The following is a 72,089-nucleotide window of genomic DNA, read 5'->3' as shown; positions in this document are numbered from 1 at the left end:
AACAACCATTTCCCAAATTCGGAGCAGAGAAGGATGGCTTTGCTTTCCCCTTCACGGTCTCCTTTAATGGCTGATCAAAAAAGCTGTGTCGTATTCAAGTGCCCTAGAGAAGAGCTTCCCACAGCTACCTCCAGTTCATCCCACGAGCTGACGGTGTGGAGGTCGGGAGATTGAAACGAGCACTGAGCACTGAAACCAATCCTGGCATCTTCTCCTGTGTTGGGGACCCCAGCTGGGAATCGAGCCCTCCCCCCTCAAGAGTAGGACCCGTTCCAGATGCCTTACTCCTTATGGCCATGCATCGGGGGGAGGGGGGGGCGGGAAGGGTAGTCATTCGATATCTCGCAAAGCCTTAGCAGAATAATATGAAACACAAAATATAAAATCATACAACCTTCTTGCAAACAAAGCTTTAAAAGGAAAGCCAGCAAATGTGTTTTAGACATCTCACAAAGTTCACATTGTATTGCAAAATTATTTTTAATGAAGCAGTTATTATGCTACAAGAATGCTATAAAACATCTGAAACCCGAAATTTCCTATTTTTATCACCTCCTGTAAATTTTTTCAAAAAAGCCAAAATGATTTGTTTCAAAATGTGTACAGGAATAATTGGATTGAGAGTTTTCATGCCAACTTTCCATTTGGAATGAAATCTAGAGACTGTTACTTCATAAACCACTGAAAGTATGAGCACAAAATGAAAAGGGTAAAATATTATGGAATCTCAGTGTAATCAAACGTAACACACCCTGGAAGGACCCACTGATTTACCGTCTCCCAGTGTGTGGCTCAACACAGAGAACTCTTTTATATAACAAAGTGTTCACCAAAAAAATTGGTTTTACCTGAATGCCCTAATTACTTCTAGAAGGGGAAATGCCACATACATGAATTTCTGTATGTGGACACATAACGCAAAATGCCAGTCGTATACCATATTAAGCACAATGTTATTCTGGATCGTTCACAAAGATCATATACCAGCTCCCTTAGTTTCCTCTTTGCGACGCAAATCTTAGTTATTCTTTGTTTCAAACTTTGACAAAAATCTAATCCTGGGGTGCTAAGCAGAGGTGCTGGAGCACACCTACAAAGTCTGAGGAGTTTATTTCAGACGGTGATTTGTTCTAACAGTCCTGCTAAACGACCAGAAACTAACCATCCGCCCAAAGGGGCAAGTATATGGGAAGATGTTACTTATCCCGTGATTTCAGATTTCGTTTCCAATTCACGCCTTCCTTAAAGCCATTCTTGAAAACTGGTCCCTGAAGGAACAGAAAAACCCTCCTCGGCGGCAAATCAGGGTTCTGTTTTCGGTGAACGATCCACCGAGAACATTGATCTCTGTCAGCGTATCCAGCTCATGCTCCTCATGAACAGCTTCCAGAATTAAGGAGAGCAATTCTGTCTACCAGCTGGCTCCATGAGCAAAAAGCGTCTACAGCACAAAGACATAAAACTGACCTGACCCCCCTGGTCCGGACTTACAGTCTTTCCAAAGATATCATTGATCTCCTCATCCATTCCGAATGGACGAAATCTTAGAAGGACCGGTAATCAGAATCGAAAGGGCTAGAGTCTCATTTCATAGGTTTACTTAAGTTGTTTGTAAAGAACAGAGGAGCTGGAATCCTTTTTTCCAGAGAACCAACATCCCTGGGAACCAACCCAATGTTTACTTTTACTATGTGACAATGGAGCACATTTTCAGAAATACGGTAGGGGATGTTGCATCATCGAAGCAACACGGGTCTTATTTGGGCCTTGCAGATGTCAGTGGTTAAATCTCCCTAGCTTTCGCTGGTTGATCTGGAATTAGATCTCCTACCCTTGGTAACCATGGAACCACTCGGCTTTATGCTAACAGATAAAATCACAGTTGGGGGCCAAAAAAAAAAAAAAGCATAAAAAAATCACTACAACTAGAGTGAGTTTGAGCTTTTTTTAATTGTTGTTTTAATTCCATGGATTGCCTGCATGTGCAAAGGAAGTTTGGGTTTCGGCGTTAGAATGTTTTTTTTTTTCTCCATCTTTCATCGGCCCCACCAGAATAATACGCTGCATACTGAAATACGGTCAAGGCCACAAACTATGAGTTCTCCCAGCTTCTGCTGCTGTCAAATTTTTAAACTGATCATTTTTGAGACACTTAACCCACCGTGAAAAGACTAGCTTAAATAAATCTTATTGTGGGGGTACCTGGGTAGCTCAGTCTCTTAAGCGTCCAACTTCGGCTCAGGTCATGATCTCACAGTTTGTGGGTTTGAGCCCTGCGTCGGGCTCTGTGCTGACATCTCAGAGCCTGGAGCCTGCTTGGGATTCTGTGTCTCCCTCTGTCTCTGCTCCTCCCTCATTCATGCTCTGCCTCTCTCTAGCTCTCAAAAATAAATAAAAGTTAAAAAAATAAAAAGAAATCTTATTGTCTTTGTTTTCCATAAAGCAATTAATGAAATTGGTGCCCATTGGTGAGGGGGACCATGCAAACCCATAGAAATTGAGGCCAGCCAGATTCCAACTCATTGGTATAGAATCCGGCTTAGACTCCTGAAGGATAAGATTGAATTGTGTGCTAAATTAAGCGTCAGGGGCGCCTGGGTGGCGCAGTCGGTTAAGCGTCCGACTTCAGCCAGGTCACGATCTCGCGGTCCGTGAGTTCGAGCCCCGCGTCAGGCTCTGGGCTGATGGCTCAGAGCCTGGAGCCTGTTTCCGATTCTGTGTCTCCCTCTCTCTCTGCCCCTCCCCCGTTCATGCTCTGTCTCTCTCTCTGTCCCAAAAATAAATAAACGTTGAAAAAAAAATTTTTTTTTAAATAAATTAAGCGTCAGTCCGGAACCATCTTCTTTCAGACCTAATAGCACTCATAGCCAGCGTCGCCTAAAAGATCTTGGTAAGATCCACTGCAACCTACTTGAGGCATCTGGCTTCATGTCCCGCAGTCACAAAAGCTCATGCTTGGGTGTGGCCACACCCCCCTGCAATGGAAGACCCACTGCGTGCTGGGACGCAAGAGTGCTGGCCAGATTGAGGGCTGGAATCTGCCCTCTTGCCCACCGGCTAAGTGACTCTAACGAGCAAGTCCCTTAACTTCTCTGTGTCTCAGTTTATCTGAGCCACGAGTAGTATAAGAGCGCCCACCTCACCATGCTGTTTGGAGGGCTGAGGAGTTCACAGGGAGCTAAAATAAGAAACGAAGGTCTTTCTTTCAGCTCCTGAGCCACACCAATGGCATTTGGGGGAGAGAAATTTTCTTAAGGACTCATGAAATACCAACTTTCCGAAGCTGTGCCCAGGGGGAGCTGGAGGTAAAGCTATTCACACTCTTGTTCTGCCTCCTAGAAGGTGCCCCCACGCTCAGCCCTGACTTGTCATTCTGTCTTTTAGGGTCCCGTGGTGTGAGCATTGACCCAGCTCCTTATGGTACTGTTTTCCCATCACTTTCCAGGGGCTCGGACTCAGTCTGTCTGTCAGAGGTTTAACCATGCAAAGGAGAAGAAGCTGATAGTTAATTGACTTTAAGGACATCTGCCCATCAATATGAACATTTGATTTTAGTCCCAGGTGATTCTATCATTTCGTGCTGAGTGACACGGGGTACAATTTTCAGGCATAGCAGGGTCTTCCTAGCCTTTTTTAGATCGTGTGGCTCACCCTGTCTTTCTTAAGACTTTTGTCAGCCTCAGATATACAGACATAAGGTCTAGTGTTACCCAGTTTTTTCAGTAAAGCATGGTTAAGTCCACTCAAAGGGCAATCAATATGAGCAAGGTCAATCCTACAGGATCTATTTCATTTAACAATGCAATTCAGATATAAATATTCACATTAAACCTTTTTACTTTTCATCGATCATACTTTTATACATTTTTAATTTACTTATTTTTTTTTTTTTTTAATTTTACTTAAATCCAAGTTAGTTAACATACAGTGTAATATTGGTTTCAGGAGTAGAATTTAGTGATTGGTCACTTACAGATGAACACCCAGTGCTCATCCCAACAAGTGCCCTCCCTGATGCCCATCCCCCACCCACCTCTCCTCCAGCAACCCTCAGTCTGTTCTCGGGGCGCTTGGGTGGCTCAGTAGGTGAAACATCCGGCTTCGGCTTCTGTTCAGGTCATGATCTCAGCGTTCATGAATTGGGAGGCGGCAGGGCTCTGTGCTGGCAGCTCAGAGCCTGGAACCTGCTCCAGATTCTGTGTCTCCCTCTGTCCCTCCCCGCTCACACTTTCTTTCTCTCCCTCAAAAATAAATGAAAACATTTTAAAAAAAATTTTTTAAAGAGTCTCTACACTTTATGTATAATAAGAGAAAAATACCTAAGGCTTTATGGTACATGTTACGAAGTCTGATTTATAGAGTTGTAAGTTTTCGCGTGTGTATTGAAATCCCATAAGGAAGGACAGACATCTCACTATTCGCGATGGGGCTGTCTGTTGTGGTTAAAATGACAGATGAACCTCCGCTGGGTGATGCAAGCTTGTTTCTGCTTTGGGGTCTCTGCCCTCTGCACCGGCAGCGCAGGTAAGCCGGCTGCAGCGAGTGATTTCCCGGACCCGCCGCTAGGGGGAGGCGGAGCCGATCAGTGACGAGAGACCTTCGGGAGGGAGAAGGCAGGGAGGGAGAAGGGGGCCTTGCAGGAAAGGTGAGGGAGAAATAACGCAGGAACAAAAGGGGAAAGAGGAGGGTGGAGGAAAAGACGCGCTCTGGCTGGACATCGGGGGTATTTAGGGAACCAGTCACCAATGTCTGCAGACTAGTGACTAGGGGCCCTGATAAACTAGCAAAGGTAGGCACCTGCCCAGGCAGGATTGCCAGAAGCTTCCCTTTCTGAGGGAAGGGGAAATTCTGCTCCCTTCTGCGTAGGCGCTCACCAGCCCTGAGTTCAGGGAAATGAAGGCATGGTTCCTGGTGAGAACTGGGGTCATCCAGGCATCATGAGTCATGACATGGGGCCCACTGATAACATGCTTGGTTGCATTCTGGTTCCATTTAGTTTTCACGCTCCTAGCATAACCCCAGTGATGCAGATTAGAGAGGGCTGCTGGGCTAGGAGGGGCCAATGCTAAATACAGGGCGACAAAACCACTCCCTGGTGACAACAGGGGTCAGTAGAAACGAGCATGGCATCTCCCTGTTTGAAAAAGAATCTCTCCTCCCAAAAGCCACGTCCCATTCAGCATTTCCCAAAAAGAATGGCCAAAGTCACCACTGAAATGGATTGTTAATTGTCTGGGTTCAGTCACTGATAAGAATAAACCTGCTGAGGCAGCTGGCTTTTGTTGCTTCGGCTCATAAGCAATATTGTTCCGGCACCGGGGATCCCGGGAGGGTGAGGGAAGGAAGAGAAGAGGGGGAAGGAGGGACACAGGACACACAGCCTCACCCTCCAGGAAAAGCCTACCACAGGAATGCTGGAACCCAAGGAACCAGAAGAACCCCCATCGGATCCTCACTAGGGGCTGGGGACTCGTCCCCACAGCATTCTTTCCTGCCAAGCCAGAGTCTGAACCACACGCAGAGGACAATGGGAAGCCGGTGGTGGTATTCAGTGGGGCGGTGGATATTACTACACAGCAGCCATGTCAGCACTCCATTATACTCTGCTAATCCTTGCCACAGCAATGATCACTCACTAATATTTATTTTTACCTATTCGCTTCTCCATTTCTTCATGGTTACTGCCTGTCTCTCCCCCACTAAAATGTCAAGTTCCATGGGAGCAGGGACTTTATCTGTTTTGGTCACCACGCTACGTCTAGAAAATACTCTAGGCAGGGGCACTCCAAGTGCTCAGTAAGTGTTCCCGCGAGAATAAAGATCTGTACTTGAGAAAAGCATCCTCGGCAGCATTGACGATGACGGACCGTGTTCTGGAGGTGGAAGGAGAGAGAAAAATGGGATACTGAGACAAAAAGTAGGAAACCCACAGGAAGGTGGCCCGGGTGCACTCCCAGACGGGCTGTGATAACAGAGCAGGGAGACGGGAGGACAGAAGCCCGAGTCTGTAGCATGCGGGGCTGGGCAGGCAGTTAAGGCACAGTATGGATGTAGGGCTCGGGACCAAGAGGAGTTCAGGAAGAGAGGCTGGTGGCCCCGGTGTAGACTCTAAAATCGAACTGGAGAGCTGGATCATCCACCTGCCGACTGGAAATGAAGACCCAGCCGTGGTGGGCAGTGAAGCCCGGACACCGGCTGGCTCTCTGGAGGAGCATGATGGTCACTGGTGTTGACTGGTGATGAACTGGGGTGGATGTGAGGAGGGCAGCATGCACTGGCAGGTGTAACACTCAGGCTTTGGAAAGACTCAGGAGAACAATGTAACCAGTGGCTTTTGCTGAGTCACTGACCTGCCAGAGAACACCCCTGTGAGGCCCCGGGGGCTGTGAATCACCACAGGAAGCAAGGCGTGAAAGTTAGAGAGCCTTGAGGGTAGAATCTGAAGAGATCCTTGTCTCCTATAGCCGGAGCAGGACCTGATTATGAGGACAGCAATGCTCCAAATAATCTGAATGCTCAGTCCTGGTGGATCTGCTAATCAGTGCCATGGGCCTTGCTGGGATGAGTGGGACCCTACGATTTGAATGGAGACATCAGAGTTAATGCTGATTGCTAAACCTGGAAACCCCATGCAGAGCCGTGCGGGAGGCGGGGTGGGGGTGGCGGGGGGGGGGGGTGGGATCCAGATGGCCCCGTCCTCCCTGTCCTCCCTGTTGATGCTGCACTCATCCCTTGTTGGAACATGAGGCAGAGAGGTCTCCACACTGCAAGACAACACAGGATCTACCTCCACTCCCCCCTCCCACGGGACCAATACCTGGAGTTGGGGGCAGACAACACAGGGTAGGACACACTGGGGGAGGAGAGGGACTAAGCCCCAAGGGTCCAGCCCACGTGGACCAGCCAAGCTGGAGACTGTTTACAGGGCTGGATCTTGAGGGTGATGTATCAAAAGGGGCGGGAGAAGAGGTTCGATGGGGAGAGTTGGTTTATACAGGAGCTGTGTACTGCAACATGTGGCTGGCCACCCTGGCAAGGACCCCAGGAAATGGCTGCGTCATGCTGATGGGATGACTCCTGGAGCTTTGGAGAAAATTATGGTCCACACTAAGTAAGGCTGAAATGCCAGAACTGTTGGCACTGGAGGTGGAAGAAGTGATGAAATATATCTCAATCCCTGAGCCAGTCTTCTGACCCAGAACCCGCTAATTAATGGGAGGTCAGGTCCTCAGGAGTCCCCATGGCAAGTAAACACAGTAATGATTCCCATCATCCTTTGCCAAGGAGCTCTACAGAAAGCATGTACCGGAAAAGTGGAATATTCAAGAACAGAAGCGCCTGGGCACTTTACATGCTTTTATTTATTTATTTTTAAAGTTTATTTACTTATTTTGAGAGAGAGAGAGAGAGAGAGAGAATCCCAAGCAGGCTCTGCACCGCCAGTGCAGAACCCGTTGCGGAGCTCGAACTCACGAACCTCGAGATCATGACCTGAGCCAAAACCAAAAACCAGATGCCTAACTGAGCCACCCAGCTGCCCCACGCCTGGGCACTTTAATCCCATCATGCCCTAAATCCGTCAGGCAAGAAGACTGAGGATGTGCGATCATCCTGGCACAGGGATTGAGCCTTGCCCCTGATCATAAAGAGGCAATGCCCTGCTTTGACACAGGGGGGCGCTACGAAGAATAAATTTGGTGCCCGCGTAATCCACCGGGTGGCTCTCAGTGCTCTCATGACCAATACTAAAGGTATTAAAGGTAAGTATACCTTTAGTATACTAAACCACAGCCTAAGAAGGGGGCCGTGAGCAAGGGCGTGACCCTCTCGGAAATGCAGGTCACTTCACCAGGCAAGCTACCTGTCTGGGCAGAGGTGCGGGTTGACGGGGAGCCCCGCCGGAACCGGTAACAGAGGAGGAGACAATGACTGGCACTCGCAATTTCGAGATCTGCTGCAGAGTCTGTGTTTGATCCCGCTGCGGACTGAAAGTCTGTGTCCCCCCAATTCACATGTTGAAACCTACCCTTCAGTGTGATGGTGTTAGGACGTGAGGCCTTTGAGGGGTGATTGGGTCGTGAGGGTGGCACCCTGCTGAATAGGATTAGTGCCTTCTAAGAGAGACCTCACCGAGCTCCCTCGCCCCTCCCACCACGGGGGCACAGCGAGAAGACCGCCACGTCCCTGAACCAGACATCCGCTGGAGCCTTGGTCTCGGACTCCCAGCCTCCAGAACTGTGAGAAATAGAATTCTGCTGTGTATTAGGCCCCCAGTCTATGGGATTGGGCTGTAGCAGTCTGAATGGGCAAAGACACGTCCTACCAACCTCCCTCTTATGACTTCTAAGAAAAGGGGCCAGGCAAAGTCTTGAGGAGGCTGTGCCCAGAACTAGTCCCTGAAGGTAATGCATACACTAGCACGAGGAGTGGACTGTCATGGGTGCTGTGAGCCATATAGTCACCCTACGTCCGCTGAAGACGGCGTCGCCCAAGTGCATGTTTCCCCGGACCCCCGCTCCCAGAACAGCCCTGACTCCATGACATCCAGGAGTGCAGAGAAATAATCAAGACCCACGTCCCTGCCCCAAGGTGAGACAACTCCAGCAAGCCATCCAAGGACAGAGCTCCCCATAAGATCAGAGACTAAGAAGGGGTGGCTAGAAAGAAAAGAGAAATAAACAAGTAGTATCCCAGAAACAAGAGAAGTTGCTACAAGGAGTGTGTGCAAGTCTCTGGGATTTTACTTAACATAACCTAGTGAGAGGGGCAGAAAGGGAGACTGGAGACAGGTAAACAGGAATTACAGGATTTATATTTCCTCTGCATTATAGATACTTGAAATATGCTACGATAAAAAGTTAAACAGAAAGGGAGTGAATATGAGTAAATATCAATACCATTTAGGTGGCAAATACAGAAAAGCAGGAAACCAAGACTTACCTTTCCCTCCTCGCTCTGTGGCACTGTGCTAGGCACCAGGAATACAGCGGTGAGCAAAACAGGTGAAAATTCTTGTCCTTTATGAACATTAGATTCTAGTAGGGAGAAACAGACAACCAACAAGATAATTAGGACTGGGAAAGTGTTTTTGTGCACCTGTGTGTTCACCCTGCCTTTCCTTCCCTCCCATAAGGGTACAGGATGTAGCCTTGGGGACACATAACTGGCTCAGGGATAAAGGCAGCACAATAAAAATAGTCTATGAAAGTACTGGGACCACAGACTGCATATACAACTTCTTCCTGGACCGTGCTGTGAGGCACCCTCCAACCCAACCGTAAAGTAGAAATATAGTGTCCTCCTTCTCCAGGCTAGCAGGAGTTATTGCATGGAAAGAACCATCTATAGGTAGCCCAGAGTCACTGTGCATTCCCCTGGGTTGATTTTTACTGGGCTCCAAAAGGTGCAAAATGACTCTGGCAGCCCCACAGCCTACAACCTCTCATTCAAGTGGCCCGGGAAGACCAGAGTCTCCTTCTGCAGATGGTAAGCTAAAACTCCCTTAGGCGTCATAGGCTCCAAGTGACTCAGGTACCCTAAAGCAACCATTGTCATCAGAGAATACAATGCACTGATTGACTTCAGTAAGTCTTCTCCTTTCCTGAGCTGAGGGGGGAGTCTTGCTCAAGGACTCATCACATGTAACGAATGGCAGGGCTTGACGATGAATTTCAGAGACAGTAACAGAGCAGTGATTTCCAGAGTGGAATATTTGTGGGAGTATTTTCTGATTTCTACAACTATTAAAGGGGAGCTACTGGCATTTAGTAGGCAGGAGGCAGGGATACCCAGTTTGCAAACGGAAGATAGGTCTGAGTCCTGCACAATTTCCAAACATCTCATCCAGAATTCAGCCTGAAGTCATGCTCTACTAGATGGGCTGCAAAAAGGAGATTTGTTTTTCTGTGATACTGTTACCACCCCTGACCCATATATAAAGAAGTTATTTTGTCCCTATACTTACAAATAATAAAGCTGAGCTTACTTGTAAGATTACCACACTTCCTCATTTTTTCACTTCAAGAGTGTCAGTCTCTAACGTGCCTTGACATGTTATCAACGTATCCATTTCAATTAAGGGTATTTCCCTCATCGTCTTATTTTATACCCTTTTGAGAAAAAAGACCACAGACTACGACACCCCTCCAAGACTTCTCCCCCACCCACCCGTCATCAGAAAAAGGAGGGGTTTCACACAAACAGGAAAGATGGTACATCCTGACCCTAGCAGATAGGAGAAAATGCAGCTGTAGTCAAAAGTTAGTACACACTTAAGGGGGGGAAAAGGCATTTTTTAGAGTATTAGAAATACGCATTTTTGAAAGGTTACAGTGTCTGTTCAGGAAAACATTTAGGTTCTACAAACAAATCACAACAGTGCTTATCTAGGGAAGCAAAACACAAGGATCTCATTGTTAGTTTTTTTAACTTAGAATATGTGGTATGAAGGTCGCTTGACTATGAAAGGGCTGATTTTTTTTTTTAATGTTTATTTTTGACAGAAAGAGAGAGAGACAGAACATGAGCAGGGGAGGGGCAGAGAGAGAGGGAGACACAGAATGGGAAGCAGGCACCAGGCTCCGAGCTGTCAGCACAGAGCCCGACGTGGGGCTCGAACCTCAAGATCATGACCTGAGCCGAAGTCTGATGCTCAACCGACTGAGCCACCCAGGCGCCCCAGGGCTGATTTTTTTTTTTTTTTTTTTTATCAACATTGGAGTAGCTCTTGTTTGCCTAAAACTAGTTTCCAATCTGACTTTGGTTTTTAATCAGTGTCCCCTCGGATCTCTGCTCTTTCCCATTCCTGAACTTTCTGTTCAGAATGACTTCTGATCTTACATCTCTGAAATCCAAAGGCTTCCCTGAGAGCAGACGCAAGCGTCTTACTAGGTCACTGTTAAGACTGTTAGTATCCATGCTGAGTAAGGCATGACCTCAAAATTTGGTGGCTTGGAACACTAATATTTATGATCTCACTGCATGCCCGCGTCGGGTCCACATCTGTGTGGCCGCATCACGTGATGGAAAGATTAGAACAAGAAGTGGCTGGCATCAAGGGCCATTAAGTCTCCTCCCAACCACGGAAGACTTGTAAGAAGACATCTGTGCTAAACCCCTTCCGTATTCTCAAGGAGCTTATCTTTCAGAACAAGAGAAGATTTGTCTTTTTGGTTTCTGCCCCACTTCTGAAGAAGCAGAAACCAGCATCTATTCAAGGCTATAGATCTTAGGAAGTAGAAGACGAACCAAAATAAGGGCACTGTGAGGCAAATGGGTACAGCCCATCAGAGGGTTGAGTTAAATAATTCCTTCATTCAAAATATGTATTGAATGCCTTCCATGTGCCAGATCTGTGTTAATTACGGAGAACAGTGCTGGAGGCTACTTAAAATTTTAATAGTAAGATATCCTCATCTGAGTAAAACTAGGTCAGGGAGACGGAAGGACTTAGGCAGAACTTAACTAAAAATTTCAGACACGAGATAGACCAGCATCTTGGCCGAGGTTAATTACGATAGTAGGAGCATTTAATATTTGACACAGATGTGGAAAGCCTTCCCTGGACATCCGGGGATGAGGCACAGAGGAACTGTCTTACACTGGGCTGCTGGAAGCAGAACCTGAGGGAGGATCCGGGTTCAAGAGGTGTACGTAGTGATCCTGAGACAAGGGGAGCACGGAAGCGGGACAGAGCAGGAGGAAGGTCAAGCGCGAATGTGGTTTCCTAGAGATGGGCTCTAGTATGGTCCCACCCGGAGGCTTGGAAGTGGAGCTTGCACACAGAGTTCATCCTACTTTGAGGCAGGGACAGCCATTTATACCCCCGGGCCACTCATTCAGTCACTGGCCACGGTCCACACGGATTTAGCAACATGACTACCACTTTTGACTTTAACGACAGCAGGTCCAGTGGTGGTTGGAGTAGGGAGCAGAGGCCTAGTAAGTGTATTCAAGGGAGAATGGGAAGGGAAAAACCATAGGCAGTGGCCATGGACAACTCTCTTGAGAAGTACAACTGCAAACAGAAGAGAAGTAGATTGTGGCTGGGTAGGCACGTGGGCTCCGAGGGTCTGTTTTAAATGAGAAAAATCACATCGTATTTTTATACTGATGGGGATGTTCTGATAGGGTGGGAAAATGATGATGCGGAGAGAAAGGGATTTGAGGGGGCAAAGGGAATAGAAGCCAGGGCACAGCTGGAGGGCGTGGTCCTGGTGTGGACAGTTCATCTGCAGAAACAGGGGGAAAGATGGACCATGAGGGAGTGAGCAGGTGTGGTGAGGGCGGCATGTGCATTTCCCCTCCTGGCTGCTTTTAGCATGGTCATGAGTGGATGGTGAGGTTGACAGGAGCCTGGGCAAGAGACAAAAGGTCCGAGGAGAGAACAGAGGGGAGACAGCCGCCCAGAGAGTGAGGTACACAGGGAAAATTCGGTCTCATAAATAACTTCCCTAAGGCAAATAGATTTTTAGTTGATTTGAGATTCCCTAGGGATACGGTCTGAAAATAATGACTTCTCATATTCTTTCTGTGTCATAGTATGAGCTTGATTTCTGTTTCGTCCTCATCCTCTGGCCAGAACTTCCAAAACGCAGACCTGTGTTGAGTTTTGTCTCCTAGATATCTCTGGTTCTACTTCGTTCTCTTCATCTCGACTCCCGGCACCTTAGGACAAGCTGGCGTACCTTGCCTGGACACTACAGTAGCCTCTTAATTAGTCTCCTGACCTCTCATCTGGGCTCCTTCCACTCTATTCTCTCTTCCAAAAGCCGAAAGAGTTTCTCCATACACAGATCTGATCCTCTCACCATCGCTGTAAACCCTCCAGTGGTTCCCACTGCTTTTTGGCTACAGACCCTGAACAACCTGTCCCCGCCCATGTCTCTGCTTCATCTCGCACCTGCCCCTTCACTCTGTGAGCATGGGCCACGCAAGCCTCCTCTCGGCTTTGCTGGAGTAACCACATACTCTTTGCTCCGAAATACCCTTATACCTTGCCACTTTGCTCCATCTATGCCTGTTACCATTTCCTGTAAAATATGAAAGAGAAGTAAAGAGAAGAAAGAGAAATATATATATATATATATATATATATATTAATATACATACTAACATATATTAAATATATATACAAATATATACTAATACACACACACACACACACAGAGGAATATTTAGTACATAAAAACCCCATAAATAAAAAGACATCTATACCTGGCCATATTGTAGAAAAACTAAAGGACATCAATGACAGAGAGAAAAACAGGTTAAAAAGAGAGGAACTGGAAGAAAACAGATTGTCCTTAATAAAAGATGCAAAACCCTAAAGTTAGGGTTTCAATGTTTCTCAACAGGAACCATGGAGGCCAGAGGACAACAGAATGGTACCGTCACAAAACGACTGTCGCCGTAAAATTGTAGACCAGCGAAAATACCTTTTAAGAACAAGGGCAAAGTAGAAATATTTTCAAGGACTGAGAAGTTGCCACTGACGGTCCACTCCTACAGAAATGCATAAAGGCGGAAAAAAGCGATCCAGATGGAACATTTGAGAGGAAAGAAGAAATGAAGAGCAAAATGGTAGTAAATAAGCGAATAGAAGAACTGGTACCGTGAGACGACAGTCACAGTGCAGTGGGGAAGAGATGCAGTCTTCTGAGTCCTTGCACCTTCTAACTGTACAATCAAGTTACTGATTAATTTTAGACCTTGACCATTTCAGCACGTAACAGAACTTGTAAAAGCCCAATCTTTGCATTGCAACTGGACCATTTGCCTCCTTTGTATTTGAGAAATCTCAGCTTAGTTGTAAAAGGCACAATTTTGAAACACTAAGAGAAATATGGAAGGTATTTATGACCCTGAGGTAAGCAACGATTTTTTTTTTTTCTTAAACAAGACACGAGGGGCGTCTGGGTGGCTCAGTCGGTTGAGCGTCTGACTTCGGCTCAGGTCATGATCTCACGGTTCATGGGTTGGAGCCCCACGTAGGGCTCTGTGCTGACAGCTCAGAGCCTGGAGCCTGCTTCGGATTCTGCGTCTCCCTCTCTCTATGCCCCTCCCTTGCTCATGCTCTGTCTCTCTCTCTCTCCCTCTCAAATATAAACAAATGTAAAAAAAAAAAAAACATTTTTAAACAAGACACAAAAAGCATTTATCATAAGATATAAGATTGATAAATTGGACTATATTTAAATCAATGACAACTTGCTCATAAAAAGATGCCACAAAGAATGTAAAAATATAAGACATAAAGTGGCTCAGGGTATATACAATATATATAATATTATGGATACTATTGGATAAAAAGAACTCGCATTATTCAATAAGAAAAGACAAACAACCAAGAAGATGCAAACAAGGAATTTTACAAAAGAACAAACTTAGATGGTCAATAAACATTTGAAAAGATGATTAACCTTGGGGCACCTGCGGTTAAGCATCTGACTCTGGATTTGGGTTCAAGTCATGATCTCAGAGGTGTGAGATCAAGTGCCCACACCTCGGGCTCGGGCTTGTTGCTGAGTGTGGAGCCTGCTTGGGGTTCCCTCCCTTTCTGTCTCTGCCCCTCCTCTGAGCACACTCATTCTCTCTCTCTCTCTCTCTCTCTCTCTCTCAATAAATAAATAAACATTTTTTAGAAAGACGATTAACCTTATTAGCAATATGGGAAATACACATTAGAACCATAGTGAATCAGCATTTCATATCGAACAGCTGGAAAATTAAGAAGCCTACTGATGCTAAGGTTGCCAAGAGTATGGAGCAGTGGAAATACTTACAGAATGCTTTGGGCAACATACTTTGTATAACGACCTTCAAGAAAAATTGGCCATATCCAGTTAGCCTGAGAATGTACAAACTTACTACCCACCACTTACATCCCTAGATAATCTCTTGTAGTAAGTTGCCTACAACACTATTCACAGCAGCATGTTTCGTGTTAACAAAAGAGAGAAAGACTGGAAACAACATCAATGTCCTTCAAGTGTACAAAAGATACATAGTCTGGATATATCCATGTAATGTCACACTCTACTTTGAACATAATTCAGCTACCCACATCAACACAATAGAAATTCAATAATGTTGAGCAAAAACCAAACCAAACCAAAAGAAAAGGCCCCAAAACAAAAAAACAAACCAGTTTAGGATGCATACAATGATATGTCCCATATAACAGACAAACTAGAAAATATATAATGTAGTTTAGGGAGACATACAAAGCTGGGAAAACCATAAAGAAAGAGATGATTAGCCCAAGGGCTCAAAAAAGTGGTTATTTCCATGGGGGCAAGGATGTGCGACTCAGGAATTTCCAAGGGGGTTTCTAAGGTGCGGGTGATGTTGTAGTCTAGACATCAATCACTAAACACATATTTATATAACTAGCACATACATTTATATATAAACAAACACAGTTGTGTTTTATGTACTTACATGCCTGTTATATGTTATATTATAGCTCACATTTTATTTCTTTATTTTTTTACATTATACCTCACATTTTAAAAAGCGATGGAGAAGACTACATTAACACATGTGGACATGTTTCAGGAAGCTTTGCCTGGAAACAGCAGAGAAATGGTATGGTAGCTACAAGAGTATTTTTTTATATAACGTTTTAGAATTTTTATTTAAATCCAAGTTAGTTAACATATAGCATAATAATGATTTCAGGAGTAGAACCCAGGGATTCACCGCTTCCATATAACCCCCAGTGCTCATCCCAACAAGTGCCCTCCTTAATGCCCATCACCCATCTGATCTACCCACCCACCTGCCGTCCAGCAGCCCTCAGTTTGTTCTCTGTATTTAAGAGTATCTTATGGTTTGCCTCCTTCTCTGTTTTTACCATATTTTTCCTTCCCTTCCCCTATGGTCATCCGTTTTGTTTCTTCAGTTCCACAAATGAGTGAAATCATATGATATTCCTCTTTCTCTGGCTGACTTATTTCACTTAGCATAATACCCTCCACTTCATCCACATTGTTGCAAATGGTAAGATCTCATTCTTTTTCATCATTGAGTAGTATCCATATCTTCTTTATCCATTCGTCAGTCAATGGACATTTGGGCTCTTTCCATAATTTGGCTATTGTTCATAGGGCTGCTATAAACATTGGGGTGCCCGTGCCCCTTAGAATCAGCATTTTTATATCTTTTGGATGAATACCCAGCAGTGCAAATCCTGGGTTGTAGGGTAGCTCTATTTTTAATTTTTTGATGACAAATCTCTTCCACCTGCTTACTAGCCTAAAAATCCTTTTAAAGGTGGGAAACAAAACAGCCTGTTTGGGTGCCCTTGGGAATGAGGCCATAAAGTAGAAGAAATAGATGATGCAAAGCAGGGGGAGAGACTAACTTCAGAAGCAGCCCCCTGCAGCAGGCAGGAGCAGGCAGATAGTGCAGATGGAAAGGAAGCAGCTTGCCCTTGAGGAAGAGCAGTGATGTCTCACTCCTACAACAGGCTACAGGGCCAGACGGGTGTGGGACTCGGGAGAAGGAGAGATGAGGGTTTGCCCATCTAGTTGCTTGGAAGTCAAGGTTGACAGCTAAAAGAGAGGGACGTGGAGAGGAAGAGATCTAAGAATTTCGAGGGGCACCTGGGTGGCACAGTTGGTTGAGCTCTTGATTTCGGCACAGGTCAGGATCTCACAGTCTGCCGGATGGAGCCCCACATCAGGCTCTGCACTGGCAGTGCTTGGGGTTCTCCCTCTCCTTCTCTCTCGGCCCCTTCTCTGCTTGTGCTCTGTCTCTCTCTCTCTCTCTCTCTCTCAAAATAAATAAACACACACGCACAAATTTTTTAATGAATTTCAAGAAGAGCTGAAAAAGTGGGAACCATTTCAGAGAGTGTAGTGGAACCATGAGTACGGAGTCGCCCAGGTGGGGCTTGTGGTCATGAATTTTCACTGAAACCCTCCTATCTGGTATATAATTTTCCCAGATGACACATAATGTCAGACAGGTGAAGGGGCAGAATTGCTGGAGAGCTGGTCAACCAGGGTCAGAGGGCATATCAAACTGCCCCCGGAAATCTCCATCCACGTGTCCTCTGAGCACCTCAAGCTCAGGCTGGCCCGGAAGGAGGCTCTTCATTTTTAATGTTTCCCAAAGTCTGCTCATGCATTTTTCTACTCTTGCTTCTTGAGATCCCATTGGCCCGAGCCCCAGGCTTCCCACTGCCCTGCAGATCATTCTGTGACACTTTCTACACCTAGTATTCTGTCACTCACCAAGGTTTGAGGGTTTCATTTACTTAACATCTGATTGGAAGTTACTGAACACTTACAAAAAAGACAAAACAAAACAAAAAGTGTTCACTCTCACTAGTCACCAAATATATACAAATCAGTGGAAAAGGAAAAACACAGTTTTTGGCAACCAGTGTGAAAACATGAAAAAGATAATGTCCAATGTGGTCAGGAGTCAAATGAAACAAACACTTTCATGTGCAGCTGGTGTAAAGACAAAAGCTTTGCGGGGTGACCTGGCAAGGGCGTGGGAAGTCTTTAAAAATGCTTTACCCCTCAACTCGGTAACTCCTAGAAATCGTCACCAGAAAATGCACAGGGAAATACACAAATTATTTAACGACATTAGCATCACTACGTTTCGTTAAATAGGAAAAAAATTATAAATAGCATACATGTCTACACAGCTTAAATAAGGAATCTGTTATACAAATTATGGTCCATTTGTAATTTCTCTGTAGACATTAAGAATTATCATATAGGGGCACCTGGGTGGCTCAGTCGATTGAGAGTCCAACGTTGGCTCAGGTCATGATCTCACGGTTTGTGAGTTCGAGCCCCGCTTCCGGCTCTGTGCTGACAGCTTGGAGCCTGGAGCCTGCTTCGGAGTCTGTGTCTCCCTCTCTCTCTGCCCCTCCCCTGCTCACAGCCCGTCTCTCTCTGTCTCTCAAAAATGAATAAAAATGTTTAAAAATTAAAAAAAAAGAATTATCATATAGGTATGTATTTCCTGACGTAACAATATCCACATATATTTTAGAATAAAGGAAGGAAAGTTGCAAAACAATTTTGTTCCATTTTAGTTAAAAATATATTTATGTATTGTTGAGGTCTATCCCGATGGAGCTTTTCCTCGTAGAGGAAACACCTCGTAGAGTATTTGTGTGGTTTCTTTACTCACAGGACTGTGTGTTGGATCCAAGCGAAAGAACTGCAGGACACAGATCTGCTAAAAAACTATGTGAAACACCTAACAGTCACATTGTGTAAATCTCAGGTACTGACATACCCCAACAATCTGTACAATTCTAGGGCATGATCGCTCAGGGGTGAATATGATCTGAACTCATTCATGTTAAGAGGGTGTCTGAAGTTGAGCACCAGGCACATCCATCTACTCTGACCCTACACGTGGTCCTAAAGTAAGAAAGTGTAGTCCCGAAGACTACAGGTGGGGAATTTCTGAAGTATGCCCGTATTCAAGTGGAGATCAAAAGAATTGTGGACTGATAGTGACAACTGTGGGCTGAACAAAAATTCTTTTGTAAAGGGCTATTTCGAAGATTTTGATTCTGACTTGGGAGGAACTAAGGTGATTGGCAGCGGAAGGAATCAGATATAAAATTCATTGACTTTAAATGTATTGACTTTAAATCAAAAACACATATATTTATGTATTATCTAAAAAGATACTTCAGTACTCTGCGCAACTTTTGGGTAAATCTAAAATTATGTTAAAATAAAACCACTGCAGGGGCACCTGGGTGGCTCAGTCGGTTGAGCGTCCGACTTCGGCTCAGGTCATGATCTCACAGTTTGTGGGTTCGAGCCCCGCATCAGGCTCTGTGCTGACCGCTTGCTCAGAGCCTGGAGCCTGCTTCAGATTCTATGTGTCCTCTCTCTGCCCCTCCCCCGCTCACGCTTTGTCTCACTCTGTTTCTCAAAAATAAAAAATAAATGTAAAATAAATAAATAAATAAATAAATAAATAAAAATACAACCACTGCAGAAAAAGAACTGATCTGTTGAGGACTTTACTAAAAAAGCATATGAACTCCAGCAAGTGAAATCTTGATCAACACACGCATATGCAGGGCTACACTCTGAGTCCACGAAAGCAAACTGCAATCTATGATCTGGGTCAGCCTCTGCCTGCTAAAAACTACGGCCGCCCCCCTGTTCTACAGTCATGCTGTTACAGAATGAGGTAAAGTACATATGCCTCACCTTTTAACATGGAAGTGAGAGAAAATAAAACAAAACTTTTATGGTAGGACACAAGTGCTAGTTGAACAGAAAACAATTGAGAGTAAAACAACAATCCGAGACCACCCACTCTAAATGCCAGGGCAGTTCGGGCCACAGGGGCAGAGGACAAAGGACTGATAAGGTCAAGGTGGATGGGCGTCGCAGAGATGGCAGGCGTGAGCCTGACTTCCACGGCAGGGAAGTTAGAGGAAGAAAGAGCGGAAACATGGATCTTGTGTTTATTTGTTTATTTTTTTTTAATACGAAATTTATTGTCAAATTGGTTTCCATACAACACCCAGTGCTCCTCCCAAAAGGTACCCTCCTCAAAATTTAGAAGAGACGAAAGAATGCTCTTGGAGAAGAGCTGTGAGGGGTTAAGGGTGGCAACGTTTAGATGCTACATCCCCCGCCCCCAACACGCACACAACACATACTACACACGCCATAAGCAACACACACACCATACATATCACACACTCGCCCCACACAGTACACACACCACATACACACCACACACAACATGCACAACACACACACAACACACACTACACACAACACACACACCATACGTACACACACTCACCCCACACAACATACACAACACACATACACTACACACAACATACGTACCACACACTACACACAATCTACACAACACACACAACATACATATACCACACACCACACACACAGTATATACGACACTCACCCCACGCACAATATACACATACCACATACACAACACACAAGCCATCCACACCACACGCCCCACATGCAATACACACACCACACACACACCACACACACCACGCACAACACACACACAACATACCCCTCCACAATACACAACAAACACCAAACATAACACACATACAAGTACACACAATAGACACAACACACGCAACATACAACATGCACAACACATACACTCACATAAACCACACACCACACCACACACGCAATACACACACACACACAACATCAATCATATGCATAAAGTAATTCCTTGATCCAAAGTAAGTTATCTTGTGGACAAAATTACATTGGTTTGTAATATAACCTAATTTATTCGTATTTCTGTCATAAGCTATGTGTCTGCATCTGTCATGTTTCCACGTCCCCACCTCCTGCTGGGCTGTGTCTCCTGGCAAGAGAAGAAACCAGAAGGGAGACTGTTCCTAGGGTCAACTATTCCTCCTCTCTCAGCCCGGACCGGTCTCGGCCACACCTGCTGCTTCCACTGGCTGGCTGCTTCTTGACGTCCCCTGCTAGAAATTCTAAGATTCCAGATTCTGCCCCTTCTCCTAATTCAACTAGTTACCATTTCGCTTCCATTTTCCCACTTGTAAAAATGCTCGCGGGGCGCCTGGGTGGCGCAGTCGGTTAAGCGTCCGACTTCAGCCAGGTCACGATCTCGCGGTCCGTGAGTTCGAGCCCCGCGTCGGGCTCTGGGCTGATGGCTCAGAGCCTGGAGCCTGTTTCCCATTCTGTGTCTCCCTCTCTCTCTGCCCCTCCCCCGTTCATGCTCTGTCTCTCTCTGTCCCAAAAATAAATAAAAAAGTTGAAGAAAAAAAAAAATTAAAAAAAAAAAATGCTCCCAATTGATCCCTCACCTGACACAGTCCCTCCTCCTATCCTTTTTGTTTCCGTGTTTATTGTTTATGCCTTTGCGCTAAAGTGACTTTTCTGCCATTCTGTTGGATTTTGGGAAAGTGGGGATTGTTAATTACCTATGCCAACTCCTGTGCACCCAAATGCAAGTCTCTAAAATAAGTTCTAATTGTGGAAATGACAAAGGGGCCCAGGTAACAGTAATAAGAACCTTATTGCCTCTCATCTGAGATAAAATTTTGTTTTTATTCCAATGTCTAAGGTTTTCACAATAGATGCACACAAAAACATGGATGGGCACATCTCCCCCCCACCCCCACCCCAATGCCCTGCAGAGCTTCTGAGACCAACCAAGGAGAACCACATCTCAAATAAAATGATCTCAGATTCTTGGCAGTAGGAGTGCCCAGCATGATATATAGCCTGTTTAGGCAAAAATAATAATAATTTTCCACACAGATATAAATTGACTCTAAGCACGCATGACTTTGCATTTTAATCCCGCCACTACCGGGTGGAACCAACTTTTATTAAATAAACTTAAGCAATGGAAAGGAGAGTCAAGTTATTTAAAACTGAACTGAGTCCCTACTCATCCGAACAAATAAGAAAACCATAGACTTAAATTTCTGATAGCATCCGGTTTTCCACCAGCCTTCAGACATCATGCAGGTGTTATCTTTAAAGCAGTATTTCCCGCAGGTGAATCTTTAAAGCAATATTTTCTGCCATATGTCAGGCTCTCAAAGGGTGAGGCAAATGACTGTCAGTGTTCCAAAGCTGCTGGGGCCACCACTCTTACTGAGACACCTCATGCCTTCCTTCCCCCCATCCCTCACTCCCTCTGCGAACGCACACCCCACTCAGCGACACAGAAAGTGGAGGTGAGCCCACAGCATTGGTTTGGGGGTGGGGAGGGCAGAAACTTCAATTTTTTTTTTTAAAGATGATGGACTTGAACAAGGACTCTGGGCTCCTCCAACTCTAGCCCCAGAATGGAACTCTGCGAGGCATATATATTGTCGTTGGGTGAATAAATAGACAAGTAAAGGGAAAAGAGCTCAGTCACAAGCCTGTGAATATACTCTGAAATAGTACATAGCATTGAAAAAAAATGGGTTAAATCTAGATGCACTGACAGGCAAAGACTCTAAGACATACGGTTAAGTTAAAAAGTTAAACAAAATAATATATTTAATACATATGAGAAAAAGCCTAGAGGACTATGCATCAAATATAATAGATGTTACCTCTGGGAGACAGAATGACCAAGGGGACCGTGTTTCATCAATACTTCCTGAATATTTCCAACAAGAGCTCATTCATGTATAACTTGTGTAGATAAAAAATAAAGCAAATGTTGGGGCGCCTGGATAGTTCGGTCGGTTAAGCGTCTGACTCTCCATTTCAGTTCAGTCATGATCCTGGGGTTCATTTGAGCCCCGTGTTAAGCTCTGTGCTGACAGTGTGGAGCCTGCTTGGGATTGTCTCTCCCTCTCTGCCCTTCTCTCTCTCTCTGTTTCTCTCTCTCTCCCACTCAAAATAAATAAACCTTAAAATAAATTAAAGCAAATGTTTCCAATTGCCAACTGATGTTTTTATGTTTTATGTACTTGTGGTAAGTTTTCATATTTTTATTCATCTTTTCAATTTCCTGCTTGCTTTTCATATTTTTTTACTTTACCTTTTTAATATTAATTTTTAGTAATTCCCATTTGTTCTTGATAACATATTTTTACTGTAACAAGTAACATGTCTAATTTTTACATTTTGATCTCATGTAATAAACACATCCTTATTAACAAAAGTTGAACTTACTATTTTCAATCTGCATACTTTTTAATTAACTGTTAGATTTTTCCATGTAAGTATTTTACCTCTATATCAGTATTCATAATGACTTGATTCTATTCTTTTGCGTGCGTATATTAAAATCCTACAACCCCCTATTTTTAGATATGTATGTTATATTCCAATTTTAAAAATAACAATTTTAAGACGTATAAATTTGGGTTTGATTAGTTCACGTTTTTATTTTTATTTTTATTTTTTTTTTTAATTTTTATTTTTTTATTTTTTTTTTCAACGTTTATTTATTTTTGGGACAGAGAGAGACAGAGCATGAATGGGGGAGGCGCAGAGAGAGAGAGGGAGACACAGAATCGGAAACAGGCTCCAGGCTCTGAGCCATCAGCCCAGAGCCTGATGCGGGACTCGAACTCACGGACCGCGAGATCGTGACCTGGCTGAAGTCGGACGCTTAACCGACTGCGCCACCCAGGCGCCCTAGTTCACGTTTTTAAAAGAGCTGTAGTAGTGCCAGTTACTATCCAGAAAAATTGCGCTAATTTAAATTTGTAGTATACAGGAATTCATTTCCCCCTGCCAATACAAGGAATCATTTTAGTATTTAAAAAAAATCTTTGCTATACAATAAGAGAGAAATAGAATCACGTTGTTTTAAGTATCATTCTTTAACTATAAGTAAAAAACGTTAATGTTTGTCTTTAATTCTGTAGTGCAGTACCTGTTCATGGGTATTCATTTTACCTACTGGGTATTCATTTTTCTTATTGATTTATAAGCTCTCTTTATATACTAAGGTTATTAGGTCTTTGCAACATATATTGAAATATTTTTTACCAGCCCATTATACACATTGTCTCTAAACTTTTTTTTTGTCATAAGTGTGAAAAGAGACATGATTCATTTTCAGAAATACTAAATAAAAGCTGTGCTGTCCAGTTAACAGGTTTACAACCTACTGGAAATATGTACAAACCCCCCCCCCCCCCACCCACACACACACAATGGAGTCCCAAACCTTTAGACACTTCACTTCCTTGTTCTTCTTCCCCTCTCCATTTGGTGGGCTTATTTTCTCAGGCTTTGCAATGAGCATGTGCCATAGAATAAAGGGAGGAGGGAATGAAAGTCTCTGCATCACCTCGAGGAATGTACGCTCCTTCAGTCAGACTACTTTTTGCCTTCCATGGGCATAGGCGACATCTGGGCCAGGCTGTAACCTCTGCAGTGCTCAGCCAATGAGGAACCAGGGGAGGGACTTGCACGCTAGGAGATAAATTGTCTGCTGCTACTGCCCCCAGAGTGCCTGTCCGTCAGACACCTGCTCTTCCAAGAACATTAATGAAGGCACTCCACTGTGTTCGGAGTCTCCTTGTCCCTCCCTTGATTGGGTCAGTGGGCTTATTTCTCACACTAAGAAGCTTTAAGCTCGTGGAGTACCTGGGTGGCTCGGTTGGTTAAGCTTCCGACTTCAGCTCAGGTCATGATCTCTTGGTTCGTGGGTTGGAGCCCCATGTTGGGCTCTGTGCCGATAGCTCAGAGCCTGGAGCCTGCTTCGGATTTGGTGTCTCTCTCTCTCTGCCCCTCCCCCCACCTCAAAAATAGGTGAACACTAAAATAAATTAAAAAAAAAAAAGATGAAGCTTTAAGTTCTTACTTATTAAAATTAACATGTTCCCATATTGGTTTTTCCTTAGGGTCATGACTAAACAATCACCTAAAATACCCATGTAATAAAATATAAATTCTTAAAGCACGAGCATAGTTTTGATTTTTACCTTTAAATATTTAAAATATAAATTAAAAAAGAGGAAAATGTATACCAGGATGCATAAAACATAAAAACATGAATTTTAAACATAAATTAAAAACTTTAATTCTCCTAGAATCATACATAATTTATATGCATACAGGTAAGATGTGAGATTTATTTATTCCCCATATGGTTAGTTAATTATCCTGGTATTAATAAATAGCAATGCTCTATCTACTGTTTTATAGTGCTACTTTCATTATATACTAATTTTTTACATAAACAAGTTCATATCTGAGTGTTCATTCACTCATTCTTTCCCGTATTCATTCAACTAATCTTTATTGAGCAAATACGATATTCTAGGCTCTGTTTTAGGCACAAGTGATACATCACTGCATGAAATGGATGAGATCCCTGCCTTTTCTGGCTTCTGTTCAAGTAATAGACACAGGCCATGAACAAATTGTGATAAGTAGGAAGAAGAGGAACAATGCCAGATAATGCAGTAGAGCAACCGCGTGGAGAAGAAGACAGGACAGCTTTCTCAGCAAAAGTGGTCAGAGCAGGCCTGTGTGAAGAATGATAATTGAGCAGACACCTGAAAGATGCAAAAGGAACATGAATAATGCAAGGGGTGCCCACATGTAGTACAGAAAAGAACCTGTGAAAGTCTGGGGGTAGAACACAGCAAATGCAAAGGTACTGGGGCAGGAATAGGCTTGGTATTTGGGTAGGGGGAGCAAAAAGGCCAAAGCAGCTGGACAGAAATAAGTGAGCAGAAGTTCAGAGATTTAGATGGGGGTCTGTGCAGGCCACGGAATGAAGATTTGTAGCTAGGGAGGGTGGTCGGATTTCCACTGCTTGTGGAGCAGTGTGTGGAGGACTGAAACAGGCCAGTGAGGAGTCATCCAAGAGAGAGGGAGGCGGCCGTTCCCAGGAGGATCGGAAGGGATCAGACTCAAGGCGTGTAGCCACGTTCAAGCTTACAGGGCTTGGTGATTCACCGGCCACAAGAGAAGAGAGATGGTAACTGAGGTGGTAAAAACTGGTGATGCGCAAAGTTCCAGGTAGGAACGGTAGGAACAGCCAGAGCCTTGTTTTAAATATGTTTGTTTTAAATAAGAAATTCTTTCTACCTGTCAAGTGGTGGCATTAAGTGGGCGTAGGAGCTCCCTCAGGAGGAAAGTTCCAGCTGGAAATACAAGTTTGGGAGGGTCATTAGCATTCATTCGGTCTGCATGGAGGGCCTCCAGGGGAGAAAGGGTAAATGAGAAGTTAGCTCAGAGGGTGGGGAAGGGAAGGGAAAGGCAGAGGACAGGCCAGTGCCGGAGGCCCGGGTGCGGTGCCCTGAGGTCCAGAAGGGAGAGTGTTTTAGGAAGGAGGGGAGGTCAGCTCTTTCAAAGCTGCTGCAGAAGGGTTCGAGTCAGTGGCAGCACAGAGAAGGTGTTGCTGTGGAGGAGTTCTCAGTTGAAGAGAATAGGGGTAAAGACACCAGAAATAGTGAAAACAGGCATCTGCAGAAGTGCCTGGAGAAGTACATCCCTAGAGTCAGGAGCTTTGTTTGTCTTTAATGGGGGTTAATTCATCATGTTTGTACACTGATGAACTAACCCGGGAGAAAGAAGAAATTAACCAAGTGGATGACAGGGGATGAGGGAGGAATGAGAGAATGGGATCTGGGCCCATCTGGGGCTGAGCTCTGTGCAGGGCAAGGACACGTCTTCCTTTTCTATTCTACCCCATTCACCTGTGGCTCTCACGTTGGCCTAAACCCACTTAGTTCTAGAATTCGATGGAACATCTGAATGTCTGATAGAGCAGGGGACATCTTGCTAATGTTATTTTTAGTCCTTATTTTATTAAAAAAAATTTTTTTGTTGTTTATTTATTTTGAGTGAGAGAGAGAAAGCATGAGTTTCCCAGCACGTTGCCCAGGGGAGGGGCAGTGGGAGAGGAAGAGAATCCCAAGCAGACTCCACACAGTCAGCGCAGAGCCCAACGTAGGGCTCAAACTCATGAGCCGTGAGGTCATGACCTGAGCTGAACCAAGAGTTAGACACTTAACTGACTGAGCCACCCAGGTGCCCCTTTAGTCCTTATTTTAAAAACTAACACATACAGGGGCGCCTGGGTGGCTCAGTCGGTTGAGCATCCAACTTCAGCTCATGCATGTCACGTTCTCACAGTTCGTGAGGTAGAACCCTGTGTGGGGCTCTGTGCTGACAGCTTGGAGCCTGGAGCCTGCTTACAATTCTCTGTCTCCCTCTCTCTCTGCCCTTCCCCTGATGGCACTCTGTTACTGTCACTCTCAAAAATAAAAACATTTTGAAAATTTTTAAAAAACACTTTAAAAACAAACACATGTATTTCCAGCTGACCTCAGTTTTATTTTTATTTGTATCAAGTTCATTTCATCTGAAGTGATCATACATTCATATGGTTCAAACTACAAACGTTACAAGAGGCATACCAATGACAAAAAGTCTCCCTTTTGCCAAAGGCCCACAACGTCACCATCTCTCAAATGTTATTTCAGAAATATGTTATATACATACACAAACACATTTACATTTCTTCTTTCTTTTTTCCCTTTTTTATACAATCAGTGACATAGAGCTCCGCCTGTTGGCTTTTTTTTTTTTTTCACTGAAAATATATCAGAGATTATTTAATACCAGTAACTAAGGAACATTCTCATTCTTAAACAAAGGGAAAAGCCTCTATGAAGAAAGACCCCATAAGAGAAACACAAGACTGTAAGTAATGGCAAGACTAAACAAAAACACAAATAAATGAATCATACAGAAATGAAGATCACTTGAAAGGCAAACAAGGGACAAGAGATAGTAAAAACGTAGAGAAACAGAGATAGGAAGGAGAAAAGTGAACAAAGAATGGAAATTAAAAGTTTAGAAGGATCAGAGAGAAGATAAGAGATGAAAAACTACAACAGAAAACAACATCTGAGCGGCTAGACTCTCCCTATTCATAATGACAATAATAACAGCAACCGTAAAATGAGAGATATATTTCAATACATAATAAAAAAAAATTTCCAACGTAAAAGAATGCACAATTCCAAATGAGAAAAGCATCCACTATGTCTGAGAAACTGATGAGAATCTTCAAGGAACATACACATCCTAGTGAGGTGACCCGGCCTTAAGGATGAAGTCAGATTCCTTGGGCGGCGGGTTGGTAAAACGATCAGTGTGGCTTTTGATTTCTTTCCAGCAATGGTCAACCCCAGAAAACAATGTGGAAGTAACTCTGAGATTAAAAATAGAGGAACAACAAAAACAGCCCAGGACACAAGGATTTTATCTCCAACCAAGCTGTCTTTCAAAGACATAAGCGACAGGCATTTTTGAAGTACACAGACGCAGAGACCATGAGTCCCACGAGACGTTCTGAGGAACTCTCAGAGGATGAACTTCAGTCCACCCAAAGCATTGCCGCAAGGCTGGCTCTGTAGGCGGCCGCGGTGATAAAGGGTGAGGACAGGAATGTGCATGCCTTGCACACGGATGGGGAGGTCACAGGACCACAGGCCAGGCGGGATCAGAAGTGGAAGGAGAGGGAATCCCTGGACGATCACTGGGAGTCTGCATAAGCAGACCATACTGCTCAAATGTAAATACTGAAAAATACATAATGATTGCCACAATCAGATTATAGAAAAAAAAGAGGGAGGGGGAAGATTCTAATGTCATCTATGCCACTTAAAAAATGAAGGAGTAAAAGTATAGGTAACGTTATATTTATAAAAGTAGCCAATAAAATGGGACTATATACCTTAAATACAAAGACTCTGTATACAAAAAGCAAAGAAAACAAATCACATAGTGAAAGACTTTTAAAAAATACACTAGAAACTGGAGTACAACATAAAGTAAAGGGACAGAGATAATACCAAACGTATCTGTTAATCATTAAATGAAAATAGGATTAAATCACTTATTAAAAGAGAAAGATCTTCATATTTTATCACAAAGCAAAATCCAATTCTATGCTGTGCACAAAAGGCACACCCCATAAAAGTGGTTCAGTTCAGGTAAAGAGATAAGCAAAGTACAACGAAGCAAATCCAGAAAAAACAACAACAACAACAACAACAAAAAAAAAACACAAAAAAACCCCTGAGCTCTTGATATGTAACACAGAGTAGAATCTTGCCCCCAAACCATTAGAAATAACATGAAGGACATTAAATACCCAGCAGCAATATTCACAGGGAGAGATTTTAATTCACCTGTAAGCAGATAACAGATTCAGGAGACAACAATAGCCATCAATAAACAAAAGACACAGTAGTGTCAATAAACTGGGAGGAAGTATTTTCAGTCAGTCTGGGATGAAGGAAGGACCGAGCTTTCTGATATGAAAGAGTTCCTAGAAATTGAGGGAAGAAACAAAAACTTGACTCACACACATACACACACACACACACACACAGGATATAGACTGCTCACAGACTGCTCATCATATGCGAACAACCCTTACACATACAAAAGAACGCTCACCCTCACCCATGAGAACAAGAACTATTAAAATTATACCGAGATGTACATTTTCCCACCAAACAGCAAACAGATTCCCGACTTTTGCGATATGCCATGCGGGAAAGGGATTGTCTTGCAGAGCTGGTGGGATGATCCCAATGTCCCAGGCCGAGGAGGTCACTTTGGCAAATCCAAAGGGATTTCTGTGCTGTCCCTAAAGTATAATCAGGAGGCCCCCACAGTTCAGGGCTGTGGCAAGAACTACCTTGGCGTGCAAGAAAAACAGGAAGGCTATGTCGTTAGTGTTAGGAGATTTAGGAAATAAAAATACAGGTCATCCTGTTAAATCTGAATTTCAGATAAACAACGTATTTTTTTTTAGTATAGTAAAACCCTGGGTTGCAAGCCTAATTCATTCCAGAAGCATGCTTGTAATACAAAGCATTTGTATATCAAAGCAGATTTCCCTATAAGAAATAATGGAACACTCAGATGATTCATTCCACAACCCAAAAATATTCATGTAAAAATGATTACAATACTAGGGCTGGTGGCTTAGTCCATTAAGTGTCCGAGTTCGGCTCAGGTCATGATCTCACAGTTCCTGAGTTCGAGGCCCACTTCAGGCTCTGTGCTGACAGCTTGGAGCCTGGAGCCTGCTACAGGTTCTGTGTCTCCCTCTCTCTGTGCCCCTCTCCCACTCGCGCTCTCTCTCTCTCTGTCTCAAAACTAAATAAACATTAAAAAAAATTTTTTAAATGATTACAATGCTGCAATATACAATAATAAAGAGAATACAAAATATAAAGAAAAATAAACAAATTAAGCGGCACTTCCCTTTGAAAACCCTTACGGCTGGTGCGAGGGAGACAAGAGAGAGGAGGGTTATTGTGTAGAGAGGCTTTCACTATCACTAATGGAATCACGGCTGTTGATTGGCCCATGGAATCTTTTTCTGCATGGGGGCCATTGTATATGCTATGGTACGGTATTCACAAACCATTGTCATGTACTGTATTTAATGTAAGTAGCAATAAGGCAGCAGAGGAAAGGGCAGCCTGACCTAGAACAGAGCAAAGCATTCCTACGCTCATTCTTGCACGGAAAAGCAAAGGACTGTCCCTAGGTGCTCTGAAGTGACCAAAAATACACCAGTGCCAGGTGTGGACACCTTCGAACGTCCTGAAAAATCACTGATTTCTGCCAAACGCTGTGGCCTGAGACCGAGCATGAGAGACGATCACCCACAATCCCAGAGAGAGAGAGAGAGAGAGAGAGAGAGAGAGAGAGAGAGAGAACCCACTGGCTCAGTTGTGATCATGTGACTTTCGACGTCACGTACGACTCCTATTGCAAGACATCCCTCATTTATCAAGTTAAAATGTATTAGAAATGTTTGCTCGTCTTGTGGAACCCTCGCAGAACAAGTTACTCGCGATCCCAGGTCTTACTGTATTTGTGACATCCTCCCAGTTTGTCCGGTTGGAGGTCTGTCTGTGCCAATATGCTTCATGTAGCACTTCGGTGAGTCAGGCCTCCCCCCCAGCCCTGACCGCTTTCTAGTTTGATAACCACACCAACTCCGCTTCAAGGGCTCACAGCCTTAGACCTCTAGCAGAAAGAGGCCTCCACGGTGAGGGGTGGGCCTGAGCAGACCCCTCAAAGGGAGTCTAAGGAGATTCTGTGGCTACGGTTGCTGCATGAAGAGCAAAGGAGGCCAAGAAGCGGCCTCCAGCACTCGCAGTACCCGGCAGCTTTGTCTGCTAGTAATCACAATAGGAAAGAAGTGGGTAGAAGGACTGAGATCAGATCAGATGTGTTTTCTGCCTCTTTCTGCCCTGGACGGCTCTAGGCGGCGGAACAACAGCCTCCTCCCAGAGGAACGTCTGAGGAATTCAAACCACGACCTCTAAGGTTTCGATGGTGAAGCTGCAGGAAGAAGCAGAAAATTGCAGCTCTGCGAAGGGGTGGCGGCCTCTGGGGCCCTTCCTTGCGGAGTTGAGGACGAAGGAACGCGAGCGCCAGGTAGGGGCGGTGTCTTGGCGCCACTCAGGCAGAAACTGTGCTGAACGTCCTCAGCTAAAATGCAGGGCCAATTTCATTGCACGTTGTGTGAAACGTGGGTTACTCGTAAAGGGTACTGCGACAATTTGTACGAGATACCTGCCCACTCCTCAGACCCTGGTCAAGAGGGGGAGAATCGTCTCCTCACCTTACATTTGGGCCGCCCTGGGTGACTTGTAACCAACAGCATGTGGCATTTGGTGTGCAGCACAGCTCATGAAGGCAGGAGAGAAAAGGCTGGCTGGCTTCGCCCTTCATTCTTGGGTCGCTCCCATTGGGGCACCGAGCTTGCATGAGGCCGCCATGTTGTGAGGAAGCCTGGGCCACACGAAGAGGCCACATGTAGGTGATACAGCCGACAGCGTCCAGGCAGCCACCAGCACCCACATTTTTTTCCCTACTACTAACAATTTTTAGAGGGGAGTGAAGAAGGAAAACTCATTCCCGGTCTCTTTGATCTTCGCTAGAGGCCAGATAAAGCCAAAATGCTGTATTTGTTTTGGGAAGATCATGAAATAAAACGTGGCGTTGAATTTTAACTTCCTGCAGCTCAGACTCTTTGGGGGAACAATAGAAACAAACCCGAAGATTTGTCTTTTTTAACTGTCACAACGTCGTCGGATGATAAACACTTGATCCAGTTCTCAAGTAAATATCTAGGCAATTAACTACACGTGGACAAGACTCTTCCTGTGGAGAAGATTTTGTCGGGCTTGGAAAATACAGCTTTGCTTCGAAAAGTATTTGAGGAGAAAAGCAAACCAGGGGCTTCTCTGCTCTAACATACAATATAGCTGATTTACTTTCATGATGTAAACGCCATTATTTTTTTTCGGATTCTCTCAAGCAAAATGAACAGCAAAGTAGGACAAGGGCTGGAGAAGGTCTAAAGTGTTCTCAGCATGGGGTGCCTGGGTGGCTCAGTCAGGTGAGCGTCCAACTTCAGCTCGGGTCTTGATCTCGCGGTCCGTGAGTTCGAGCCCCGCCTCGGGCTCTGTGCTAACAGCTCAGAGCCTGGAGCCTGTTTCAGATTCTGTGTCTCCCTCTCTCACTGACCGTCCCCCATTCATGCTCTGTCTCTCTCTGTCTCAAAAATAAATAAACTTTAAAAAAAAATTTTTTTAAGTGTTCTCAGCAGCCACCAAACCTTCCCGACGACCATCCATTCAGAAACATGGAACACCGAGGTGTTGTATTGTTTCTACTAGTTTCTAGTAGAAATGACCTCAAGCTTGGAAGCTTAACCAATGGAGCCACCAAGGTGCCCTGAACAATATTTTCTTCAATTAAAAAAAATTTTTTTTGAGATATTCAACGTGCCCTAAGAGTTAACATTTTACTCCCAGCCTATTGCTAGTTAACCAGTTTCTTTTGGGGTAGTTTAAAAATGGCCTACTCTTGTCCCTTCTCTCTTGTTTCCATCTAAAGTTGTGAAATTAAATGTAAACTCAGCTGTTTTACTGAAGGGCCTTTATAGTGTCACGGGCGGGGGGCGGTTAGCATTTATTGGCAGATTATTATGCCCCAAGGACCGTGCTAAGTGCCCCTCACACTTCACTGTGCTTCTGAGTCATCTAGAGATTTGGTTTAAATGCAAACTCCAGCTCAAGTGGTCTGGGCTGGGGCCTGACTTTAGCACTTTTCATGAGGTGATGCCCAGGCTGCTTGTGTGGGGCCACACTTGTTCCAGTTAATGTCCACTTACAGATAAGTACTCTGAGACTGAGGGGTGACAGAGCTCTTGTACCAGCTTTGCAGCCAGTCAGTATTTGAATCCCAGTTCTTCAGACGACAAAAGAGGTAGCAAAGGGATGTCCCACGGTTAATTATCTTGCCATCCCCACAACCACAGCCCTCTGTTTAGATCTCTGTTTAGGACACTGCTGTGAGGGGAACTGTGTTTCCCAAAGACGTGCTCAAGTCCTGACCCCTGGTACCCACGAATGTGACCTTATTTGGAAATAGGGTCCTGGGGCACCTGCGTGGCTCAGTTGGTTAAGCGTCCGGGTCTTGGTTTTGGCTCGTGTCATGATGTCATCGTAGTTCGTGAGTTCGAGCCCCACGTGGGCACCTGGGTGGCTCCATTGGTTAAGATTTCCAACTCTTAATCTCAGCCCAGGTCATGATTTCATGGGTTCGTGAACCCTGTGTCACGCTCTGTGCTAACAGCGTGTAGCCTACTTGAGATTCTCTCTCCCTCTCTCTCTGTCCCTCCCCCGCTCACACTCATTTTCTCTCTCTCTGAAAAATAAACATAAAAAGTATATTGTTCACATTAAATGGGAGAAAGAAATCCACAGAGGGGAGAGAGTGCAGATACATTTCTAAGATTGTGTTATCTGAAACAAACAGTGAATTTGGAGATTACTGGTATGCAATTCTTGTGAGAATTTAAAAAATTATTTAAATGTGTAAACAAACAAACAAAAAAAACCCAAAAGCTTGGAAGTCATGTCTCTCTCCCTCAGAACAATGACTTTTCTTACATTTACCAGAGAAACGAGGTCACGGGATAAACCACTACCCCGAAAACTAGAGGGACAGGTGAAGACAGAGACCGCAAAACAGCTGACCTGAACCAGAAGCCGCTGAAGCCAGAACAGGCAGGGACATGCCCGTGCCTCAGAAACTGCTGGAAGCTGAGGATGGATTAACCTGAGAGTTAAGAACTCCTGAAGGCCCAGCGTAAGTAAGGATCCCCCACATTTTCACAGAGTTCTACCTTCGGGACCCCCAATAGGTTCTTACGGTGAAGATAGGAGAAAAATCCCTTCCTGTCCGGCTGGGGGTGGGAGCTGGGGAGAGCAGCCATTTTGAAATGCGTCACAACAAACACCTACGCAGCAACAGAAAAAACTTCCCTAGAGCCCTCCAGGGGAAAGGAATGTTAGCCAACTCCAGCCCCCTCTAGCCTTCCTGCCTTACCTCAGGGGAAGGAAAATAAGCTGAGAAACTCTTATGAAGGTCATGGCCCAGGGGTAGGACTCACTAAAACACTAAGGACCTAATTACAGGATTATACAATGATTCCCCTCCCACTCCCTTACCACCAAATCAATAGGCTCCTTGTATAATAAGGGGGTTACAGCTAAAAGAACTGCAAGACTTTACCCAGGAAGGAGCTCCTAGGGAAACCCAAAGAAAATGGAGAGACAAAAACCAGGACACTCAAGTAAACTGAAGTCTCTGATACCTGAGCACAGTAAACACAGCCTGACTCTCAGCCACATAAAAATAACCTTCACACCAAAGGCCGATCTACTCAATTCCTATCACCCAATACAACACATCTAACTTTATTTATTTTTATTATTTTTTTAAATATTTATTTTTGAGAGAGAGAAAGAGCACAAGCTAGGAAGAAGCAGAGAGAGAGGGAGACACAGAATCCGAAGCAGGCTCCAGACTCTGAACTGTCAGCACAGGGCCTGATGCAGAGCTCGAACTCACAAACTGCAAGATCATGACCTGAGCCAAAGTTGGACACTTAACCAACTGAGGCACCCAGGTGCCCCATATCTACATTTTAACAAAATATTACAAGTCCTGCCAAAAGGCAAGAAAAGCCCAAAATCTGAAGAGACAAGGCAAGTATCAGAACCAGAATCAGATATGGCAGAGATGTTGGAATTATCATATTGAGAATTTAAAATGATCACAATAAAGATGCTAAACATTCTGATAAAAAAAAAAAGTAGATAACATTCAAGAACAGATGAGTAATGGAAGCAGAGAGATGGAACTTGAAAAACTCAAAAGTAACCTGAAAAATCAAAACAAGTGCAACAAATGGAAAATGCTTTTTAAAAAATATTTTCTTTTATTTTTTGAGAGAGAGACACAAAGCACAAGCAAGAGAGGGACAGAGGGAGACAGAGACAGGCTCCAGGCTCCGAGCTGTCAGCACAGAGCCCGACACGGGGCTTAAACCCACAAGCTGTGAGATCATGACCTGAGTGGAAGTCAGATGCTTAACCAACTGAGCCACCCAGGTACCCTAAAAATGTTTCTAATAGGCTCAGAAGTAGACTAGGTACAGGTGAAGAAGAATCAGTGAGCTTGAAGATCTATCAATAGAAACTTCCCAGTGAAATGAAAGAGAAAAAAGAATGAAAAAAAATTGAACAGAATATTTAATAACTGTGGGACAATTACAACAGATGTAACATAAGTTAATGGGAATTCCAGAAGGAGAAGCATGAGAGGGAAAGCAGAAAAAATATTTGAAATAACATTGACTTAGAATTTTCCAATATTACTGAAAGATATTAAACCATGGATTCTAGAAGCTCAAAAAAATACCAAGTCTGATAAATACCAAAAAATCTACAAGTAGGCACATTGTATTCACATTGCAGAAAACCAAAGACTGAGACAAAATTTTGAAAGAAGAGAGAGGAAAAAAAAAAAGATACCTTACATATAGGACAAGTATTACATCAGATTTCTCATCAGTAACCATGTAAGCAAGAGAGTGGAAAGAAATATTCAGAATTTTGAAAGGAAAAAAACAAAACAAAACAAAAACACCAACCCAGAATTTTGTACCCAGCAAAATTATCCTTCCAAGTTACATAAAGGAAAAATAAAGACTTTCTCAGATAAAACCTGAGGGCAGTTGTCACTGGTAGACTCCACACTGAAAGAAATGGGAAAAGTTCTTCCAAAGAGAAGGATAAAAAGGATAAAGGGATCAGAAACTCAGATCTATGTAAAGAAAGAGTCAGAGAAGGAATAAATGAAGACTCTGAGGTTGTCCTCAGAAGCTCTTCCTGCCAACAGTGTTGAATTTAAACTGAACCCCATGCTCCTGGAAAACAGCAAAGAATAAGAGATATCCCACCCGTACTTTGACTTCTGGAAGATGACACTGCAAAGAACCCCTCCTCCACTTATGACTTAGGTAAGACTCACAGGAACTCCCTTTCGATTACCCAGGATGACTCCAGACACAGACCCTCCAAATTCCCATTCTTTGCCTCATAAATGAGCTGAATTATTTTGTCCCCACTGATCAACGGGAACAAAATGCTTGTTTATCAAACTTTGGTTGAGCTTCTCTCCTGCCCCCAGGTGCCTGAACATTGGCCCACCCTCAGCCTGAGCCCATTGACAACCCCTCCTGAGAACTAGGCTGACCTCAGAGGAAAACATTCCCTGATGTACTATCCTATCATGCTCCCCCTTTCATTCACTCCCCCACACCTGGATCTTTCTCACCTTGTTTACCCCTCTTTATCAAAGACAACCCCTGTTTGCCTAATTCTGGAGACACTTGCAGATGTTATGGTCATGACAGTGTCCCCATTTCCATAGTCTCCATCCCCCTATTGCAACAGCTTCATCCCCCTCATGCTACACCCTACCCCTTGTGATAATCGTTTTGAATAAAGTCTCTCTTAAGTCCAGACTTGTTTCTAATTTGACATGAAATTTGGCTTCTGCTTTGCACTGGCTCCACATCAGAGCCTGCCAAGCTCACTCTCCCATCCCTAAGAGATCAGCTCTAGTCCCGTCCAGTCTGAGCAAGTTTCTGGAAGAGGCTCCCTTTGCTCTTCTGTGCTTACAACACCAAGAGCTTTGGCTGTCTTGCTCTTCAAGCATTTGAACCAAAAGACACAGATCTCTGCATCTGTTGCTGTGCTCTATCTGTATGTACTCTAACAGTCTGAAGGGTTTTTTTTTTTTTTTCTTTCTTTCTGAGTAAAAAATTCCTTACCTGTTTCTTAGGCAAACATTGGATTTTCTTTTTTTCACAGAAGTGCGCTTAAAATTTTACAATTAACCTTGCCTAGCATAGGGCCTCCTGGCAATACTTTGAGGTGGAGAATGAGAGTAACATTTGCTAGGGAAAAAAAAAAAAAAAAGGCTGTATGTGTTGTAGAGAACTGAACATGTTTAATTAAATCAAAAAATAGTTTTTGGAAGTGAGTGTTGCTGATTTTATTATCAGGGCTGTGATGAAATCGGCTTGCTCTACATTCAAATTATGGAATATCCTGTAATTTTGGATGTCTCAAGCAGTTTTAAAAGAGGCCATGTTTTAAGGTTGCCAGGAAAACCAGACAATGCATATCCCATGTTTATTTAGTCATTCAGATTATGTTTTGTTAAATGCCTCCCATATGACAGGTAGTATGGCCACAACGAGAAAACAGCAGCAAACAAATCAGACATGGTTCCCTCCTGAGCAGCTCACTAAATCACTTTTTATATTACAAATCTGACAAGTTCTGTCAAGGAGAACTAACCCGCCAAGGGGTAAGGAGTTGAGTCGGGCAGGGAGGGATGAGTATGGCTGGGGTGTCAGATAGCTCCAGGCAAAGAAAACCACTTTGTTGTTAAGTGAGCTATGGAGAGATTCGCACCTGGTGCCCAAGGGCTCCACCTATACGGTAAGCATAGGTATGAATCTATGAGCAACCAGCACAGTATTTGGCGTGAACTAAATACTCGATATTTACGGCGTGAATAAATGATCGTCATCAGCATATTACAGGATACACCTCAAATTTTAAAAGCTGCCAAAAAAAATTGAGGATTACTCATTTAAGAATTAGGGAACCTGGGTAGTTTAGTCGGTTAAGCGTCTGACTTTGGCTCAGGTCGTTATCTCACTGTTTGTGGGTTCGAGCCCTGCGTTGGGCTCTATGCTGACAGCTCAAAGCCAGAAGCCTGCTTCGGATTCTATGTCTCCCTCCCTCTCTATCCCTTCCCTCCTTTCTCTCTCTCTCCCTCTTCTCTCTCTCTGTCTCAAAAATAAACATTAAACAAAATAAAAATAAAAGAATTAGGAGGAGAGATATATTCAGGCATCTCCTTGGTATTTTTTGTTTAAACTAGGAGATTGTGCTTCAGAATGATCTGTTTTTGAAGGATCTGTTATTTACATTTGGCTATTGTAATTATTCCAAGATGAACTGAGGAAACATTTTGGGAGAAGGGAATGGAGAAGGTGGGCATCTGGAAATTTAAACAGAATGCGAAAGCAAAACACATAAAACCAAAATCACACTCAAAGTAAAAACCACTCAAATCTTCGTCATTCGGATTCCAGTGCAGGAGAGAATCAATAAATAAATAAGTATATAAGAAAACAAAGTAAGTTCTGGGAGCTTGAAATACTGCGACTTTGATAATTATACTATAAAGTGAGGGGTGAAATATATGTGTCCCTCATTTCTTTGCTGCACCCTCAGAGAAAATCCCTAGTGATTTGGGGCAGGGAGGGAGGTCTTTGATGCACTTTTGTTTCCAGGGATTTTTTTTTTTTTTGCTCCCCCAGGGGCAGCAAAAAGACATGGCTTGAGTGGGATATATATCATCTTCCTTTAAAAGTTCCAGAAGTTACCTTTAAGCCAACCCCAGAATACATGTCATCTAAACAAAATAGATAATGTGCTTTGCAAGCAACCAGCCTAAATTCCCAGATTACTCCTCCAATTCCAGACCCTTCTATGTAATTTGTAGCTATCATTCACACAGAGAAATATAAGCACACAACTGTGTTTGGGGGGGAAAAAATGAGATGGCAACCTGCACATTCTTCTACAACTTTCCTTTTCACCCACCAGCCATAAGTATACCGAGAACACATTTGCAAGTCAGTCCACATAAATCTGTGTTGTGCTACGCTTGTGGATGTACCACAGACTTTTCAACCTTTAATGTTTGATTGTTGTCAATTGTCTGACATCCAAACAATGCCCCAGTGAGTATTCTTATACATCATCATATCATATATACTGTGCTGTTGTATCTGTAAGACAAATTCTTGGAAGTGAGATTGCCAGTTTACGGGATGTAAAAACTTAAAATGCTGATAGGCAAGGCCAAATCAACCCTTTGCCGTAACACTTTGTTAGTAATTTTTAAAATAATTGTTAATCTAAAAGGAAAACACACACACAAATGATTATTATTTAAATATGCATTTCCTAGTTTATTAGTGAGATTTAGATTCTTTTTTCCGTTTTTTTTTTTTTTTTCAATCAGTTGTATTTCCTTTGTGAATTGCAGATGTATATTCTTTGCTCATTTTTCTATTGGGTTGTCTTTCTCTTATTGATGATTAGAAACCCCCTTTTTTTAGAAACTCTTTCTATAGTAGAGTTATTAATGCCTTGCATGCTAAATATTGCAAATATTTTCTCCCAAAGTTTTGTCTTTTATTTACATAGACAAATATATTAACCTGCTCCTTTGTACCAGTGCTTCTCAAACTGTGGTTGGTGGAACACCTACAAGAGAATCACATGGAGTCCTAGTTAAAAACGGGGGTTCTGGGGCCCAAGCACTGTACGAGAATTTCTGGCATGACACAGGATTTTGTGTGTCTTATCAAATCTTCAAGTGGTATAACCACTGGCTCAGGGTCTCTTATTTTTATGTCTTACATGATTATAAATAAAGCATTTGCTTTTGAATATAGATTTCAATCCATCTTAAATTTACTTTTGTTCCTGTTATGATGCCACAAATTTTTTAATTAACTGTCTCTATTTTTTTTATTTTTCATTTATTTATTTTTTGAGAGAGAGAGAGCGCGCACAGAAGCAGAGTAGGGGTAGAAAGAGAGAGACACAGAATCCAAAGCGAGCTCCAGGCTCTGAGCTGTCAGTACAAAACCTGAGGCGGGCCTTGAACTCACAAACTGTGAGATCGTGACCTAAGCCAAAGTCAGATGTTTAACTGACTGAGCCACCCAGGTGCCCCAACTGTATCTTATTTTTAAGTGTCTCTACTTTCATCATAGGAACAGCATTTAATAAACCATTCTTTTTCCACTAAAACATTGTCTTTATCATTTACTGTAGAGTTTCTCACATTCCTGTAGTTTTTGAAAGAAACATCTTACATTTTTTTCTAAAATATTATGTATTTATAAAGAATTCACAACATGTAGAAAAACACTTAGGAGAAGTTTTTAAAAATCCAACCTGTAGTACGTTGACTAGTGTCCCCCAAAATTCATGTCCACCCCAGACATGGGGTCTTACTTGGAAATAGGGTCTTTGTAGTTATAATTAAGATGAGGTCGTACTGGATTAGGATGGGTCCAAACTCAATCATTGGTGCCCTTGTAAGAAGACAGACACACAGTCAATACCATGTGAAGACAGCAACAATGATTGGAAGCCAACGCACGCCACGTTTTGCCAGTAACCCCTGGAAGTTGAGAAGCACAGAACAGATTCTCCTCCAGAGATCTCAAAAGAACCAAGCTTGCCAAATACCTTGATTTTGGACTTTTGGACCCCAGCACTGTAAATGAATAAGTGTCTTTTGTTTCATGCCATGACTTTGTGGTGCTCTACAAAACCAATGTATCAATGAATCAGAAATAACTATCTTTGGGGCACCTGGGTGGCTCACTCGGTTGGGCGTCCAACTTCACCTCAGGTCATGATCTCGCGGTTTGTGAGTTCGAGCCCGGCGTCAGGCTCTGTGCTGACAGAGCCTGGAGCCTGCTTCGGATTCTGTGTCTCCTTCTCTCTCTACCCCTCCCCCACTTGTGCTCTGTCTCTCCATCAAAAATAAATAAATGTAAAAAAACAATTAAAAAAAAAGAAATAACTATCTTTAGCATTAGATGGGCATCATCTCAGGTGTGTGTGTGTGTGTGTGTGTGTGTACAGACTAGATTGACAGGAATATCTACATTATAACAGGGGTAATTCTATACAATCTAGATTATTAAGTGTTTTTACTCGAATGTATCTCAAGAAAAATAACTCTTCCCTTCTATTCTGATTATTTTCCTATTGCTGTGCCAATACCTTGGCGTTCCGTTTATTTTAATCTTTTATAGGGCAAATGCTTACTACTCTTTTTTTAAAGGGCTTCCTGATAACTCACAACTAGGTGATCTTCTGTATAAAATTTGAAATTATTTAGTTAGTTCTAACACATTCCCAAGAGTACTTGGGACTCTGACGGGAATTGCGCTAATTTTGTAATTTAACTTGGAAAGAATTGGCATGCTTTTGAGACTGACTTGTCATCCAAAGATAGGGCATATCTTGTTCGTTTACTCAGGTCTTGTTTCTGCCTTTCAGCAAAGGTTGAGGGATTTCAGCAGGAGGATCTTGTAACTTGTTAATGTTTATTCTTAAGTACTTTTTGTTGTTGTTGCCACCGTGGGTCTTACCCGTGATGTGCAAGGGCTTCGCACCACACACACACACACACACACACCTGCTCTGCCACCTGCTAGCTGTGCCGTCTGGGCAGCTAAGGTCTTTACCTGATGGACCTCAGCGTCCCCACCCCCAAAATGAGAATGGACCACCAGTTCACAAAACGCAAAGCACACGGAGCCCCGTATCAAGCACTGGCTTCCACGCATCAAAGCCCACGTCATCGCCCGTAAGCCTCACAACCACTTGGTGAAGTGTGGGTACATTCACTGTACAAACGAGGAAGCTAAGCTCAGAGAAGCAAGGCATCTGCTCAGAGTCACTCTGATACAATGTAGGGCTGCCTGACAAAACCAGCTCCTAGAAAATAATGCAATCAGTGGTTTCTGCTGAGGCACGACTTCATGCTCACCAAAACGCGACAGGTTCATTCTTATGGCATTGGCCTCTTACCGGAAAGCAGAAGGGCACTAAAGCGAGCTGGGGGACGACGGCTCCCGAGAGCGTCGGGCCGGCGCGGGGCAGGCGGAAGGAGCCGAGTGAGCTCGGAAGCGCTCGCTACGCCTTCGGCAACAATCGTCAGGGGGCGGGGCTCGCGCAGCGGCGCGTTCCGCGCGGGGCATTGTGGGAAGGGCGGCCGGTGCAGCCGCGGCTGCCATCTTAGCAACTCCTGGCGTTGCGGCCTGGTCGTCGGAGGCGGCCTTCGTGGCGGCCGTTCACCTCAGAGAGCGGTATAAAGTCAGCTGGCCGACGGCCTTCCTTCCTCCGGCCTCGATAGGACGGCCAGCCCGCGTCCAGAGGCGGAAGCGAGGGCAGTGGGACGCGTGCGGGGCCCTAGGCCAGCGGTTAGTCACAGCGTCGCCCGGAAGGATGGGCCGGTCTCGGAGCCGGAGCTCGTCCCGCTCCAAACACACCAAGAGCAGCAAACACAACAAGAAGCGGAGCCGGTCGCGGTCGCGGTCTCGGGACAAGGAGCGCGTGCGGAAGCGCTCCAAGTCCCGGGAGAGTAAACGGAACCGGCGGCGGGAGTCGCGGTCCCGCTCGCGCTCCACCAACACGGCCGTGTCCCGGCGCGAGCGGGACCGGGAGCGCGCCTCGTCCCCGCCCGACCGCATCGACATCTTCGGGCGCACGGTGAGCAAGCGCAGCAGCCTGGACGAGAAGCAGAAGCGAGAGGAGGAGGAGAAGAAAGCGGAGTTCGAGCGGCAGCGAAAAATGTGAGCAGCCACGGGGGGAGGGGCGGGGAGCCTGGCGGGTGGGGGCCGGCGGGGCTGGGTGGGCCGAGTGGGGGCGTGAGGGGGGCGGGGGGGGGGGCGTGGGTCGAGGGGTCGCAGGAACCCGCCCGAGAGGCTGCAGCCCGCGCGAGTGGAGAGCCTGGGGCCGGACGGACACACGAGTTGGCTGGGCTGGGAAATACCGGGGCTTGCGCAGGAAGGGCTTGGAGCAGAGAAAGCGATTTTGGCGCGAGAGCGGAGCGGAGTGCCGGAAGTAGGGGGTGGAGTTCAGAGTGGGGTAGAGGCGCTGCCTCGGCCAGTGAGGGCGTGGGATAAGGGAGCCCGTAGAAGGGATGGAGAGCGTTTGGGGCCCGCTGGTGGGGAGGGGGGGGGGGAGCCGGAAAGAATTAACCCTTGGGATGCAAATTGCAGCTGGCCAGAGCATTCTAGTACCGGGGCTTCGATTTGACAGGGCTTGTCGGGAAATGAGACCCTGTTGGTGGTCCCAACAGTACAGCCAAAGATGCATTTTATGTTAGTGAGTTCCTTTTGTTAAAGATGTCGTGGTTGCTTTTCTTTTTTTTTTCCGAGCCTGTTCGGGTTTTGTTTGTTTGTTATTTTTCGAGCTGCAAAAATAAAGTGCACAAACCTTGAGCCTGCAGTACGATGAATTTTGATACTTGAATTCACCTGCATAACCATCATCCCTATCAAAAGTTGCTCCGTCCTTATACTTCTCATTTATATGGCTTTATATTCCTCTGTAGCAAAAGTAGGTGCAATCCTGCGTTTTGTTTTCCCTTGTGGTAGAGGACACTTGAATATTTGCTTTTATTTTTGCATTGCTCACGTATGGAACTTAATGTAGGGAAAATCAGGATCACAGTGAGGTCCCCAACTTGAAATACTGTTGGGGTAAAAGTATCTCTGAGAGTCACCTCTCAAGTATCTTTAGATCCAAGAGTAGGTACAAATAATTCCAAATTGATCATCTTTTGTTTTTAAAATGTAGGGTTTGGGTTTGGTTTTGGTTTAAGACCATAGTACCCTGATGCTCTAGGTATTCATTTCTCAAAGCCAGTTGGAAAGGTAGTGTTAGATGTGAACTGTCTGTGTTTAACCGGCCATCTTCCTCAGCCCGTCGGTGTTTAGAAAGTGCACACGAGGTAGGAGAATTACCTGAATTTTCTGAGACAGATATATGTACTGATTGTTTAGGGGCTTTAAATTTTTCTGCAGTTGGCTTTGCGTTATGTAGATTTTTCCAGCAGAGTGTGTTTCTAAAGAGCAAAGTTTTTAAGATTTACGGGACTGGGGCCCTTACTAATATTACAGAGGAAGCAGTACCTGGAGAGCTATTTGCTGTGTGTCTTTATTTTTCCTTTATGTAGAGCTGTCGGTGATACATATATTAACATCAGGTACATACAAGTAATTGTTTTGCAACAAACCTTGATTATATAGAATCCGGGTTTTTCTGGTATATAACAAGATCCTTAACTGTAAAAATGAACTCTCAAATAAATGTCAACAGATGAACATTTTAAAAATTAAGTCATGTCTCAGATAATTTTCCCACGTGAAAACAGGTTTCCAAAGAGAAGTTATTTGCCATTCTCTAAAAAGCTATGACTTGTAGGAAAAATAAAAGGGAACTTGGTATGCAGAGAATAATTAGAGGTGTTTAGCAAGCTGCACATGAATAGCAGGCACAGAAACCAGGGATTAAAAGAGAAGATAGGAGAGCTATATAGTTCCAAGTTGGTAGAAGCAGCAGATTACCATTAGCATTTATGAAGGGAAGAGGGGCAAAGCGAGCAGCCACCTGTACACTGAATTCTGTGTGCCATGCAGTAGGTATTCCTCAGTACGGTGTAATGTCTTAGATAGAACACAAAGGAAACCATGGAAAGACCTAGGTTTTAGAGCCTTGGAAATGGGCCTAAGTAGTTGTGTGTCTACAGGTCTCATTCAGCTAATATGGTTCGAGCAATTAATAAGTGCCAGGCACTGTGCTAGGTGCTGCTGAGATAAAGATAATTGACCCCTCTCCAAGAAGCTTAAAGACTGCTAAGTGGGTACGTAATAATAGTGTGGTAAATTCAGTGATAGTGATGTGACTTTAAGAAGGAAGAATCTCAGATGGGTAAACACTTTCGTCCTCCTAAGGAATGGGTGGTAGATAGAAATGAGATTGTCCGGCAAGGCATAGGAAGGTACATGTGGACCAAAACAGAGTCCCTTCAGCCCTTGCCAGAGTAAAGGGAGGCGGGGGGCTGAATGGCTTACAAGTGAGGTAAAACACGGGAAGTTCTATAAGTACTAACATCATGGAGTCTCTTTAGTCAGGGGAGGTAAACAGAGGCTGAGAATCTTATAAAGGACTCATGTTAAGGAGCTTGGATTTCATCCTAGAAACAGGAAACGTTTTGAGGAGGTAAATGGGATGAGCTCTTTTTTTCTCTCCCTCCCCGCCCCCCGAAAACAGCACTGAATGCTGTGTAGGATAGATAACTAGTTACAGTAAGACCACACAGGAGTAGTGAGGGGGCGGTTGTTGGAATGGGAAAAGACAGATTTAGGAAACAGTGCAAATAAAACTGGATTGGAGCATAAGGGAAATAAAGCATTAATATTGGTTCTCGTGTTTATATTGTAGCTATTGCACGTCGGGCACCAAATGTTTAAGGAACTATTTGTGTGGCAGACGGTGGTTAAAACGGCAGAAACCTGATAGATAGCGGACAGGGAACGGTCGAGGGGAGTTTCAACTGGCACTTCCACTGTAGGCACTTTAACACTTGGGTATAGTGAGTTTATGTGAGTTTGATACGGGAGACTGAAGCCTTGAGGAGGAAACCTTGAGAGTAGATAGAACGACCCAGGTAGCGTGTGAAGGCAAAAAAGCAGTTGGCTTACTGGACTGAGAGGACCTTAGGGAATGTTTGTTGGAAGAAACCAGTGCTTGCTGGAAGCAGAGAAGACAACAGAGAGCATAGTGTCCCTGTACCTGGAAAAGGGTCCGTGGGAGGGGAGAGACTGCAAAATTTGAATACTCTGTTGGGCTTAACTAATTTTGTGGTAATAATGGAAACCAGATTGCTTTGCTGTTTACAATTGTGAAGCCTTGAATAAATTACGTACCTGTAAGCTTGATTTCTTATTTGTGAAATGAAGATACTGGTCTTCATTATGAAGATTAGAAATCGCACATTTATGAGGCGCCTGGGTGGCTCAGGTCATGATCTTGCAGTTCACTGGTTTGAGCCCTGCATCCAGCTCTGTGCTGACAGCTCCGGGCCCGAAGCCTGCTTCAGTCTGTGTCTCCCTGTCTCTCTGCCTCTCCCCCGCTCACACTCTCTCTTTCTCTCTCTCTCTCTCAAAAATGAAACATTAAAAAAAAAAAAAAAAAAAAAAAAAGGCACATTTAAAGTATCTAGACATACTTGGCATATAATGGGCCTCCGTACATAATGTAATATAATTTACGAAATGCAGCCAGATTGAGCCTGGTGAGTTTATGAAGTGCTCTTACGAGTTATATTAATATAGTAAAAGGTAGACCTTAGCATTAAATTTTTTTTTCTCATTTCTGAATAGCTAGTTCACATGTTTCAAAATTGAATTCAGAAGTTCTACCTCTTCGCTGTGTCCCAACCATTTAGTGTGGTTCTCTCTCCTTATCATTTTCATGTGTATTCTTTTGAAATGGCTTTGTGCATGTTGTATTCACTGTGCATGTTGAAAAAATAGGCAGTTGTAAAATAACTTGCAGCAAATGCGGAAAATGTTAATGCTATAATCATTTACTGTAGCCTGTTATAATCTAGGTTTCAATATGCTTAGTGTTCAATTGCATGACAGGTTGAGAGCCTTCTGAATTAAAGTATCTAAGCTGAACTGGGATCTATATGAGTGATCCTTAGAGTACTTGACGAGCTCATTGTGAGAGTAGAGAACAGCTTTTATGAGCAAATTCAGTGTGTGGAACTGTATTTCGGGGACACTTAGGGCTTTAAGACAAAGGATAAGGGCATAAGATCTAGCTGATGTTGATAAGAAATTTATAAATTTTTTAAATGATTTGGGTAAATATTATTGCATGCCTTTGCCTTCGTAGGGTACTATAGGGCTTAGATCATGAGCTTTGGAGTCTACCTAGGTTAGGAGTCCTCTCTTAGCAAAATGCAGTGACCTGGAGCCCAGCTAGTAAAGTATTCCTATGCCTTGGGAATCATCAGAGGTGTAACTGATGACATGGTGTATAAAGCTGTTGGCACAGTATTTGGTGCCTATTCAGTACTGAATTAATGCTGTTTGCTGTGATGTTATGAAGCACTTCCTAGAAGGAAACTCCTAGGGTTGAGTTCATACACGTTAAAATATTTCTGTATAATATTTTAAATAATATTGCCATTTGCCACGTTCAGAGTCATACTCTGGTTTAACAGTGCTGTATTGGTGGGTCCTTACTGTTTTAATAGTTACCATTTTAAAGTTGGTGGTGACTGGAGTTTTTAAAATACCTGAAAGCATGGAGGCATGGAGAAAATGGGGACCTAGTGTTATACATACTACCATCGAAATCTTGAAGATTGTGATTCAGCCCTTTCAACATTGGCACAAATTCTTGGCAAGGGAATACATTGAGCAGAGGAGCCCGAGGAAGAGATTAGAGCCACTAAAGAACATCAGGAAAGTGACAACTCCTATGGCAAAAGTTTTAAGGAGTAGGGCACCTGGGTGGCTCAGTCAGTTAAGCATCTGACTCTTGATTTCGGCCCAGGTCATGGTTCTTGGGTTCAGGCCCCACGATGGGCTTTGTTCTGGCAGCGCAGAGTTTGCTTGGGATTTGGGATTCTCTCTCTCTCTCTCTCTCTCTCTCTCTCTCTCTCTCTGCCCCTCCCCTGCTCACACACCCATATTCTCTCTCTCCCTCCATCTCTCTCTCTCTCTCTCTCTCAAATAAATAAAAACAAAGTTTTAAGGAGTGGATAGGCAGTGACATGAAAATTTTTTTATAGGATACTAATGAGCAAAAGTATTTGGTTTTTTTTCCCCAAGAAAGTTTCAGTGCCCCTGGTGAAAGTTAGCCTTCTACCTCTTTATCATTGATAATGATAATAAACTTGTCAGTAAAGATGAACTGCTTAATTCAATTGTACATGTGCCCATTGTTTTTCTGAATTTAATGTGGGGAGAGGGGAATTGAAGCGTCATTGAGAGTAACTTTTTCAGTGCTAAATTTGAAAAATCACTTAAAATTTTTTTTTCTGATTGTTGCTACTAAGAATAGCAGCAACAACAAAAAATTATATTGTTGATAATACTTGTAGGGGAACAGTTCTGCTGTGGTGCCCTGACCTTGCCTGTCTCCACGTGGAACACAGCAGCAAGGCTTAATTACAGTCACAGTGGTGTGTCCTGTGCTTCCTCCAGGAACAAAGGGAGATAAGCAGCCTTGTGAGAAACTCCACGAGGCCTTTTCTCATCCTCTCAGTTTCATTTGAGCTTGGGACTTTCCACTTGCCCTCCCCTCTGGGCTATAAAACCGCTGAGCTGCCCTTAGAATTGACTCCTTAGCAGCAAAACAGCCCACTGCCTATGCCTGTATTGCATGTCACCTGTCCCCTCTGGTTTGGTGTCCATGAGTGGGACCAGAAACAGCTGACACTGTGCTGATCTGGCTTTTGCTGTAAGTAATAAACTGAATTTATTTAGGCTTATTTTCTCCATACTAAATCCAGAAATGTGACCCCATTAGCCATTGTGCTATTGCTATTACTTACAGACTGCTTGACAAAAAACCCTGAATATGTATCAGGTCTCTTCCATCCTTCCAAAATTCCTAAGTTATTTGGTGACTTTTCTAGTGATGAGCTAACCTAAAGCCTTATTCCATTCTTCTTTCTGCTTTTTACTTTGGACTGTTTTAATTGAAACTGTTTTACGTTGTCCTTAGAGTTGAATTACACCATTTTTGACATCTTAAAAGAGAACTTCTTCTTAGGCTCCTTTACATTTACTAGCAAAAGTTTGTTTGTGGTGAGTGGTGTGTACTTTTAAAACTTTGCATTGTGTAAACTTTCCAACTTCTGCAAAAGTGGAAAGAATATTATGACGTTAATACACCCATCATCTAGGTTTGACAGTTATCAGGCTTATTTCAGCCTAATATTTTTCTCTTTGGATGAGGTAAAGAAACAAAACTTTTATATTTGAAATGTAGTTTAATTTCCACTAAAATCCCTGCCTGGTTTCCTTGAGGTATGTCTGGCAATTCATTTTAGTGTTGGGATAAATAACTATTCTCTTTTATTGAGCTGCTATAGGTAAAGGCTTATTGAAACTACCTTAAACTGTATTTTATTCGAAGTTATTGAATAGGAAAAGGAGCATTGTTTAGAGTATATGTTAGGCTTTTGTATCTTTTTAAATAAAAATCAATAATTTAGTGTTGGGAGGAAATATTTAAGAAACAGGCAACAGAGTCTTCAGAATGGGATGCATATGTCTGGAACCTAGAATAAGTAATTGTGCTTTTTCAAGTAGTTACTATCTCCTTGTCAGAAAAACATAAGAGGTTATAAATACAGAAACTGAAATGAATCAGAATGTTAAAGATACATTGGTGTTAGTATGGTATCACTGTGAATAAGTAACAGGAGTTGAGAATAAAAGCACTTGAGTGGGAATTGAATTACCCCCCCCACCCCCAAAATACAGTTTAGTTGAAGTGGATTGGGGTGTTTAAAGGTCACTTAGACACTATAAAGTCTTTACTAAATACGTAAATTGAATGACTGGCTCATACATATTTATGAGTCATCAAAAGATATAAAGGTTACAGGTTGTATTTAATTTTATGGGCTGTGAGAAAGTTGAAGCATTAATAATAATAAATTGGCCTCTTAGGATTTAGATATACTTCCAGAGCCTCTGAATTTATTATTAATTCAGTACAAATTATTGTCTCAATACAGTGAGCTACATATGTACAATGAAATTTTCCAGTAGCCATGTTAAAGAAACGAGTGAAATTTTAATACATTCCCAGTCTTTCTTAACATATTGTCATTTTAACATGTAATCAAAGATATTTGTAAGAGCTTTTATGTCTTTTCTTTATACTGTACTGATCTTCAACTCAGACTAGATACGTGACCATATTGGATGTCATTGGTATAAAATGTACATGGTGTCCACTACAGTGCCTTGATAAATGTCAGTATTTTCAGTGCAGAATTTGATTTTGAGTAAATAAGTTGGTTTATAATATCTCGATGGGATTAAAATAATTTAAACCGTATCATGCGTCATTAAACTTTTTATTAGAATTGGCAATATATTTTCATCTACCCTCCCACATCTTGAAGAGCTTTTAATTAAAAATTAACCAAAGAGGGGCGCCTGGGTGGCTCAGTCGGTTAAGCGGCCGACTTCGGCTCAGGTCACGATCTCGCGGTCTGTGAGTTCGAGCCCCGCGTCGGGCTCTGTGCTGACAGCTCAGAGCCTGGAGCCTGTTTCAGATTCTGTGTCTCCCTCTCTCTGACCCTCCCTCGTTCATGCTCTGTCTCTCTCTGTCTCAAAAATAAATAAATGTTAAAAAATAAATAAATAAATAAAAAATGAACCAAAGAAAGAAGGTACGCTGAAAGGTATTAGGTTCAGAACCTGAATTAAGTTGGTCTGTATTTTCAGAAAAAGCTTCATTGCCTTCACAGTCTGAATCTCTTTGAGTCTGTATTTCTTCTGATTTTGCTAGTGGGGGGCAGGGGATGAACTTAGTCTGAATTGCTTGCTACATAGTGTTTTCTCCTGACTTCTCTTGAAGCTCAACCCTTAGACTGAGTGCATTGGCAAATGAGTGAATCCATGCACTTTGTCCTTTCGTTATAAAGTTGGTAACAAAAAGTAGACTTGTTTCAGCTTTCTTAACAGTTCTTAAATTAAAACTAATGAATTAAGCTCTTTGTTGAGTCATTTTGGATTTAGAAAGTGAAAGCTAACAAAAACATGATTTCATATTTGTTTGAGTTTCTGTATCCCTGAACATCTTGGTATCTAGTATTTCCTTGAGTGTTGCACTCAGATGAATTATAAAATCATAGAATCAGGCTGAATGTTTTACAGACTTATAACTAGTTTTAATTCTTACGTTTACTTCTGTCATCTAAGTCACTTTTTTCTACTTTGTGTGCTAGTCGGCAGCAGGAAATAGAAGAAAAACTCATCGAGGAAGAAACAGCACGAAGAGTGGAAGAATTAGTGGCCAAAAGGGTAGAGGAAGAATTGGAGAAAAGGAAGGATGAAATTGAGCGAGAAGTTCTCCGAAGGGTGGAGGAAGCCAAGCGCATCATGGAAAAGCAGTTGCTCGAAGAACTCGAGCGACAGAGACAAGCTGAGCTTGCAGCACAAAAAGCCAGAGAGGTAACGCTCGGTCGTTTGGAAAGTAGAGACAGTCCATGGCAAAACTTTCAGTGTTGGGTGTGCCTCCTGCTCAGTTCAGAAAGAGATGGAATACAGACTAATTCCTTTCTCATCTAAACTTAACATTGCTGCGAAAGTTAATTTTTTAGCCTGTTCAGAAGTGCTGACTGACATCTAAAAGTTACTTTCATAAAACGTATTCAAGGATACTTTTTGATTTAACGGAACTGGCTTACATATTTGAGAAGTGTTTGAAACTTTTGCCATGGCTGCAGGACTTACATTCTTTTTTGGGAGGGTGGCGGGAGACAGGGAGTGGTAAAGGGAAAAGGTTAAAAATCCACCTGTGGTTACGTATTCTTCTTTTCTGTTTATCATTCTTACTGCCTAGACTGTGAGAGGCTTTTTGCCTTCAGTCAGATTACAAAGAGCAGGGCCTAACATTGAGTGACAGCACCTGCTTTTGATAAATAGGTTTTCTTGCTCTTCTTTTTTTCCTTCTTTTATCCCTCACCCCCTCCCCCAAATCCTGCTTCAACACAATGGACTAATTCTGGCATTCTGATCATAAGGCCCTCCCTCCATTTTCCTAATGTGTTTCAAAGAATCTTTTTAGGAAAAATGTCCAGAGTATTCATCCACTTTTTTTAGTATCTACTAACAACTCCTTTTTTTCTCTAGAGAGTTATGAAGGAACAGGTTGTCCTTGTCTGGAGTCAAGCTAAACACATGATTTGTTTTATCAGCAGCTGGAGCAGAAGTTGAAAATGTCTTTCTGTGAGACAGTAATTTGCTACTGAAGCTTTATGGCTTATTTGCACTGATTACTCCAGGTTCCTAAAACTTGTTGAAAGTCACTGAAACACTCAAGGCAAATTACTTTACAGTGCTGAGTGTCCCTTGACATAGTTTGTGTAATGAATACGAATTCCATTGGTGCGTGCCATAGAAAATCCTGTGGTTCTATTTTCTCGAACTTAAACATTTGACTCAAAATATATGTCTCATATCATTGTTAATCTTGGCATTAGTATGGGCAAGTTGGCATCATACTAAATCTCTCTTGTTTCCCAGTAAGCTTAGCTTTTCAAGTGCATTCTCCCTTGTGCTGTCTTTAGATACACGTGTCTATATTTGGTAGCTATCACAGACTGTGCAATTGAATGTATGAAATTTTACTTATATCAGTGCTTTTAATAATGGAGATAATTTTGGAGTAATGGTGCTGTCTTGTAGCGAGTTATTAATCATAGGAAGATTTTTTTCTCTTCATTTGCTTTTTGTTTCGTATTAACAATTTTTTTTTACACGGACACAACCCTCTGACAGTCTTTCCAAATATTAAAATCATTTGAATATGTATGCTGTGATCTGAACACTGCCCAAACCATCAAGCAATCTTCATATAGTTTGCATTATAAAATCTCATTAAATTCTCCAATAAAAAATAAATTACAGAATTTTATTTCCGGACCATGCACCCCCTGGATTCCTGAATTTCAGTTCAGACTGTAGATGACAAGATAAGCTGCCTTTAGAAATTGTCAACATCTGAATGTTAAGTCCATTTTCCCCATGGAAGAAGCCCTTAGTTCCATGAAGTATGGATTACCATTTGTATTTTTCACTAACAGTAAATGTATTTTTCTTATTAATTGTTTGCCTTAGGAATGATGAATTACATTTTTTGTTCCTTCTTACCATAAACATCTGCATTCCTCAGCTCAGCCTTCCTTGTATGTTGTTTCTTTATAAATGGTTGAGCTGCTGATGCAGGTATTGCCAAGCTAACAGTACAAATCATTTTAAAGAGGAAGCTGGCGCGTATGGCAGCCGAGGAGCACACTCTGCAGGACACTGGACAAGACAGTAAATATTCAACTTTTAATGCTGATTAAAGGAGTATAGGTAAAGAATACGTAGGTATACATAATTGGTGAGACAAATATTCACTTTATTTATATTTTATATATTATTTTTTTAATTTGGTAAATACTATCCAGTTTTGTAGTTGTCCTTGTTGATTTGTGTGATATTAAAGTATTAGTAATAATTGCCAGGAAACTATCATTAGGGAGGGTTTAGTCGGTTGCTGTTTGGACTGGGAGGGATGATTTAAATTTAGTGCTAGAAACAAATTTTAGTGGCTGCACAGTTTATCATTTGTCAGACAGAAGGTAGCTATAAAGCTGCCCTCTAAGTCAGCTCAAAAAAGTTCAGAGGAAGATTAGTAAATATTTATCAGTAAAAATAAACATTTTGTTTTTCTAACATCTTAACATGTCCTCCCCTTTAGGAGGAAGAACGTGCAAAACGTGAGGAGCTAGAGCGAATACTGGAAGAGAATAACCGAAAAATTGCAGAAGCACAAGCCAAACTGGTATGTATGAAAAGCATTTTTTATTTGCTTTGCTGCTTCAAATTTTGTGGGATGATTTTGTGCTTTATCATGGACACATTTTTTTAGTCTTCAGGGCTGTTTGCAGGGATTTGAGGCAAGAGCAGGAATGGTTCATGAGATTTTTAGCTAGTGTCTTCCAGAGGAATCCATCTGGGGGCAATCCAGAGATTCTAGTAACTCTGGAGAACATTCTGAAATTTGCATTTAAAACAGGGCTCCTGGGAGAATTGTACTATCCCCAGTCCCAGAGTTTTTCTCTCTTCACCTCATTTACATTTTTCTGCCTGGATAGTAAAAACAAAAGCTTGGAAGTATTTAAACTCAAACACAGCATTTCACTTCACATGAGTGACCTTGTTCCCACCCAGTTACTGGGTATAGTATGTAGGGAGTCTGTATTTGATAGTGTGCCAGACTCATAAGCTATTTTTCCTATTCCAAGTTTGTAATCCAGCAAGGAATACAGAGACTTAAGTAATTATGACATACGGATCTAAACGGGGGTGAGGAACAATTTGGAAATATTAGTGAAGAAGCCAGTGTAAGAACATTGAGGTCATCTTTTGAAAATAGAAAAATACTAATCTGTGATTGTTTCTGCTTTTCCTTCCAATTCTTTTTTTTTTTTTCTTTTAGTACAAAAATCCAGAGGTTTTTGTTTGTTATGTTTCTTTATTTTTAGCACAGACTGGCACTTAAAGTAGAATAAAGAAGTAGGATAAAGTTTTGGGTGGCCTAGGGATTTCCATTAAAAATGTATATTCTGAAGCAGTCTCAGTATGAGGAAGAAAACAGAATGAAATGACTGTGGATACAAAAAAATCCAGGAAACAAAAGGAAGAGACAGGCATTAAAGGAAAAACTTTCTTTGCCTCATGAAAGTGGCATATAGGAATTCTACTTTGAAGTAAGAATCTAAATCAGGTGGAAGGGAAGTTACTTAGGATGAACGGAGAATGAGTGCTAGTTCGTGCCCAGGAATGGAGACATGACCCAGGAGGGACTCTTGCTTCTAGACATCTTAGAAAAGTTTTGTTTACTTAGAAATGTGTTGAGAAGACATTTGCTTCGAAGTCATACTGTCACATGAAGGATAAAAGCAAGTTGTAAGCTCTCGTTAAGTGGTTTAGAAAAAACAAATTTTGTGACTGTTTATAAAGGCACAAAAAGATCTGAGTTGGTCTAAGTAATTAATTGACAGTGGATCCCAATGAGAGTAGGGGTGAAGGAGGATCATAAGTAATGTGTCCCGTAATTGATAAGAATGTAAAAAGTTAAAACTGGACAAATGGTCCAGTTGGTTCTAAGGCATAATCTTTTAAGAGGTGGTATGCCCCAGATAAAAGCCAGTACTGGAAATATCAGTAACTTAATGCAACTTAAATAAGTAACTAAGCAACTTAAGGAGGATGACACCAGGATTCTTCATGCACATCGCCATCCTGGTTATTGTAAAGGTCATAGTGAAAGGGAGGGACTTAATCCTGCCTTTCCCAATGAAAAGGCCTTAAAATCTGTTAAGGTAGAGCAAGCACTATGAAAGTGAAATGGATGAGGAGTCATTCTGAGGTCTGTCCCTACCTGCTCATTAATGAGTACGTGATCGTGCTTTTTTAGTGATGCTAAGAAGAAAATCTCAGTTCAGGTAGGAAGAAGGAAGATGGAAAGTATGAACCTTCATTTGAGTCTTGAACGTTGAGTTTTTTTGAAAGGTAAATATAGTGTGGGTTGTAGGGCCTGGATGTTTCCAGAAGGGTGGAACAGTATAGCTGGTATTGAAAATGTTGTACTGGCATCACGAAGTGGGGGGAATCCCTCTTAGACCGTGGCAAGAGATTGGATAGCATGGTGACTTCAGTTTTGGGTGGCCTGGAATGCCGGATTATGACTCCTAGAACAGAGTTCCTCCGCTTATGCCCTGCCAGGATCCCTTCTGATCCCGAGGTAGCTGTCTGGTGCCTAGGGAAACTTGGCGCTTTATATTTCTTTTGGCAGTTTTCTTTGTTTACCCACACACAAACCATAAAAACATAACTTTCGGTGTGTCCTTACTGGGAAAAGATCAGCAAGCTTATTCTAGAGCAGTGCTTCTCAAGTGGTGGTAATTGGCCAGTTTTTGTTTTTGTCTTTTAATCCTAATTTGTCTCAGACTATGTTTGCAAAATACAATTAAGATGAATTACTAGAAAAATGACATCAAGTGGCTATAAAAGCTTCTAAAACACTCCTGGTTTCTACATATCTTGTTATGGATCCATTATGGTTTGCAGACTATTGCTGATTCATGGATCATACCTAGACCAGCACTGTTCTGGAACATTGGGATTTGGCAGAATAGACTGTGCATTGCATGTTATCAGTACAACTTTCGTGAAAAGATATCTTGGAGAAAAAAAGAGTTTGCATTTGAGACTGTTTGGTAAGAATTTGCACATAACTCATTTGTTTCCTGTGCATGATAATGTTGGAAGCTCAAGAAATAATTGTCAGTGTTGGAGAAAATTTTTATTTGTTTCTGTTGGGCATCATCTATTGCAGGGAAACTAGCACATCCTTTGTGTAGGAAAAGACAGAATGTTACTGCATAAAGATGCCAGGAGCTTACGGAGACTTTCGTTCTTGTCCATTCCTCATCCTCTCAGTTTTCAGCAAGTTCTTTCATCTTTTCACACATTTATTGGGAGATACTACTGGAATATATTCTCTTTAAAAGAATAGATACTTAGGGAAATATGCCCATGTTATAGATAGCACGGGACTTTTCCTGAGTGTGTCAGTAGTGCTGGTTTATCTTGTTGAAGCAACAGTTCTGTTTGTTTTTATGACCTAATAAATATGCTAGAAATGTGGACCGGTTCATGGTATAGCAAGAAGAATGGGATGCATTCTTAGCTTCTAGAAGGCAAGGGGAGAAGAAGGAGCAGCCAATCCATAATCCATATTGAGAATTTGTTAGGTGTAAAAAGCAATTGATAAGATGTTAAGTTCTCTTAAAGTATTTAATGTACTTATTGTGGAGACAAGGACAATTCCAAGAAAAGTTAATAATATGAAAATACTGAGTAGTGGAACGGGTGATGTGTGATAATTGACATCATTGCCCAGGTCTCTAGGGAGACCTGGGAACCTTCCTGGAAGAGATCCTGTGAGCTGGGCCTCCATGGATAGTTAGAAATTGCACTTACGATGGGGACAGGAGTGTGAGGAAATGAAGCAGGGAAAAGGCCTTTTGGGGCCTTAGAATAAAGGCAAGAGTGTGTAGGTGCTCTTGGGATAGTGGGATGGGCCGGAGCAGTGAACCAGCTTTTTGTGTAGTCAAGAAGGTGGTGAGGTAAGTGATGGTAGATGAGGTTCGAAAGCAGATTAAAGGAGGGTGGGGAGAGAAGGTTCCCCAAAGGGTATTTCTTAAACATTGTAATCTTGAAAGAATAATACAAGGATTTCTTAGAAGTCAGTAAAGAAGACCAACTCCCTAATAGAAAAAGAAAAGAGACTTAAAAGAGAATTCACTCACACAAGTGGAATGGAAAAGTGCCTTCATAAATTCTTGACAATGTAGCAAAACAAAGGACTCCCCTCCCCCCCTTTCTTTTCCTCTAATGCTAAATACCAGTAGAAAAAGACTTTTTCCCTCATTAGCACCAACTGTTGGCAAGGATAAGGTATAAAGGGACCTTTTTATGTGGTGATTTGGGGAGTTTAAATGGCTGTGACCATTTTAGAAAATAACAGTGAATCAGTAAATATCAGGAGCCTTTAATTCTGTGTCTAAGAATTTTATCTTGAGAAAAGTGAATCAGATACAAGTAAACTAATAAAAAAAACTTTTCCCTTTATTATTTAGAATAGTGAAAATTTCACAGGTTTTTAGATCACTTATACAGTTGGTTTTTCTTTAGTCAAAGTATTTGTTAATCCAGGGGAAGTAGCTAAATGCAGAACTTACGTGTACATTATGATCCTGCTAATTTGAAAAGTATATTTGCACGGTTTAGTAGATGGGAAAAAAAATGCTAAGAATCGTTATCTGTAATTGGTACACTTACATGTAACTTTATACTTTTCTCTAGTTTCTATATTTTCTACAACTAACATACATCACTTTCATGATCACATAAAGATAATTAGTAGAGAAAGTAAATTTAAACCACACTTTGACTAACTTTTAAGTAGGTCCTTATGACAAAAGTTCAAAGATTGATCACAGTAATGACTGTAATAAGGAATGTATTAGCTTAGCCCCATGGGTTCTCTCATGTAGAATTCATGTTAGGTACTCTAGACCAGTAGTTTTTGCTCACATCCGTTCCAAATTGTTTGTCAAGATATTTGATTTTATCTGTCCAAAAGGAGGCAAAAGCATATTAACCAACAGACATGCTTGATGAATAAAATCAAGGAAGAATTGACACGTGTCTTGGCTTGCCTGGACTTGGCTTTTTGGCAGATTGGTATCTAGTTCTGCCTGACTATTGGCAGTGCACCACTGTCTTCAGATATTTGAAAGGGTATTGTTAGTACAATGGAGATTTTTAATTTTTTTTGAAAATGTTAAAAATAGTACTAAAAAAATTTTTTTTTACTCCTCTTCACAAGTTTTTTGTGATGTGCCTGGGAAAAGCCCAGATATTATTCTGAAATGTGTATGAATCCTACTTATTTAGAAAGGGAAATATACTAAGAAAAGCGATAGATGTTGCTGTGGAATTCAGTGTCCCTGCAGGAGGCTAGAGCAGTAGGAAAAACATGACCCTCAGACTATCCGTGGGTGAATGAAAGTGGTAGTCAAATGTAATCTGGTTAATTTGTGAGTAAATACTGAAACTATAATAAGAGTCAGACGGACAGTTTCTAATAAAATTATAAACATGCTGATAAAAAGGAAAAATTGATTTTAACTGGGAAACATTGTTTGGAATTTTTAAAATATATGCAAATCATAAGTTTGAGGTCTACAGTGTATTTCCTCTCTTTAATATTAAAAACAGTTTCTTTGTGGCGCTTGGGTGGCTCAGTTGATTGAGTGTCTGACTCTTGATTTCGGCTCTGGTCATGATCCCAGGGTGGTGGGATTGAGCCCTGCATCTGGCTGCATGCTGACCATGGAGCCTGCTTGGAATTCTCTCTCTGCCCCTCCCCTTTGCACGCGCACTTACTCGATCTCTTTCTCTCTCTCTCAAATTAACAAAGAAAAAAATAGTTTTTCCTTACCCACTTGCCAAATAAGGAGATTTACCATGTTCATCATGCTTAACGCTTTATACCTCTCTCTTTTGAGAAGTGAAAAAATTGTACCATGTTTGGAAGTTGATTATATGTGAAATGTGTTCCACATACTTAAAGTAAACCCGAGCTCGCTTTGCAATTAAGAGATATCTCTGGAAAATACCTCCCTGCGCTCCTCTCCCCCCCCCCCCCCCCCCACCACATACACAAAGCTATTTGTGTATTCTGTGTCCTGATCTCCTGTTACTTTAGTAACACTAGTTACCTTGTGTGGTCCCAAAAAAAAGAGTCTTTGTGGATATGATTAAGTTAAAAATCTTGGGGAGTTTATCCACTATGCCCTAAAAGCCATTCCACATAACCATTGTAAGAGGAAGGCAGAGGGGGCTTTTACCACAGTACACACAGGAGAAGCTGAAGACAGAGCAGAGAGAGCTTTGAAGATTCTGGCCTTGAAGATTGGAGTGATGTGGTCAGGAGACAGGGAATCCTGGCAGCCACCAGGAGCTGGAAGAAGCAAGGAATAGACTCTCAATCTAGAGCCTCCTAACGGAGTGGGCCTTGCTGACACTTTGATTTTGGACCAGTGATACTGATTTCGAACTTCTGGCCTCCAGAATAGTTTTATGTTGTCTGGACCTACCCAGTTGATTACTAAAAATATGGAAGTAGTTTTGGAGTTGGACAGTTAAAGTTTGGAAGAATTCTGAGGCACATGATAGAAAATGCCTGGACGGCCTTAAAAAAGACCGTTGGTAGAAATAGGGACTTTAAAGGTGCTTCTGGTTAAGGCTCAGAAGCAGAGGAAGAGGATGTTACTTTAAACTAGAGGGAAGGAGGTCCTCGCTGTATAGTGGTAGGAAACCTGGTAGTGTCCTACAGTTGTGTGGAAGGTGGAACTTCTCCGTGTTGAACTGGCATATTTAACTAAGGTATTTCTGAGTGAAGTGTTGAAGGTACAGTCTGGTTTCTTCCCCTGGCTGTTGATAGTAAAGTTCAAGAACAGATAGAGGAAAGAACAGATAAGTAAAATGGAATGAGCAGTTGATGTTTGGAGAAAATTTCAGCCCATCTAGATTACAAAAGATGCTATAAAGTCAGGAGGCTTCCTGTTAAAAAACTGCAAACAAAGCCAAGGCTGTGGCTGGACAACCATTTGCTAGGGCTGAAGAGATTATGCCTGTGACTCATAAGTTCCTTCAGGCACTTTAGTAGCAGACACCAGGAGTAAATGAGATTATCCAGGAAAGATCTGTTGGGGAGCATCTTGTCCAATGGCCTGCCAGATTTGGGAGACCCGCAGGGTTTGTGAGGATGCTGTGTCAGCAGAAACACTGCCAACTTGGACCAAAAAGGACATGGGGAGGACACCGTGATGAAGGGCTCGCAGACTCCCAGCAGACTCCACTCATATAGGAGAAGGTGACTTGAGGACAGCACAGAGAGAAATTTGAAGATTGGAGCAGTGCATAGACAAGCCAAGAAACCCTGGCAGCCTTGAAGAGGCTTGAAGAGGCCAGGAACAGATTCCCTCCGAGAGCCTACAGAAGGAAGGTGGCCCTGTCCACACCTTTAGTTCCAGTGACACTGACTTTGGACTCCTTTGCTCCCAGAGTAAATTTCTGTTCTCTTAAGCTATCCAATTTGTGGTAATTTGTTACAGTGGTTACAGGAAACTAATACAAATGGAAAAGGAATGGGGCATTTATAGTAAGTAGAGGGAGCACATCTAAGTTGAGAGAGCACAGGACTGAGTGATATATTCAGTTAATAGTGATGTATTTACACGTTTTTTTTTTTTTTTAATTTTTTTTTTTTCAACGTTTATTTATTTTGGGGACAGAGAGAGACAGAGCATGAACGGGGGAGGGGCAGAGAGAGAGGGAGACACAGAATCAGAAACAGGCTCCAGGCTCCGAGCCATCAGCCCAGAGCCTGATGCGGGGCTCGAACTCACAGACGGCGAGATCGTGACCTGGCTGAAGTCGGACGCTTAACCGACTGCGCCACCCAGGCGCCCCTACACGTTTTGAGAGAGACAGGGACGGCATGGCGCCAAATGTAAATGTCAATTAAATATTTTAATTTGTAACGAAGTGATGGGGCGTTAATGGAAGAATGTTTAGTTAGGGAGAGGCTTGTTTTCAACTGATAAGGTAAAAAGCTCATTTAAGAGTGTGTTAGTGTATTTTGGGCAACAGTATTTGGAAAATGTTCTGGATATTACTGAATTGGCCTTATATAGTGTGAGTGAAGGACAGAAAGTCAACCAGAAACCCACTGAAAGCCTGTCAGAAGATGGGGCTGGAATTGGTAAGGTGGCAGGAGAAACTGTAAAGAGAGTAAACCTGGTTGAGCGATAAAAGTGCCCGGAGGGAGGAAGAGGAGAAAGAAGAGGAGAAAATGTGGTGTGGGAACCAGAGAAGATCTCATGCTGACAGCCAGGTATCAGCAGGCACTTGAGAAAACCTCCACAAAAGGGAATGAGTGACCAAGGCAGACAGAAGCACTGACTTGAAAGAAAAGAGAACTTAGGGTATAGAAGATTAAAAGAACCACATCTGGATGAGTTCACGTTAGGACACAAATACTAAAATCCTGAAGGTACGGGATTGGTGTTTGGACAGTATTCTTAGAGTGGTCTCTGCTGAGCCCTGGAGGACACTGATTTTTGTGTCGAGTATCCCGTACCAGTCTCGGCTGTCAGTTCCCTCTTGAAGCAGTTGTGTCCACTTTTAAGTAATACGGGATCTTGGGAGATGTTCTGTAATGTTGACGTTCCAAAAATATATTTTAAGATTATAAAGGTGTAGCAACTGAGGAATTGCAAAGGAAAGGGGCTAGAAGGAGTGATACGAATTCTCTTTATATGGTAGCTAACAATATCCTACAGCATACACTGTAAACATTAGGTAACAGAATAACCAAATTGCCATTGGTGGGGGGGGATTACTTTTTTTAAAAAATCCTGGTATGTTATTTTTTTTAACCTTGTACGTTAATAATTTCGGAAAACTTTACTGATCCGTAATTTGTTAAGGGTCAGAATTAATTACTTCAAGTTTCTTTTTAATATTTTTTTTATGCATTGTTTATCTAAAGTGGGATAAACATTACACTTGTTACAGGGGGGAAGATGAGTCAAAGAATTAAAGTTACAAATGGCAGAGTTTAACAGGATGTGTGTCTGGGAAGTTTAAAATGCAGAAATCCACATTTCTGAGTGGTGGCATGATTTCCTAATTGTAATATTTTTTAATTCTTGCCTGTCATTCCCGTAATCACTGCTGATAACAAGTAATTCTCTTTGTAATTTTAAGATTTTGTAAAATTTCGTATGTATTTTTAGTAGATTTCAGCATCCTTATTTGCTGAGAAACTGCTGCTAGGGATCACCCCAATGTACAGTTAGAGACCATGTAGGTGGGGGATGCTTAGAAAGGTGCAATTGTAATAAGGACACTGGGACCTCTGGGTAGAAGAGGGGGGAACAAAAGGTACTGGAAGGGGTAAATAGACTCTTCTAGAATGGTATACTTTGCTTTTATGTATTTTATCTCACCCGTCACTCTTCCCAGTGAGGTACAGGGTTGAAAGCCACCTTTGTGAGGGTCCTGGACTTAATGGCTAAGAAGGCCCACCCTCTTTTCATGGCTCTAGTATGGTGGATGTTGGCTTTCTCTTGGGCCTCCATGACGTCCATGTGTAATCCTTGTAGGAGAGCTCGGTATTGTTTTTCTGTATGAATACACGTGTACATCCCCCCGCCCCCCTGGAATAGTTCTTTCTTTTGCATGCATTTGAAACAACAGAAGGGTGGAGGAGGAGTGGATATTCCAGGGGCATTGGGAAGGAAATGGCATATCAGATTGCAGAGGGGGTTAGGGTTTAGAATACCTAGCAAATAAGGTGTAGGGTCAAACCTCACAGATGGATGGGGTAGGAAACCAGTTTTTCATCATTTGAGAACCACTATATTAAATTGATGGTTTTGGGTTTTGCTCGACTAGGTTTTTTGGTTTTGTTTTTTTTGTTTTGTTTTTGTTTTTTGTTTTGTTTTGTTTTGCTCTGGTGTAATTGAATAACATTTATGCTTAGTTTAAAGCTATAGTGGAACAAAGTGTAAACATTTGAATGTAAAGACAGGATATTCACCTGCTCACTTCATTTTTAAAAGTCATTTCATTATCAGGTACTTCCAGTAGGCACTATATGCTCAGCACTAAGGGAGAACCAGAGAGACTGCAGCCCCTCTTCTGCACACATGCACTTTCGTCTCCTGTATTTGTAAACCTGGATGACATTGAAACTTTCTTTACCCAGTCTAATTTCATTGGTGCCTGGGTGGTGGCACAGTCTTGGATTTTGGTTCAGGTCATGATCTTGTGGCTCATGAGTTCGAGCCCCGGGTAGGGTTCTGTGCTCACGGCTCGGAGCCTGGAGCCTGCTTTGGATTCTGTGTCTCCCTCTCTCTCTGCCCCTCCCCGACTTGTGCTCTGTCTCTCTTTCTCTCAAGAATAAATTAACATTAAAAAATAAAATCAATTTCAGTGCAGAATCAGTATTTCCTGTTAATGAAGGAAACTAGTTTAAAAATCTTGTTCATTTTAATTTAGGTATGTGATCACATCATTCAGATTTATTTTTTAGAAAAATAAATGGTTCTGTCTCTTTTTTTCCCCATCCACCTACTTTTCATTCCCATCTCCAAAATATATATTCAATTATGGTTTTTGTCTATTTTTCCAGAGTTTAAAATGCATGTTTTGGCAGATACAAACACATGTATTTTTATTCTCCCCTTTTTGCAGAGAAATAGCATACTATACATAACTATTTGGGACTTTGCTGTTCTTACTTAACAGTATAACTTGGGGGATTTTCCATTTCAGTATGTAGGGATTCCTATTTTTGTGTTTTTTTGTTAACCACACAGTATTTTTTTTGAGAGTGCGCATGGTGCTCTCGTGAGTGGGGGAGGGACAGAGGGAGAGAGAATCTTAAGCAGGCTCCCACCCCAGCTCGGAACCTGGGCTTGATCTCATGACTGTGAGATCATGACCTGAGACAAAATCAGGAATTTTACACTTAGCCGACTGAGCCACCCAGGTGCCCCTGCACAGTGTCTGTTACATAGATTTTGCATAATTTAATAGTCCCATATTTGGGAATTTTGGATTTCTCCAGTCTTGAGCAAGCTATGTTGCATTAAAAAACCTTGTTCAATTTAGCATGTTTGCAAGTGTTATTTATAGGATATTCCAGAAAATTAATTTTCTGGGTAAAAGTATTATGAAGGTAAAATTTGGTAAGTAGTGCCATAGTACTCTTCATAAGCTAGTATTTCGTATTTCACTTTTGAATTTGTCAATATGATACAGTGAAAAATAGTGTGTAATTTTAATTAGATTTCTCTTAAGGGTGAAGCTGTGATGTTCAAACTCTTCGCTCTTTAAGGATCTAATCTACTTCGTTGAGGGCTGAGTTAGAACCATAGGCAGCAGTGAATCTGGGTGTTTATATTGGTAAGGGTTTCCCAAGCACATGGACACAAAGTAAGATTCTTTACTATTCTTTGATTGAGTTGTACTTGCCAGGCTCTTACCCCAAATGTGTGATGATTTGTTAAAATTGGGCAAAGTAATTGGCATATGAATTTATTACTGAGGATGAACAGAAGTAGGTAATTCTTTTCTCTTGAAATCATCAGTGAAAGTCTAAGCACGAAAGTGGAGATTTGAGATGGATGTACAGGTGGGACTTCAGTAGGAGGAGAGAATGGCAGGAGTGTAGGAGAAGCGGAGGCAAGATAGAAAGCAAGCATAATTTGAGATACTAGCAGACACACAGTTGGAGCCAGATTATAGAACGTCTCAAATAGTGTGCTAATTGGGGAAGTTAGGCCATATTCCACACCTGGTGGAGATCACTTGGGAGCATGAGAGAACAGAAAGATGTTCCCAAAACTGGTAGTGTTCTGTAGGGTGGATGGTGGATGAAGGGCAAAGACTGAGAATGAGGAAACCATTTCAGGTCTCTAAGAAGATGTGGGGCCCTGTGCTGGTGTGGTGGCAGTGGAAATGGAGGACAGGCTCTAGATGAGAGAACGTAATGGAAAAGAATATAAGGGGAGGATTAACAAACTGGTTGGCTATTTGCTTGTGTCGGGGAAGACAGGATAAAGCTACAGAATATGGGTTGCAATAGAGAAGGTAGTAGAGAGGGCTGATTTATTTTAGGGTTAGTTTTGAGGATTCTAAAATTTTTTTTTTTTTTTTAACGTTTATTTTATTTTTGAGACAGAGACAGAGCATGAACGGGGGAGGGGCAGAGAGAGAAGGAGACACAGAATCGGGAGCAGGCTCCAGGCTCTGAGCCATCAGCCCAGAGCCCGACGCAGGGCTCGAACTCACGGACCGTGAGATCGTGACCTGAGCTGAAGTCGGACGCTTAACCGACTGAGCCACCCAGGCGCCCCAAGGATTCTAAATCTTGGACATGTTGAAGAGCTCTGTCTCTGTCCTGTAGTGTGCTGTAGCTTAAGAAACGGAGCTTAGGGAAAAGGTCTGAGAGAGACATCTATTTCACCTCTCCATTGGATTTTCCATCTTGCCTACTGACCCAATTCCCACTTTTTAATGTATTTTTTATTTTTTTAATGTTTATTTTAGAGAGAGAGTGCAAACGGGGGAGGGGAAGAGAGGGAGGGAGGCACAGAATCTGAAGCAGGCTCCAGGCTCCGAGCTGTGAGCACAGAGCCCGACGCGGGGCTTGAACCCACAAACTGTGAGATCGTGACTTGAGCTGAAGTCAGACGCTTAACTGACTGAGCCACCCAGGTGTCCCCAAATTCCCACCTTTTAATTCTCATCTTCCTCCCATTTGCCCTTCACTTGATTTCAGTGGATTTGTCCCACCATCTATCTTCTGCCTTTTAGTCTACACCCATACCATCTTAAAGTAAAACAAACCTCTTTGTGTTACTTATGTATTTAAATGTCAGGGTTTTGTTTTTGTTTTTGTTTTTTTTTTTTTTAAACATTCTATGCTGCATACCAGAGTCCATCATCTTTCCGGTCTTCTGCTGAAAAGCCTGTAATTCAGTCACATTGAATGTTACTAGTTCAGAATAAAAAAAACCTATCAGTGGAGACAGAACTGATCAGGGTGGAGAGCCTTAAATATTTTGTTTTTTAAAAAAAAAACGTTCAGTTGGAGAGAGAGGGAGAGAGCGTGCACGTGCGTGGGGCAGAGAGGGAGAGAATCCCAAGCCGGCCCCATGCTGTCAGTGCGGAGCCCTATCTCAGGAACCAGGAGATCTTGACCTGAGCCAAAATCAAGAGTCAAACACTTAACTGAGCCACAGACACCTGGAGCCTTAATGTATGTTTTGAACCACTGTATTTTGTATGAAAGAATATGTGGGAAGAGAAAAAAATTTTAGAAGACTTCAAGTGAACAGAAGAATGAATAAGGAAGTCATTGAGAATTGGAGTTTCTGACCATCTAGAAAATAATTTTAGTAGAATAATGGAGATAGAAATAGTGACTTTAAGACTTGACTTTGGAAATAGGAAAGCATTCACAGGATGCAGTGAGTGTTTTAGGATGAAGATCAAATAGGAAAGAAGGGATCACAGTGATCACTGAGATTTAAAAACTCAAAGGGTTAGAGCAGGTTTTCTCAACCTTGGCCACATTAACATTTGGGAGTGGATAATTGTTGTGGGGGGCTGACCTGTGCGTGGTAGGATGTTTACCAGCATGCCTGTCCTCTGCCCACTAAATGCCAGGAGCCACTCTCCCATTTGTGACCACCAGAGTCACCAGCACACATGGCCTAATGTCCCTTGTGCTGGAGGGGTAGACTTGCACCTGGGGGGTGGGGGGGGGGGGAGTAAGGAAGTAGGCCTGAAGGAGAGAGACCATGAGGAGGGAGAATTGGAATGGCTGGAATTTTTTGGTAAAGAGGGGAAACGTATAGACAACACAGGAAGGGAGTTGGTTACTTAAGACTGAAGGAGTTGAAGTCACCACAAAAGTTAATTATTCCAGTGTCCATTTGAAACCGAAAAGCATGTTATAATCAGCGGGTGAAAAGGGTATTTAATTTTTTTCACTCCAGAGAAAGGGGTCTTTAGTATTTCTTGATTGCATATTGACAATATAATGTAGCCCCAGTAGAGGTTTTTTTTTTTTTCCCTGTAACTTTTTTTTTTTTTTTTTTTTTTTTTTGAGCTTATTTATTTCTTTCGAGAGAGAGAATTCCAAGCAGGCTCCGCACTGTCAGCGCAGAGCCTAACTCGATGCCTAAACTCAAACTGCAAGATGATGACCTGAGCTGAAACCAAGAGTGGGACGCTTAACCAACTGAGTCACCCAGGCACCCCTCCTATAACTTGTTTTTTAAGTTTATTTATTTATTTTTTTTGAGAGAGAGCAAGCATGCAAACAGGGGAGAGGCAGGAGTGGGGGAATCCCAAGCAGGCTCTGAGCTTTCAGCCAAGAACTCAACTACCATGAGATTATGACCTGAGCTGAAATCAAGAGACAGATGCCTAACTGACTAAGCCACCCAGGTGTCCCTCGTGTAACTTTTTTATATGTCTTTCTAATTACAAATCTAGTTCTCGTAATTGGTAGAGAACTTAACCGTTTGAAGAAATTGGTGGCTTTGTTCATAATTGACAATCTGTTAATCTGATTCACTGAAGATGTGGATAAAAATAGGTACTAGGACAAAATCTATACTGGTTTCGAGATACGATTTTTAGAAATTTCCATTTTCAAAATGTGCAAGTGCTTTTCTACAATTTTTAAATATATTTTTCATAAAAAGAAAGAATAGGCAGAATTAATAAGGAGTTCTTTTCTAATTCCGCTATCATTTTTCCTTTATCACTTTTTGTGTGAGTTTTATTAAGCATACTGTAGTACGTATGTTCCTGTGTCACCTGATTTCCCAATATTACTAATGGAAGACCTGAAATTCTTGGAAGTTTTAATGTTTACTTTTAACTTTCAGGCTGAGGAACAGTTGAGAATTGTTGAAGAACAAAGAAAGATTCATGAGGAAAGGATGAAACTAGAACAAGAGCGACAACGTCAACAAAAAGAAGAACAAAAAATTATCCTGGGCAAAGGGAAGTCCAGGCCCAAACTGTCCTTCTCACTAAAAACACAGGATTAAATTGCAAACTCTGAACTTTTTACAAAGAAAAATGGAAAAACTTTGTATGGTAGCTTCATGTTGAAGTGGTTTTTGTTTTGTTTTGTTTTTGTTTTTTGTTTTTTTTTTAATTTGGAAAATCTGGAAAAGTTAGCTTGTTCTAATAGGGGCTCTGCTCTGCATTCCTTTTCCCCCCTTAACTTCCATTAAGTCAAATCCTTATCAGATCATTGCTGTCTTCTAAAGAGGGATCTATTTTTCATCTGTTTGGATTCTGTAGTATGGTCTGAAGGAGAGCAGATCACTTGGTAAACTGGATGGTCTGATAAGGTTTTTACTGACCCATTGACTTCAGAGTTCTACTCTGTCTATTCGTCATAATGCTGGTTTTGCTGACTTTTTGTTTTTTTATATATTTATAAAAAAAGAAAAAGTTGGTAATTGCATTGGAAGCTCCCAGGGTGTTACTGGACCTGTGTGGTGTATTGTTAAACCAGTGTCCTTGATGCTCCTGATACAGGTAAGGAAACAGTTGGTCAGCTCTGGCACAAACTATATATACAGTTCAGTATTGTCTCTGTTCAGTTTGTTTTTATTTCATTGACAAAATCAAACCAGCATTCCCCATTGTGTAAATAAATGATTTTGCTGAATAAAGTAAAGTCTTAAATTCATATGTTGAAGCAATTTTTTTTAAAGTTCTGTTAAGTCTTAAAGAGGGTGGTTTACTTTTTGATGGTCAACAATTTAGGAATCCTAGAACCATGCTATATTTCCTCATACTTTTAAAATAGGATTTATATGTACATTAAATATCCTCACGTATTAGTATTTAATGGCTATTTTTACAAATACCTAACTTATGCTGCTACGGCAATTAAGACGTCAGTGTTACCTTTAAGAAAGAGTAAGCACCCAGAAAAAGATTTAAAATCTCAATCCTGTGCCTCTGTTTTAGGATATAAAATACTATGATCACAAATTATACGTAATGAAGGCAAGAAAAATGCTTCTAAAAATGTATAGAACCTTAGATTATTTTCAAAGTGGGCCATCAGAAAGAACTTAGCTTTGTACCTTGACTAAAGGCTAAGGTAGTCAAATCCTCTTTGATGTAGGGTGCCTGCACGTTTATTTTTGGGACAAACACATTTAAACTTCTTACAAGTTTTTGTTTTTGCATGTGATACCTTATGGATGACTCTTAATACACTAGAATCTGCCTCAGTTATCTACGTATGTTTAAGTCTACTGGTATTAAAACATTTATTCAAGACAAGGATATGGATCTAAAAATGCTACCTGAGCTGCATAAACATGTCTTCAAAGTAGAGAACATGTTCTCCAATATTTTTGAGACTGTTTGATCAGTCTTTCAAAGTGAAAACAGAAGTTAATGAGATGCCTAAATGGTAGATTATTTTGTGTGTGCATGCTAAGAAAAATGCTATTGCTTTAGTTTGAGCTCTTCAGTGAGTCTGTTGTGGTAAGGAACAATATTATCAGTTTAAATATCTTTAAAGATAGAATTTTAAGTAGGCATGAACTGTAGTGAGAACTGACTTATGATACCTATTACTCTAAAACATTCACTTTATTTACCTAAAGAATATAGGTTGCTTTATGAATCCTTTTTTAACCTTTAAATATAGGTTAGCTCTATTTCATGATTTTTTTTTAATGTAACTTTTTTTTTTTTTTTTTTTTTTTTTTTTTTGGTGCAGATCCATTGTTCTTAGGTTGTATATTCAAGTTTTGGGAAATGTTTATTTAAAAATTGTTTTGCTCTACAAGTGTTATAAACATTGTATCTGAGAGAGTAGCCTGGACTTACATTTTTAAATTAGCTTATGCGTGCCTTTTAATTTTTTGAAAATCTCTTACTGCCACATATGGTGTGAAATCACAGTAAGTTGCTTAGTGACACCCCGCCGTATCTGCCGGCTGTGGGAGATTCGCATCAGATATTGAAATTGTTCCTGTGCCAGGCTACAGGAAAGAGGATGTGATTGTTAATAAAATACACCCAATCTTTTCTGTGCTGCAACAATGTGTACTAATTTGTTTTCTTCATTTGTTTCCACTGCCTTTGTGTACGTATTATAAAAGTTCAAATTTTCTCCCGATTAGCAGTTCAGATGTTCCCTAATTTATTAAACACGCCTTTATTCATAATTTGTTTTTTAGGTTATTATTAATGCATTATAGCAGTAACTAATGACTGTTTATTTTTATTACAGTATTTAAAATATGTAGTTATTGCAATTTTTATTGTGGAGTTTGCAGAATTATCAATTGTATAAACAAAACCTTTAAATTAGCTTGGTGTGAGGACTCTTTAATGCTTGCAAAGAGGGGAAAGGGGTTTTTAGTTAAAGATGGACTGTTCCAGCTTCCCTTACAAAGTCGTAGCGAAGTCGGCTCAAGGTAACGACCCAGCCATGTAGTCATGCCTCATAGATGCCCACAGCTATTTTGTATGGCCACCAGGATTTTAAACTTTTTCAGTAATGTTGCACCTCTTGTTTTCCAAAGTAAAATAAGCATAGGCTCCTGGCTTGCTGAACTCTTAGGTATCATTTCTGATCCCTCATTTTATATTAAGCACCTCCACTTGCCCCTTAACTAAAATTTCTCCAAAGCTGTTATTACTAACTAGAGTTTCTCATTTCAGTTACCTTAATTTTCTGTTCCTTTACACCCGGAACCGTCCATCTGTTTTGGATTACTGGCCATAAGAATTTCTGAAGACAGGATATCTTAATTTTTGAGACTTGCCACTTGCTCCAGGAAGGAGTCTTACGAACACTCAAATACCAGAATGTTATTAATTAGTGAAAGGACTACTAAAGGGAGAAGGGCCTTAATCTAGGAATCTCGAATGGGTGTTGAAGCCCAAAGAATAGGGCCTACATTTTCATTTGTTGAATTGCCATTTTCCTGCCTACTTGTCTTTATCATTGTTATTTCTGTTTTGTTTTTACTCTTGTGTTATTTTAGCATTCAGTTTTGCATGATCATAGAGCTGCTACTGGTGCAGTAATCCAGAAGATCTGCACTTCCTTGCTCCTGGCCTGCACAATACATTTTGGAGCAGATTGGTCACTGGTTTTCAGAGGACTAGATCCCATGGTCTTGATCTATATATTGTATATAACTGATAGGCTGAAGAGTGTTCTTTTCCAGAGCCTCCAGTGGTTGGACCAGAGGATGTCGAACAGTTGTATTTTTCACATATATTTTCTTCAGATGTATTAATGTGAAACCAGTAAGTTAAGGAGTAAAATTTTCAGTGGTCAGCAGTTTTCACTGTCACTCAGGAATTCCTAAGGGGTGCGGCTGTGGGTGTGTGTAAGAGGGTCTGTACAACAATTGATTACTAAACCTGGTCCTTGAGCGTTAGAATCAAATAGGTTTGTGGTTTTATATACATTTGGATAATGATTGTTTCCTTCCTCATTTTCCAGGCTTCTGGAACTGCACTATGGGTTGAAAAGCAAGTAGCAAGGAATTAACAAAGGAATGTATAATGCAGCCTCTTCTAAGTGCTGTTGAACATCTTACTGTAAAGTGGGTTAGGGAAGCAGCAAAAATGATCTTATGGAGCCACAGTAGATGTTAATCTCCTTATGATTGCTGTCAGTAATACCACTTCTGTGTTTAGAGCAGAATTTAACTTGTTGTAACATACAGTACATCTGTATCAGTCCATGAAGTGGGAATCCTCTTTGGAGAGGTTAAAGCATTAGTGTTTGTGAGTGGTAAAACCAAAACAGCACAGCTGCTACCTATCTGTCTCCACCAAACTCCTAAACCAACTTGGAAGGTTGACAGGAGTTTGGCTGGCTTTCTAAACCTGTTGGTTTGCAAATAAGGAAATGAGATTTCATGCCAAGTGCCCAAGTTAGTTGGAGCCATAATGGTACTCTTTCCACATAAGCTGCTTTTGCATTAATAATATGAAACCAGTGATAGATTATAAACTAGAAATTGAAATGACTACTGTAGTCAAAGAAGTATTTTAGTTCCATAAGGAATATATTGTTTTAGTCTATAAGGTCAGTTGTCACTAAACTTGGGAAAAATATTCTGTGGGCCCAAGAACCCAGCATATTAATTAATACTTTTGCCTACCAAACTCATAAGTAGATGCTAATTTAAGATGCTTCGATGCGTGTAAACTGAATTTTAGAAGCAGAAAGATGACACAGGAGTGTATGGCAAAGTTTCCTAAGAAAAGACTTTTATTTTACTCTTGTTTTGAAAGGTCTTGCCTTTGAGTAATTTGAGCTGTATCATTTGCAGAAGAGTCCTAAAAATTTCAGTGACCTTTATGAAATAAACCGCATGCAATGCCAGGAAACAGTAGTAGAGGCTCACAGCTACACGGGAAGTTCATGGCTTGGACGACGTTTAATCAACATGTATATCAAATTTCAGTAATTTCTCTGTAATGTTACATTTAGATAAGGCTTTTGTTCTTTGTTTTTATAGAAGTTATGTTAAAGATGTCTTTTGAAGTACATCTGAGAATTGATGGAT

General features: G+C 42.1%; 1 protein-coding gene and 1 non-coding gene across 4 annotated transcripts; both read left to right on the top strand.

Moving 5' to 3' along the window:
- Positions 1-18,082: 18,082 nt before the first annotated feature.
- LOC123582133 lies at positions 18,083-18,202 on the top strand. Its single transcript, XR_006704225.1, has one exon. It is a non-coding gene; the product is annotated as a small nucleolar RNA SNORA18 (small nucleolar RNA).
- A 23,516-nt stretch (positions 18,203-41,718) lies between these two features.
- Positions 41,719-68,221, top strand: ARGLU1 (arginine and glutamate rich 1). Of its 3 annotated transcripts, none has more exons than XR_006713244.1 (4): positions 41,719-42,324; positions 50,526-50,751; positions 52,563-53,131; positions 67,404-67,493. XR_006713244.1 is itself a non-coding variant. In XM_045481751.1 (4 exons), the coding sequence occupies exons 1-4, from the start codon at positions 41,978-41,980 to the stop codon at positions 67,566-67,568; spliced, it is 822 nt and encodes a 273-aa protein (XP_045337707.1). In that variant the 5' UTR covers positions 41,719-41,977; the 3' UTR covers positions 67,569-68,221. The 3 variants fall into 3 exon arrangements, 1 of the variants encoding a protein (XP_045337707.1); XM_045481751.1 differs by having other exon boundaries at positions 53,048-53,131; positions 67,404-68,221; XR_006713242.1 differs by lacking the exon at positions 67,404-67,493 and having other exon boundaries at positions 50,526-52,620; positions 53,048-53,097.
- The last annotated feature ends 3,868 nt before the right edge of the window (positions 68,222-72,089 follow it).

The sequence above is a fragment of the Leopardus geoffroyi genome, chromosome A1, assembly GCF_018350155.1.
Source record: "Leopardus geoffroyi isolate Oge1 chromosome A1, O.geoffroyi_Oge1_pat1.0, whole genome shotgun sequence".
Lineage (NCBI taxonomy): Eukaryota > Metazoa > Chordata > Mammalia > Carnivora > Felidae > Leopardus > Leopardus geoffroyi.
The sequence above is the reverse complement of the archived record's forward strand: the minus strand, read 5'-3'. Positions and strand labels throughout refer to the sequence as shown.

Bases quoted from the DNA above. Each gene is read 5' to 3' on its own strand.
- ARGLU1 (XM_045481751.1), top strand. From the start codon at position 41,978: ATGGGCCGGTCTCGGAGCCGGAGCTCGTCCCGCTCCAAACACACCAAG. The intron at 42,325-50,525 runs GTGAGCAGCCAC...TTTGTGTGCTAG, and splicing joins TTCGAGCGGCAGCGAAAAAT to TCGGCAGCAGGAAATAGAAG. The intron at 50,752-53,047 runs GTAACGCTCGGT...CCTCCCCTTTAG, and splicing joins CAGCACAAAAAGCCAGAGAG to GAGGAAGAACGTGCAAAACG.